Raw genomic sequence first — 72,089 nt, 5'->3', positions numbered from 1 at the left:
TTCAAACACACACATCAGAAGGGTGGCGGAATGCACATCGCCCCCAAATGCATATACACACATACAAACTCAGAGGACGACTTGGCCATAGTAGCGTACGGGCCGCTTAAGATCGTAAAACAGACTCACAGGCAAACACACCGGACCCACGACCCACAAATTTGACTACAGGCCTCTAGACAAAACAGAACATAGGACGGGACAGGGCCCCGCCGTACCCACTCATCCAAATATACAAAATACAGACATCACAAAAGATATGTACCCAAAAGTAGGCTCCGGATCAAAAGGGAGCTCTCCAACACAGCAGAATGAGTAGCCTAAACTGGAGGACCACCCAAACGAGCTTCTGTACCTGCGGGCATGAAACACAGCCCCCGAAGAAACGGGGGTCAGTACGGGAGAAGTACTGAGTATGTAAAGCAGAAGGTACAGAAATTACAAACACAGCTGGAGTCAGAAAGAACAAACACACCAACATCGTAAACAAAGCAAACCTGTGCGGGAGGCGAACGTACAAATGCAAATCAAATCATGTATAGGGTTTAAGAACGTGGTCACCCCCCGACGCTGGTGCCACAACACATCATAACTCCAGAAGTTTTCAAATCTCCGTACAGTCCCCAAACACATCATATCACACACACATCATATCATTAGAACGTATCGAATGCCATATCACATCATAACTCCATAAACGGTAACCGGCCCTATGGCGAGGCCTCGGAAACCGTAACACATCATAACTCCCGAATATGTTGTAGCGCGCACGATCACAAAGTCGGCCCGGGTACCGACGAACGAAGTCATAGCAGACAGCACGAACAGAGTAGTGCCGAAACCATATGCATATTAAAAATAATTTGTCGGACTCAACATATCGTTTACATATAGGTAGATACTGACGCCAGAAGGCTCGGAGTAGGAATCGAATTGATAAAAGTAGGCATATAAAGGTTACGAAGTTCCAAACTGTCAAATTCGTAAGAAAACTGTTCATAAGTCATTTTTTCCCGGAATTCTCACATCATCCCAAAGTACAGAACATGCATTAATGGCATAGGAAGTTTCAAACACATCCTTGAGTCATAAACAGAAGATTGCGAATCATAACAGACACAAGCGAATCAAACAAACCGAATAAGGGGAGCCTCGGGGCTCGCGGGCCCACCTCGGGTCAAATTGAGGCGGCGGACCCAAATCACAGACTTTCGGCTCCATAGAGCCATCTACGAAAGTTTCGAAGGGTTTCGGACACAACAGCACAAGTTATGGGGGTACGAACATTCTTTTAACCAAAAGTGACAAAAAGGGGTTCAATCGCGCTGAGTGAATAGTGCTCGAACTTGAACTTCGATTTCCAAGAGCAGGGTTATTCCCGAGATTCCGAAATTTACCTAGTGGGTCTAGGACATGCCAAAAGAATGAGAGGTAGGCTTTACATACCTGGTTGGCGCCTTACGCTCCTCAAATCGCAATTCCCGTTTCGTCCAGAAACTGCAAATGGTCACTTTTACCAGTTACTATTCATGAGAATTAACATTTTAGTCTTTGGGCTATATTTGGCTACCGAAATTTCGGCAGCACTTCCCCTATAAATCTAACACCCCCGAGACTTAGCTCGGCTCAAAATATAACAACATCAACAGCCCAAACATCAATACACAATACGAATCACAATCAAACACACTAACTTCACAATTGCACCTCATCCATAAGTTGGTAATCCTATTTCCAAACTTCACCATTTCAACTCATATCCACATTATTGTATTCATTCATTCAAGATTATTCCATTACATAACAAACAAGTTCCAAACCACATACAAACATCCCCAAAGTTCACTACTTTCCCATTTTCATTCAAAACACCAAAAGTTACGACGAACGTTCTAACTTGCGTCGTTTCATTCCAAACTCATTATCATCAACCATAAATCATATTTAAAGTCTTTAGTATCATATATATACTATGATATACACAAACATACCAAAGGTATACACTTTCCGATAACGTCCGAAATTATTTTCTAACACCAACTCAATTCCTTAATCAATCCTTTACAACATAATGACCACAACAACACATCATTCAAGCTAAATAAGATCAAATTCTTATGCCTTAAACCTTATAAAACCCACGGCCAAACACACTCTTTTTGCACACACACGCCATGCACAAACACAACTCCATCCCACAATTTTCATGCTAATCCAATCACTAACACATATATATTCATTTCATAACATTAAAACATAAAAATCTTACCTTTTCTTGAGATTTCGATTTGCCGCAAACGTCACTCTTTCACCAAACAAATTGTACCACCATGAAGAGGGTCTTGAGTACTTCACCACTATGCAAAACTCAAGATTTTTAAGGCTAAAATCAAAGCTTGCCAATTTTTTTTTTCTTCCTAAACCCACTTCGGCCGAGAGCCTTATTTGATGCCCCTTTTCTTTTTTTTTGTTTTTTTGATCTTGATCTTGGTAATTCCAACTCATGGCTTTGTATATATCCATTACATAGAGGTCATGTGCATAGCACATGACCATTTAAATTGAGTTTGGGCCTCCACAATGGCCGGCCACTTCAAGGTCTTGGGCCTCAATTTTTGTATTCCGTTTTCTTAGCCCAATTCATAAAATGTCCCGTTTTGTAATTCCCGAAACTAATTTCCGAAGTTCCAAATTTACCCTCGGCCTTCCCCGACGTCTTAACATTAATAACTCCATAACCAACATATTCATATTTACCAAAATCAAAATATTTCCTCAACACACAAGTCTTCTTTATTTCTTGATTTCCCGTTATACGAAAATACGGGACATAACACTACTCTTCTTTGAGGCTCGTAGACAGTTGTATATGATTAGATTTCCTTATCCTTGTCGGCTCATATTTTGTATATCATTTTGATAGCCTCGTCGGCTTGTTTATATGGATATGGGCATTGTTATTGATGATGATATAAATGTGTTGTTGCCTAACGAGATTAGCACTATTGATGCATATAAATTATGAGTAAGCCATGTGGCTCACCTATATGTGAATATGAGAGTACGATAAGAGGTACCCGGGTGGGTTAGCACCAGGTGACCGTGATGGCCCTCCAGTTGGGTCGTGACAAAAGTGGTATCAGAGCGGTTCTGTCCAAGGGTGTGTCTACGAGCCGTGTCCAGTAGTCTTGTTTATGGGTGTGTTGCGTGCCACACTTATAAACAGGAGGCTTCGATAGAGCCATAAGATCGTGCGACAGAGACATGATATAAGGATTTATTTTTCCCTAACCGTGTATTATGTATTTCAGAAATGCCTGTAAAGAGAAAAGCTATGGCAGCCCAAAAGGGAAAGACAGTGGCAGAAAAGTGGGCTGAAAGAGCACCGACAACGGTTGTAGAGAAAAGTGAGTCCCAGAATGCGGCTCAATCTCCGTCCTCTCACTCAGTACCTATTTCTGAGGAGCATGAGGGAGCCTCAGCCCCAGCTCCCGCACCTCCAGCTCCTCCACCGGATGCGTCGGGCTAAGATGTAAAAGAGGCCATTCATTTACTTACTTAGTTAGTTCCCACCCAGACTCAGCGGCAAGGTACAGGGCAAGGTGATAGGGCTGTTAGTGCAAGGGCCCGTGATTTTATTAGCTTGAACCCTCCGAAATTCTTCGGGTGGAAGCTAGATGAGGACCCCCAGAATTTCATTGATGGTATGTTGAGGACACTTCGGTTAATGCATGCTTCGGACATTGAATCGGTGGAGTAGCATCCTATAGATTGAGGAATGTCGCGGTTCATTGGTACACAGTTTGGATGGCTTCACGGGGAGTCAATGCACCTCTCCCGGTATAGCAAGAATTCGTGGATGCCTTCCTCCGACACTACTTGCCTCCAAAGGTTCGGCGAGCTAGAGCCGATAAGTTCTTAAATCTTAGGCAAGGAAGTATGAGTGCTTTAGAGTATAGTCTCCGCTTCAATTCTTTGGCTAGGTATGCTCCGGCTATGGTACCGGATATGGGTGATCGCGTGCACCGATTTGTGAGAGGCCTAGGGCCACATTTGATGGATAGGTTCTTGACTGTGTCCCTTCAGGACAAGATGGATACTTCACTCATTCAAGCCCATGCCCAAAATTTGGAAGAAAGCTAACAACAGCAAAAAAATGAGTGTGAGCATGATAAAAGGTATAACAAGAGGACTAGATCTTCGGGTCCAACAAGTGAGTTTAGAGGCGGGCCAAAATAACAGTGTTCTAGGCATTCAGGCCATTCTATGACTAGTGCGCCTCCACGGTTTTTAGGCCAGATATTTGATAGATCTACTTATTCCGGGCCTAGTTAGAGTTTCAGGGCTTCGGGTTCTCAGTTCAGGGGTGATTCGGGTCAGGCTAGGCCACCATTGCCATGGTGTTCGCAGTGTGGGAAGTTACATTGGGGCCAGTGTTGACTAGGTTCAGAGGTTTGCTATACATGCGGTCGGCCAGGCCATATCATGCGTGATTTCCCCTCGGTTGGTGGTAGGGGTAGAGTCCAGCCTTCAAGATCGGCAGTCGGGTCTTCATCATCGATATGCCCTATGGGGAAATGTTCATAGGTACCGGTCAGCCATGGTAGAGGTAGAGGGAGAGCTCCTAGTTCTAGTGGTCCTTAGCACCGTATTTATGCTTTGGCTGGACGCCAAGATCTTGAGTCTTCTCCTAATGTTGTCACAAGTATATTATCGGTATTTTCTCATGATGAATATGCTTTGATAGATCCGGGTACCACATTGTCATATGTTACTCCATATATTGCGGGTCGATTTGGGGTCAAACCGGAATCGATCAAACCTTTTGAGGTATCTACACCCGTTGGTGAACTGGTAATAGCTAGCCGAGTATATAGAAATTGTGTAGGTGTGATTTTTGACCATCGTACTATGGTTGATTTACATGAGTTAAAAATGGTGGACTTTGATGTTATCATAGGCATGGATTGGTTAGCTTCTTGCTATGCCAATATTGATTGTAGAATGAAAATAGTTCACTTCTAGTTTCCGGGAGAACCAGTTTTAGAATGGAAAAGAAATACTGCGTCTCCAAAAGGTAGGTTTATTTCCTATCTCAAGGAAAGGAAGATGATCGCCAAAGGTTGTATTTACCATCTAGTTCGGGTTCATGATGTAGAAGCTGAATCGCCAACTCTTCAGTCTGTCCCCGTGGTGAATGAGTTTCCGGATGTATTCCCGGAAGAGCTTCCAGGTCTCCCTCCTGAACGGGAGATTGATTTTGCTATTGATGTGCTACCGAATACAAAGCCCATATCTATTCCACCTTGCAGAATGGCTCCCTCAGAGTTGAAAGAGTTGAAGGAGGAATTGAAGGACTTGCTTGAAAAAGGTTTTATTAGGCCTAGTTGATCCCCGTGGGGAGCACCCGTATTGTTCGTCCGAAAGAAAGATGGCTCCTTGCGAATGTGCATTGATTATCGACAGCTAAATAAGGTGACAATCAAGAATAAATATCCTCTTCCGAGGATTGATGATTTGTTTGACCAACTACAAGACACCAAATGATTTTCAAAGATATATTTGAGATCCGGGTATCAGCAATTGCGAGTCAGGGAGAAAGATATTCCTAAAACAGCCTTCAGAACCAGATACGACCATTTTGAGTTCCGGGTAATGTCATTCGGGCTAACTAATGCACTGGCAGTATTTATGGATTTGATGAATAATGTGTTCAGGCCCTTCTTAGATTTATTTGTGATTGTGTTCATCGACGATATCCTGGTATATTCTAGGTCCGAGGCAGAACATGCAGATCATTTGCGTATCGTTCTTGGAGTTCTCCAAACTCAAGAGTTATTTGCTAAATTTTCTAAGTGTGAATTTTGGTTGAACTCAATGACCTTTTTGGGACATATTATTTCAGCCGATGGGATTCAAGTAGATACCCAAAAGATTGAAGCAGTGAAGACTTGGCCAAGGCCCACAACACCTACGGAGGTCCGTAGTTTTCTAGGCTTAGCGGGTTATTACAGGAGATTTGTAAAAGGATTTTCTTCTATTTCTGCACCACTCACGAACTGACCCAGAAATCAGCTAAATTTCATTGGACAGATGCTTGTGAACGAAGTTTCCAAGAGCTAAAGGACAGGTTAACTTCTGCCCCAGTCCTGACGCTTCTAGAGGGATCGGAAGGTTATGTTGTGTACTGTGATTCTTCAGGCATTGGGCTAGGCTGTGTGTTGATGCAACATGGTAAGGTGATTACGTATGCTTCAAGACAGTTGCGGAAACATGAGAAAAATTATCCGACCCATGATCTTGAATTAGCTGCAGTAATTCATGCATTGAATATGTGGAGACATTATTTGTATGGCATGCATGTTGATATTTATACAGATCATAAGAGCCTTCAGTATATTTTCAAGTAGAAGGAATTGAATTTACGGCAACGACGATGGTTGGAATTATTGAAAGACTATGATGTCGACATCCCGTATCATCCCGGGAAAGCAAATGTTGTGGCTGATGCTCTTAGCTGTAGATCCATGGGAAGTTTATGCGATGTGCAGACAGAGAAAAGAGAGATGGCTCATGAGCTCCAGCAATTAGCTAGCGTAGGAGTTCGAGTAGTGGACTCAGGTAGTATGGGAGCTATCATTCAAAATGCAGCTGTCTCTTCACTAGTAGTGGAAGTGAAAGAGCGTCAATACGAAGATCCCATGATAATTCATTATAGAAATACACTCCCTCAGAAGGAGAAGTCATCATTTGAGATTTCTGGAGATGGAGTTCTCCGATGCCGATGCAGGTTATGTGTTCCTGATGTTGCAAGATTGCGCCACCAAATATTGAGAGAAGCCCATTGTTCTCGTTATTCTGTTCACCCAGGAGCCACGAAAATGTATCATGATATTAAATCTATATATTGGTGGAATGGGATGAAGAAAGAAATAGCGGAATTCATAGCTCAATGACCTGACTGTCAGCAAGTGAAAATGGAGCACCAAAAGTCGGGTGGATTGTTGTAATCAATAGAAATTCCAACTTGGAAATGGGAAGTAATTAACATGGACTTCATTACAGGCTTACCCCGTTCTCGACGTAAGTATGATTCTATATGTGTGATTGTAGATAGACTCACGAAGTCAGCTCATTTCTTACCAATCAGAACTACATATGTAGTAGAAGATTATGCAAAGCTTTATGTTAAAGAGATAGTGCAACTTCACAGTGTTCCATTTTCTATTATCTCCGATAGAGGAACTCAGTTTACAGCCAATTTTAGGAAATCTTTCCAAGAAGGTTTGGGGACTCAGGTGAGCCTTAGCACGGCATTTCACCCACAGACGGATGGGCAAGCTGAACATACCATTCAGACTCTTGAGGATATGTTACGAGCATGTGTATTGGATTTTGGAGGTAGTTGGGATGATCACTTACCATTTATTGAATTTGCTTATAACAATAGTTATCATTCTAGCATCCAAATAGCCCCGTATGAGGCTTTTTATGGGAGAAAGTGTAGATCTCCAATTGGGTGGTTCGAAGTAGGAGAGACCAAATTGATAGGGCCAGACTTGGTCCAGCAAGCTATAGAGAAAGTCAAGCTTATACAGGATCGTTTATTAATAGCTCAAAGTCGTCAAAAAATCCTATGCGGATAATCATCGGAGAGACTTAGAGTTCCAAGTGAAAGATTGGGTATTCTTGAAGGTGTCGCCAATGAAGGGCGTCATGATATTTGGCAAAAAGGGCAAGCTTAGTCCCCGGTACATTGGACCCCGGAAGGTTGGCCAAGTGGCATATGAATTAGACCTACCTACGGATTTGGAGTCAGTCCATCTAGTTTTTTTATGTATCGATGCTTCGTAAGTGCATTGGAGATCCTTCTAGAGTTGTACCGGTAGATGATGTGCAAGTCACTGAGCAATTATCCTATGAAGAAGTTCCCATTGCCATTCTAGATAGGCAAGTACGGAGACTCAGAACCAAAGATGTAGCTTCAATTAAAGTCTTATGGAGAAATAATAACAGAGAGGAAATGACATTGGAAGTGGAAGAAGCCATGAAGTTTAGGTACCCGCATTTATTTCCACCATCAGAGGAGACTCAGGCAGAGACACCATTTTCCCCGAGTATGTAATGCTTTGTTTAATGTTATCTTGGTCGTGTGTGGCCATGTTTGTTGATGTTGTTGTTGTAGCCCTGTAAGGCGATATACATTTTGGGTTGCTGTGATAGGATAGTAGTGCCATATTACAGGGAAACTCTGGCGAAAGTTTTGTATAATCCCCAAGATTCTATCATTCGAGGACGAATGTTCCTAAGAGGGGGAGAATGTTACACCTCGCAGTTTCGTCCGTTGAGATTCGTTAGGTGTTAGTTGTCCTAATCGTGGAAACTGGAGTTACCTTCTAGGATATATGAGATTATATGTTCCCATATTATGATTATGGGGCTTTAAGCCCATGAAATGAGCTATGGAAGGATTTAAGGACAAGCAAATAAAGGAATGGAGTTTGTGGGAACTTTGGTAAAACTTGGCAAAATTTTCGGACAGGATTTTGGTCCAGATTGGGGGAGTCATATCTCCTATAATATTAGGAGTTTTGGTGTGTTTATTTTATCCAAATTTAAGTTCATCAAGTCTAGTTTCCAACGCAATAAACCGTTCGTCAATGTCATGTCGGAGTAAAAAGTTATGGGTGTTCTACACCAGACTGTCTGAGCAGAAAATTTCTGCGGACCATTTGACAACCCGCAGAAAATTTGACGCCCCGCAGAAATTTCTGCGGCCCGTCAAATTTCAGCAACCCAGTGTAAAATGGTTATAGTGAACCATATTTAACCGGGCAGTTCTACGGACCATGTTGACGGTCCGTAGAAAATTTGACAGCCCGTCAAAATGGACGCAGAATTGCCCGATGGGATTTTGAGTTCCGCTTTATATAATTCACTACACTTCTTTTGGACATTTTATTTCACCAAATCAAATCCAAAAGCTCTCCAAACACTCTCTCTTCAACTACATAAACTAATCCAAGCCAAAATTCAAGGGAGATTAAATATCAAGAGGAAAGAATCAAGAGACCCATGTGTTACAAGTCTTACTAAGGTTAGTAGACTCCAAGTATTCTTTGGATATTGAAGCTAGGGTTTTCATATAAGTTGATAGCTTGCTCCAAAGCTCATTCTTAGGAGATAAAAGGTTAGTTTTCATGCTTATTACATATTATCAAGAATGTTTAGTTGTTGAATAACTTGGGTGGAAGGTGAAAGTAGAAGATGAGTTCTAAATGTAGTTTTTATGATGTTTTTGAGTTGTAAGTTAACTTGAGTTATGATTCTTAGTATAATATGGATATAATATTGTTACGGAAGGTATTAATAGTGATGAGGAAGCATTGTACAGAAATGTGCTTAAATGGGTGTGAAGTTGTGGGTATAAGTTGAACACAAGGATGAATTTTAAAGGCTAAATCGAATGTGAATACTTGATTATGATATTGTGGACATTATTGTGGTTGTTGGGAGTTGTTTTGTGATATGGTGGAAGTTGACAAAATAGGGAAAATGCTGCTCATTTTTCAGTAGGTCATGAATTATTCTAGTATGAATTTAGGAGTATCATTAAGGCTTAACCATATTATGAATCCTTCTAAATGTAGATTATTCAAGCTTCAACGGGGAACGTTAAATAGTTAGGGAGACAAAGAGGTATCTAAGGCTAACCCTTCTTTCATTAAGGCATGGTTCCCTTGCTCTCTCTCTCTCTCTCTCTCTCTCTCTCTATATATATATATATATATATATATATATATATATATATATATATATATATATATATATATATATATATATATATCCTTTCATGAGTTCCATAATGATTTATAAATGACTCTACCTCTAAGAGTACCAAAGCTTATGATTCTCGATACTTTCACGATACTAGTACTTCCTTTATATGATAGTTGATCCTATAAAGATAGTTGTAATGACAATGATGATGGCAATGATGTTGATGATACTTATGGACTTTTATGTATACGCGTCTAAGTATGTATGACTATTATGTAACACCGAGCTTATATGGACGGGTATGATACCTATCGCGCGCACACTACTGCAGTTGGGTACGGATAACACTGAGCCTTGGTAGGGCCAGGTTTGTACGACACCGAGCCTTGTCATGGCCGGGTATGTGAAACCACCGAACCTTCATGGTCGGGTATGCTATGGATGCAAATATGTATATGAATACGAATACGAATATGGATATGGATATGGATATTTGTATATGTATATATGTATGTACACGAGCACACATTAGAAATGGAAGGTCCCTATGAAAGACAACTAAGTAATTACGATGATGGCTACTATCTCCTGATTCTCCCATATTATGCTATTTCTTATGCTCCTATTATGATATTGATTATGCTTTACATACTCAGTACATTATTCGTACTGACGTCCTTTTGTTTGTGGACGCTGTGTCATGCCCGCAGGTGGACAGAGAGACAGGCTTGATCCATAGATATCTTATTCAGGGATTGCATAGAGGAGCTCCATTTCATCCGGAGCTACAACATTTCGTATTATTCTTTTGTGTACATACCTATGGGCATGGCGGGGTCCTGTCCCTCCTATATGATGTGACATACTCTACTCTTCTTAGATGCTCGTAGACAGTTGTTTATGATTAGATGTCCTTAGCCTTGTCGGCTCATATTTTGTATATCATTTTGATAGCCTCATCGGCTTGTTTATATGGATATGGGCATTGTTATTGATGATGATATAAATGTGTTGTTGCCCAACGAGATTAGCACTATTGATGCATCTAAATTATGAGTAAGCCATGTGGCACACCTATATATGAATATGAGAGTACGATAAGAGGTACTCGAGTAGGTTAGCACCGGGTGCCCGTCATGGCCCTCCGGTTGGGTCATGAAAAAAGTGGTATCAGAGCGGTTCTGTCCAAGGGTGTGTCTACGAGCCGTGTCCAGTAGAGTCTTGTTTATGGGTGTGTTGCGCGCCACACTTATAAATAGGAGGCTGCAGGCATTTTAGGAATGAATGACTTTCTTTCTTCATAAGATCGTGCCATAGAGCCATGATAGAAGGATTTATTTTTCCCTAACTGTGTATTATGTATTTCAGAAATGCCTGTAAAGAGAAAAACTACGGCACCCCAAAAGGGTAAGACTGTGGACCCGGATATCATAAATCCGAATTTGGGTGAACAAGTTTTATTTAGTTTTATGATTTGGGTGAACAAGTGTTATTCATGCTTTACTCACACGTGGACCGGGTTAATCCGTTTAACACATTTTCAGAATATCCTTACCTAAATTTTTTATAATTAGGCGTAAATCGGACTGTTTTGATTTTTTAAGAATAGAACTCTTTATATTTTGCGTAGTTGGTCTTTTAGGAAAAAGAAAATGAGTTATACTTATGGTCTAAAATCTTGTTTATGTTCCCTTAAAAACGTACTTGCTGTGTATATCTATTCTTTATAACAAAGTCCCAATTTTATTTTAAAAGATAAGATCTTTATTTTAAAATCAATTCTGTTTTAGAAATAATGCTTTTCTTTATTGTTGAAATTATGGACCTTAGCCCAGAAAAACATTGACCGTGATTTTATTAAAAATGCTTTTCTTTATTTGTTGAAATTATGGACCTTAGTCCAGAAAAACATTGACCGTGATTTTATTATTCAGCGAAGGCCAAGTGGGTTTTAACCCAAAGAAGCAATTTTATTTGGGTTTTCTTTTAAAACAAAACAAGCTGCGTGGGCTCTAGCCCAAATATGCCTTACTTCTAGCCATTTAAAATACAGGCCTTAGCCACATTTATTTGACCACAGATTTATGTAAAGCCAAACATAATTTTTGCCAAAATAGTGACCTACATTATTTGTTTTCAAAATACCAAACCAAATGGGCTCTAGTCCAAAAAACATTTCAGTGAACATTCGTTCTTCTTTGAGAGAAAAAGGTGGGTGGGCTATGGCCCAGAAATATCAATTTCTTACTAACTCAAAAACCCAGAAAAAAGACATGCTTCAATAGTTTTTAAGAAAAGACCTTTTTGCCTAGTCTATTTATCCTCTTAATTTTACACAAGTTGTTTATGCCATTTTTGCTTTTTCGAAAAACCGTTTTAATTATTTATTAAGACCAGAGAAACAGTTGCCTTCCATTTTAAGTCTTCAAATCAATACACGTTTTTTCCTAGATTTTCAAAAGAATGTTTAGGTGCTAAAGTCAATCTAAACGGCATATGCACCGTTTTGCCTAAGATGCTTAATTTGCAACATAAAGGGTTCCAATAATGTTTGTGGGTTTTACAAATAATGAATACAATACAAGAAAACAATTTAAACAAATATAGAAAATGTAACAAAGAAAGTAAATTGGGGTGTACCAAACCCCAACCATTTTCACCCATGGTTCGGCCTTCATGTCATTTTTATCCATGACTGGGCCTTCAATATATTAGCTTCCCTTTCTTTTCTTTTCTTTTAGACTCGACAGACTTGAAAGAATTTCCCTAGTGGGCTTTTGACCTAATAGGGCGGATGGACCTTGGCCCAAGTGGCCATGCAGTGGAGAGGGAAAAAACAAAAGACCCCGGTAGTTTATATTTTACTGTTCCTATCATGCACATGATATACACACAAAATATACGCAATGCACTACTGTTTACAAGTCTTATTCTATTCATAAATGTACACGTATACTAGCAACATATTATATTTATTCATAAGCTCATGTGATGGGCATATGTATTTTCCATGTCCTTAAACTCAAACCCCAAACCTTGGTGGTGGGAGGGCCAAGTCATCACCCCCCTTATTCCTGATGCCGCACAAGTTCTAAGAGGTTTCATGAACCTCTGGCATGGCTGATCATCAGGGGAAGGCTCAAACTAGACCCCCCTTTCACCTAAACTGCCATCTCAACCAACAATAACCATGGAAGACACAGATCCACACATACACACACGTAGCTTAGAATAGATAGGATAGGTCCAATATACATGTACATTGAAAAATTATAAGTCAACTAGAACAGATGAAGACAAGGAGAGAAGAGATGAATTGAGCATGAAAGGAAAGCAATCTGTATGGTCACAGTATGGCCTAGACTAAACTTAAACCAAATAATCACAACACTGGAAATCACATAGGAACAATATAATTCTTGAAAATATTGAATCAAGTAGATGTGGTAAAGTATAAAGACACACAAGGATAAGGAAAACCAACCTCTAAACATGGTACAATCACAACAGATTTGGCCTTCATAAAGTGCATATAAAACTATCTAAGTATAATCCTCAAATGAGCCTAGACATTTTATGGACAATTCAAGTAAAGGTTCTTGTCATTTTTTAGAAATTATGTTCCAAAGTCTAGATGATCCCCCTAGAGAATACAGAGAATAAACAGAAGGAAACAAACTGTAATCCTAACAGGTGTGATATGACAAATCCTAATAGGTGAAAATCAAAACTCTTTTGTTGAACCAACCATCTACTAACATGGTGCCATATTACTTCTCAATGGATCCAATTTGAGACACAAGCAGAAAATGAAAACCAAGCCAAGATCAATTGTGAGAGAACTGCCAAGAGACTTTGAAATCCTAATGGTTCCATGTAGAATAACACAACCTTAGGTACAACAGTTACACCTTCACACATAACTTAAGCAAGTAGAAAATCCAAAGTCCCATGAATGCAAAGAGGTTTCACATTTGTTAAGTTCAGAATTTGGAATTTTTCAGAGCTTTGCTCCTAATTCTATTCTATTGCAGAAAAACCCAAGTTGAGTTTAAAGGGAGGCACATGATTTAGACTGGCCTACTCTTAGTTTTCATCGCTTCAAAACTGGAAAAGCATAACATATTCTTAGCTGTTTTTAATGCTACACAAAGGGGAGAACACATCTATCCAACATGATCAAATTAAGTTCTTTATCTGCTAAGATTTTTTTAGACTAATGAACTTAGAACACATCTCAAAAAATGGAAAGAAAACATGACTTGTTGTCCAAAGTATCACAAAGAAAGGGTCAAATATACCCCCTAAGACACTGCATTATTGCCTTAAATTGATGTAAGCTACTAATTTTCATATTTTAAAGGTCCTACTGTTACTTAAAATAAGGGAGAAGGCAGACCATTTTTCACACATAAGTTGGAACCACATCAAATGCACACAAAATTTACATGAAGATCTAACCCATGAGCCTAACTAAGCCAAATGCTAAATAATCTGTTACATATTATCATGTTATCTTCATAAAAAACTCTGTTTGCCTTATTTTTGAAGTGAACAGTTTTCCTTTTTGAAAAAAAAAAAGCCTTTTCCTCTTTCCAGTTTTACCACAATCTTCATATTATCATATATCGTCTAAACTAGTCAACCACCTCTCTTAAGACAAACCAGAGCAGACACAATAAGACCAAGTTAATTAATAGATGCACAAGAGATTCATTTTTTTATAGGACCCAGTTAACTTAACAACATGGGCAGGAAATATCAAATGTGCAACGGTAGGAGGATATACCCCATAGGCTTAGGAAGAATTCCATGACAATCTCTTATTTGGGAAGAAAGATACTATGGGTCAAGCAATGCTTGATCCTTTCTCAATCCTCTCCTAAGATGTCTTAAAAGACTTTCCCCATTTTTAGCCAAGAGGTTTTCAAGCCCCCCCCCCCCCCCCCCCCCCTTATATCTACACTTATGGTCCCTTTATTACCCTTTAGCATATATCAAAGAAGGACTAGACAACTCACAGGTCAAAGCCAAACAACTTTTCCCTTTTTTCTATCCATTTTATCCTTTCCTTTTATTCAGACTAGCTTTATAGGGTCTTTCCTACTTGTTTCCATTTTTAAGCCTAGAAAAATTAAATACCATGAGTTATTATCACTATATCCTTCATTTACACACACAGAAAAGCAAAACTGAATTCTTGTCTCAAAGCAAAAACCTCAGTCTTCAAAATGTTCAAGACTGGACAAATTAAAACAAAATTGCTTCATTACATCCTCCTTTTAGTACTTAAAACTTATTAAATTTTAACACTTTATTTCCGACATATCCTCTTTCTTACCCAAAACTCATTCGAAGGCCTCAAGAATCGCGCTACCTTTTTTATGATATGGAGATCGGTGGGGGATTTTGGGGCTTGTATAGAGGCATTGTATATGAGTGTATATTGGGCTATTTTGTGCATACTCTTGTGTGTTGATGATTTGGGTCCATGGAGTAGCAAGAGAGGTGTTGACACCTAATTTTTGACCTCCCATAATTTATTTTAATTACCCAGAGTTCTTGGATATTAAACAGAGTGAAATATGTATTTTTAGAAGTCAAAATGATTTCATTTGGTAAAATAATTTCTATAATAGTATAAATCATTTGTAAAGTAATTTACATATTTTTACGTATCATTGCAACAATTATAATATTTCCTAAATCTAACCAAGAGAAAAACAACTTACAACAATTATTTATTTTAATTGTGCAAGTTATCGAAAATTTATTGGCAAGTATTTTACCATGTTTAGTTCAAGGAATATGGTTAATTAAATGAATTATTCATTTTTTACCCCTCAATTTTTAATCTTTGCATATTTAGTTAATTGAGTGTTTACTTGTGATTAATTCTATTAATTGTTTATTTATGTGATTAATAGTGGCAACAATTGAAATGATCAATTGTTGTAAATTATGGCCTTAATTGAAAGCCAATTTTGTGGTCTGAGTCAATTAAGGTCATTATTGCAAAATTAGCCCTTAATCATTTAATTGGTCTAATTTTGACCATAATTGAAATAACCAAATTCATAGTTTAAATTCAATTAAGGACATTGTCGCAAATTAACTTTAATTATTTTAATTAGAATAAATTTGGCCATAATTGAAACGACCAAGTTCATGGTTGAAAATGAATAAAGTCATTGATGCATAATTAGCTCTTAATTGGTTGATTGAATTAAGTATGGCCATAATTGCAATAATCTATTTCATGGTTTAAGTAAATTTTGCAAATTTGAGCCTTAACTCGGCCAATTAGTTATATTGTGGTCATGATTGAAATAATTAATTGATATATTGTTTCAATTTTTGTCCACTTATTAAATGTAGCATGTGTGCCCCTCCCCATATACATCTATACATAGATATACACATGTGTATACATATACACACATGTATATATCGTGCATACATGTATATATCGAACCAGGCCCCTTCTCCTTTATTTTTTATTGGCCAGGCCTAGTCCAATTGGGACCAGACCCGGCCCAATATCAGTTTAAAGGGGGTGGGAGGGGGGGGGGGGGGTAATACCCTTATACCTTTCATTCATACCAAACAACCCTTAAGAGAGGAAAAAGGGCTTCCTTTGAAGGAAACCCTAGCCGCCATGGTCTTCTCGCCTATCTCTCTCTCCTTGTCATCGACGTTTATGGCAAAATCGCAGTACACTTTTATTTTTTATAGCACTTGCTCAACCATTTATGGAAAAGAAATTAATGCTTCACCCTCTTTCTACCACAACTCAACCAAACGAGGTATAATCCCTCCCCTATCTATTTTTTCTTGCTTTTCTGTGTAACAACAGTTAAAAGCTTTGTGAATCCTTAATGGGTTTTGTTTTGTTTGATTTTGAATACTCAATTATTATTGGTTTATGAAGAATCCCATAGATTGACTTTGATTCGAGTCAAATCTGACCCTTAATTTGTGGATTTACTCGATGGGGTTCTATAATACAACCCCCACTTTGCATTTTACAGAGACAGGACAACGAATATCGCTCTGCATATTCAAAAATCGAATACCTAGGGTTTCTAGCAATTTATGCTTAAGACCTTTAGTTTTTGATTAAGTTTAAAATTTTAATTCTTTTCTTCTGTGTGTTGGCTGAGTTGTGATTTGAGGAGCAAAGAAATCTCCAAGTTCATTCTCGACATCAAAGAGGTAATTCCCTCTCCTTTTTAGTTTTTGCACTTTTAGTTTTAAGCTATCTGTGTTTGTGTGTTGATGTTATTTTAGCTCAGTTAAGCCTGTTCACGTGTATATGTGTTAATTAATTTGTTAGTAAAAGCATGTTTGTGTAGTTTAGTCTATGTAGTCAAGCATGTTTTGTGTTTAGCTGGTTTAAACCTGTTTAGTTAAGATATTTATGTATTAAGTTAGCTTAGTCTGTTTAAATAAGCATGTTTATAGGATAGTATTGACTTAATTGTTTTTCAGTTAAGCATACTTTATTTATGGTTTGGTTGGCTTAATGGATCAATACAATAGATAATGACTTGATTTAATGCACTGTTAGTTCTAAGTTTGACTATCAGCATGTGTTAGCTTTGTTCTTGTCTACTATTCTTTATGGCATGAAATATATTCATGTTTATATCCTATTAATGCATTTATGTAGTCTTATGTTTTGATTAAGTAGGACACTAGTACTATAAATGTTTAAATATGCTAAGTGTTGAGTGTCCAACCCTTTTTTTCTTGTTGCTTGCCTAGTTGAGCTTAACCATGTTATGAACTGTTTAAACCTTACTTGGTATCCATGTTGTTTGACCCACATCTCATTTGGTTGGCCAGAAACAATGCCATGTAAATGTGTTTTAGTTTGTGCACTGTCTAGTCTTCACATGTCATTTTAAAGCTTGAGTCTTTGTGGTTCACTGTTAGAACACCTGCTAGATAGTATATTTTGACTTAAAATCTGTTAAGCATGCTAACTGGGTCTAAATTACCTATATTTGATCATCTTATCGACTGTTTGTGCTAAATTTCCATTTATGTCTGTTTGGTTGGTTCAATATAACCTATGTGACTGTTAAAGCAGTGCATAAGTGTTTTGTTGGGACAACATGACTAGCACATTTAACTCCTTATTTGATTTATGATCAGCTTAGAAAACAGATGTGGTACTTGAAGCATGCCTGTATCCGGTTCAAATGTTTAACGTCATTTAGGATCCCTATTTTGATGTAATAGGGTTGTTCTCTCTATAGTTGTTGCTTGAGTTTAATGTTGTATTCTCAACATTCTGATGATCATAAAAAGGAACCTCTATGTTATTAGATTTGAAAAATTGCCTCTTTAAGACTAAAAGGGCATTTGCCTGATGTAAAAACGACTTTGTTTACAAAAATATAACATCTATGCTTGAGTTTGTGACATACCACTTGTCTTGATAAGTGACCATGACCCATGTATGTCCTTGTAATCACTCTATTGTGAAGTCTATGCTATGTGCTTTGATTGACTGGTTTAGTATACTAAGTCTCAGAGTGTGTCCGAAAGGGTTAAAAGGATTCTAAAATTTAGCTTGCAGTATTTGTGACCCATGTGGATATTCTGTGAAGTCTGTGTTGAATGATTGGTAAAAATATACCAAATGCATGCTATGTGATCCCTTTCTGAACCTGGTCACTCTCTTGTTTGAAAGCATCTCATGAATCAGTTGAGAGCATGTCCCATATTATACCTTAGCTGCTATAGTTCTTTGTCGGACCTGGGATTTGTATATCATGAAATATTGCACCTGCACATTGCTTATTATTTCTTTGATCCTGCTTGCTGATACCCTCTAAGTCTTGAATTCTTAATCATGATTCCCTTTTTCCTGTTTTCTTCATTTGTACGATTGGTTTTCTGCGGTATACAAAGGGATGTACTCCAATATGCAGAGTATATTCAACATTGTATACATTCAGTGTATATGAGCAAGTATACTATGTATATGTAACATGTATCCCTTTATTTTATAGACTGTTCCTAAGATCTCGTTCTTGGGCTTGCTTCATTTTTATATTTTTTGGGCCTTTGCGATATGTTAAACTTGATATATGTTGAGCCCGGTCTATTTAGTTCTGCTTTAGTAGTTTTGTTTGGGCCTTGAACTCTGATCCGTGTATTATCTAGCGGAGGCCTGTTTGTTTATTTCTTTAGTTTTATGTGTTTGCCTGCTTTGTTTATTGCAATTTCGTTTAATCACATATTGTGCAAGTACTTAGGCTAGTTACTAATCTTTATCCATATGTGTTGCATGTGAAACTCCTTCTGGGGCCATTCGGGCCATCCTTGCATATACCTGTTGGGCGAAGAGCTCAACTACATTTCTTCATCTTTTTCTTTTAATGAAAGCAGCTAGTATGAGACTGGTTGTGTTTTATTCATAAGAAAATCTGTACAGAAGCAAAAAATAAAAAGCAAGAATGCAACAAAGGCCAAAAATGCTTCACAATAGACTAGAAACATTAATCTAAACACTAATATTGACTTAATTACTGCTGCTAATCCAATCTTGGTTTGATTCCATTTCAAATCACCTCAAAGCTCTCATCAGGTGGTTATGGAATCAGTATACCAACAGAAGAATCCTTCCAACATAGATAGGCTATGTTAGTCAATCTCAGTGTCAAGTGTAGTTTCTGAATACTTCTTTGTCTGGCCAAGGGATTATGAACAATAAGCTAACATACCATATTCTAGGCTGCTAAGGAACTTCTTCCAATAGGCTGAGCTGAAAGTTAATACCACACATTGGATGGAACTACACTAGCAACTAAGTTTACAGATATGAGCTGATGAAGAAGATTTCCAACTTGACTGTTACCTATTGCATGCATGATATCAGTGATCATGCATTTTCTCAATCCTTTGTAGTTCAGTCTGGTTCTCTAACATGTTGTTTCTTGAATCTGATGCTAGGCATATTATGTTTATCAGCATTTAGAATTCCTTTAGCCTCTGAAGGAAGTTCCTGATAGTTTGCTATGTGAAAAGTACATGCAAAATGAACAACCATGTCAGTTAAAAAATCAACCAATTTGTTGCCTTCTCTGAGTATATGGACAATCTGTATGGTGCCTTTCTTCCTCCAATCTTGTATCAAATTCACCATCATACAAATCCTCCAAGGTATCTCCCATTCATCATTCAATACTTTTTTCATCAAGAGTGAGTATGTTTCCACTATCAGAGGAAGAAAATGATTTGCAACACAATACTCCAACCCCTCTAGGATTGCTCTTGCTTGAGCAACAATGCAGGATGCCTCTGGTATAATTCTTGCCCATGCATGCACTAAGTTTCTTTCACTATTCCTGATACAAAATGCTAATGAACTTTGACCTGTGCTACTCCCTTATGCCCCATCTGTATTACACTTATACCAATCATTATGAAGACAATTCCAAGCTACTGCTTTGCTTGTTACTTGTGGTTTATACTTCTCCAAAAACTGAACTAAAAGAAGCCAACTGTGAGGGATATCTAACCATGAGAACATGAACATTGCCAGCTGCCATAAATTCCTGTTGATCTAAAAAATCACCTTATTTCTTAACATCACCCATCCAAGAAGAATAGTGTTCCTTCTTTTCCATATCTGCCACATGATGATTACAGGAGCAGCCTGATTGATAGGTTTCAACTAGGCACCACATTTTATTGTCCACCATTTAGAGACTGTTTGATTAATCTGCACAAATGGCACTTATACTCCAGCTGCTGAAGAAAAAATCTGCTAGATATCTGATGCAAACTCACCTGTTAAGAACAGGTGGGTCATCGTCTCCTGTTGGGGAAAGGTAAAACATCTGCATATTGAAACCATACTTATACCAATGCTTTCCAAAACATCATCCATTGGTAGTTTGTGATGCCAGACCTTCCATAGGAAGAAAGAAATCTTGTATGGTAAGCCCTTGGTCCATATCATTTTGAAAAACTTGCTATGCTGTTTCTTCTGTCTAATTGCCTCCCAAGCACTACTCACTGTGAATTTTCCCGTACTTGTCAATAACCACTAAGCCTTGTCACTTGTCATCTCCCTTTCATTGATAATTAACTCAGACCTCACCTGCTCAACAATATCTTCAGGCAATGTGTGATGCAGCAGATCAAAGTTCCATGTTCCATATGTCATAACTTCTTTCACTTCTTAAATATCTTCATTGAGATGAAAACCAGTAGGAATCAACTTAACTAAAGGACCTAATCTAGTCCAATTATCAAACCAGAAGCTAGATGATCCATTTCTAGGCTCCCACCAAATGGCATGTTCAATATCATCCCTGGCTTTTTCTTCCACAGCTGAGATCCTCCCTTCCAACCTACTAGAGTTGGAATTTGCCTCTTGCAATATTTGTTCCACATAAAGGTGGACCATAAAGTGCAGCTAGTCCTGAACCTCCACCATAGCTTAGCAAAGAGTGCTTTTGAAACATCAAATAATGATCTGAATCCCATCCCACCTTCATGTCTTGGATAACACATATTTAACCAAGAGGACCAATGTCTATTCCTTTTATCTTCATTGTTACTCCAATAAAACCTTGCAAATATCCTATGTAGCTCTTGAATTGTATACTTTGTAGGGACCATGGTAGACAACAAGTACATTGGCATACTTTGAAGAGAACTATTGAGCACAACTTTACCTCCAAAAGACATCAACTTGCCTTTCCAATTCTTGAGCTTGTCTTTCACCTTCTTTATCAACTCATTGTAATATGCCTTCTTCTTTCTGCTATGAAATATTAGGCATCTAGATACTTGAATGGAAATTCACCTCTTGTAAAACCAGTGATTTGTGTCACATCTTGAACTAGAATCATTGCACATGTTTTATACATGTAAAAACAGCTCTTATCTCTGTTCATCCTTTGTCCAGAGACAGTCTCATAATTTAGTAACACTTCCATTACTAATGCCAATGAATATCTATTTGCTGAGGTAAAGATAATGGCGTCATCTACATATGACAGATGATTTAGATTTGCATTCCATTTAGGCATGCCAAAACCTCTATCCATTGGATCATCAAACAAGTTGTTCAAGGCCCTAGACAGAACTTCTGCAGACAGTATAAATAGTAATGGAGATAGAAGGTCACCTTGTTTGACCCCTCTTGTTGAATGAAAAAATCCATGTGGCTGACCATTGATCATCACAGAATACCAATTGTTAGCTATTAGTCTCCAAATCATATCCACAAAACCTTCTGAAAAGCCCATTTTGTTAAGAATTCTGATAAAAAACAACCAGGACACCCTATCATAGGCCTTTGCCATATCCAAATTGATGATTACATTTGTTGGTTTTCCTCTCTTCCTTATGTCTGTGACTATTTCCTGAGTCAAAAGAACATTTTCAATAATTCTTCTCCCCTTCACAAAACCAGATTGATTTAGTGAAACAAGCCTTGGAAAAAAGCCCTCCAATCTACCATGAACAATTTTTGATATAACTTTATTAATGAAGTTACTCAAGCTGATTGGCCTCATGTCTGCATAAGTCTGAACATCTTGCTTCTTTGGCAACAGAACCAAATTTTTATGACTAATTAATTTAGGAAGAGTTTGACCTTCATAAAAGGATATAACCACATTAAGCACATCTGGACCAACAATATGCCAACAAGCCTGAAAAAAAGTACATGTTAATCAATCAGGACCACAAGTACTATCCCTATTCAAAGCAAAAACTGCTTGTTTGACTTCATCAACATTAGGAATAACAACTAATAATTCATTATCTTCCTCAGACACCATTGAAGGAACATGGTTAAGTAAGCTAAAATCCATAGCTTTTTGCTCCTGAGAAAACTGTTTTTTGAAAAATTCTTCAGCCTCCACAACCAGTTGAGCAGCATCTTCTACCCAATCTCCATTTGAATTCTAAATTCCTTTAATCTGCAATCTCTTCCTTCTACCATTTACTAGATTATGGGAAAATCTAGTATTTCTATCCCCTTCAGAAAACCAAGTAACATTAGCCTTCTGTCTCCAGAATTCTTCTTCAAAATGTAAATAGTTCTTTAGTTCAGCTTGTGCTTGTTGAAGCACCATTCTGTTCAACGGAGAAGGATCCTCTTCAAATAGTTCTTCTTTGATCCTCACAATTTCTTCTCTAATAATCAATTGCTTGAAAATGTCTCCATAAACTTCTTTGCTCCATGCTGACAGAATCTTCTTTATGTGCTTTAGTTTCTGTTTAAACAACATAAAAGGATTGCCATCCAAATTACTTGACCAATTATCCCTAACTATGCTCAAGAAACCTTGATGCACAATCCTAAACTTCAGAAATCTGAAAGGTCTAATATATGCCTGACTTTGTTCTCTTAAAGTAATGAACAAAGGAGCATGGTATGAACCTGTCCTTCTGAGATGTTCAACTTCTACCTGTGCAAACCATTGCTGAAATTGTTGATTAATGAAAAGTCAATCCAACTTCTCAAAGTTGCAGTCTGAACCTCCTCTACCATTCCACCAAGTAAAAGGACTGCCTTTGAAACTGGTCTCCATCAATTCACAAGAATTTACACAAAAAGCAAAATCTTCATAGTTTTGATGTTGGATTGGAATAGCACCTATCTTCTCATCTTCATGTAAAACCACATTAAAATCCCCTCCAACTAGCCATGGAAGATTAATAGAGTCTGCCACCTGATAAAGGTCATCCCATAATTGCATCCTCTCTGATTCATTACATTTAGCATAAACTAAAGTAATAACCAAAGATTTATTCTGATCTAGAAGCACTAATTTTAAAGATATTTGCTGAGCTGTATCTGACAAAACTTGCACATCTACATTGGCCTAAATAAAATACCAAATTTTGCCAGTACTATTTGCACCAGCAATTTTCATTCCCAATTTCCTCTTATAGATTTCAACATTCCTAGCTTGTTGGAAAGGTTCCATCAGAGCTATTGTCACGACCCAACTAGAGGCCATGACGGGTACCCGGCGCTAGCATACCGAGCACCACCTATCAGACTTCTCATCAAACTCAACCTGAACATATACCATTCCCAACACAAACCTATCATGAAACGATCATCAATTACTCCTCAAAATATACGTATATGTACAAGCTCACGAGGCTACAAAATAATATACAAGACATACGCTAAAGAGATCATAAAATATTTACTACACACACATATGTATCTACGAGCCTCTAACTGGAGTACTGAAATCATAAGGACGGGACGGGACCCCGCCATACCCCAAATATATACACAAAAGAATATACCAATAAGCGGCAACTCCGGAGTAGTAGAGTGCTCCTGTATATCTGCTGACAAAACTCCTAGGCGTATGTGCCATCTCCCTGTTTACCTGCGGGCATGAACGCAGCGTCCATAAAAGAAAGGACGCCAGTACAAAAAATGTACTGAGTGTGTAAGGCATGTATAACAACATAATCCAAAAATAAGAGAGCATAAGATGAAGAGATAACCTGTAACTGATTGCTTCTTAAGGCGGAGTCATGCATGCTAACTTTTATATTAAAACAACATAATATCATATATATACATACATAAACTTCCCGACCATATAGGTACGATGTGATCATCATTATCCCGCAGTCGGGCCTCCCGCGTCCGGGGTAACCATCTCATGCAGCCGACTAGTGGTGTCTGCCCGGCCAACTAGGCACGGTGTAAAGTCACATATACATAACATAAAGCATGCATGAGAGCTCAAGTAAAAGCTATAATTCTATCGGAGTTACGTAAGGTCAGTAACCTCCGATTATATTATGGATCAAACATCATCGCTAGGTCTCACCTTGAAGGAACTAGTAACATGAGGTGAGATGGCCAACAATGAATAACATCAAGGAAATTATGAAATAATATCATTAAGCTTATAATAGCATTAAGTCATAAGCTTGGAATCTCTAGAAGAAAAATCATCATCATCATTATCATAGAACACATCTTATCTCTTTCTCATAAGAAGCTCTTAAGAATCTTTAACTTTCATCTTTTGAGATGTAAGAAGTTCATGGAAATATAGAGAGGAAATCATAGTATAGAAGTCATTCCTTTGAAAGAAAGGGACTAGCCTTAACATACATTCATGTCTTCTTAATGACTAATCGTTCTCCTTCCAAGCTCACAACTCTACATTGAAGAGAATTCGTGCTAAATTAGATCATTTAAAACATGCTTAAGTCTAAACTAAAGCGACTAAGAGCTAACGAAAATTGGGCAGCATTTCCTTTGTTCCGCCAACTTCCTCCATATACTAAACAACTCCCAAACATTAATAGCAACATCCATAATATCATAATTAATAGGCTTCTTCAAGTTAAACATTGTTCAATCCTCAAAACTCCTTTTCAAAGTCATTCATAACCATAATTACAACACAACACCATATTCATTTACATATAATACTTCCTCAACATCCTCAGTATCATTCATAACAATATTATACTCATAGGATACTAAGAATCATGACTCAAGTTAACTTACTACTCAAAATCTCATTATTTCCATATTTGAGCTCATATTCTATTTTCTTCTCTCATCCAAGTCATTCAACCACTCAACCACTCAAATACTCTTAATGTTATATCCCGTATTTTGTACATTCGGATATTTCAAGAGAACCGCGATAAGTTAAGGGCAAGGCTATAATTTTGATCTTGTTTAACACACACGTTGTTTATGAAAATTATTGATGTGGAAATATTAATAAAGGCTAGGGGTAAAAAGGGAAATTCATAAGGTGGCTCATGGAAATATTAACGAAAGTTTGGGGTTAAAAGTGATATATGAAAACTTAGAATTCATGAACAAAAGGGCCATGTGGCCGTGTAATATGGTGTGGGCCTTGGCCCACATGGATGCATAATATATGTGTATAAAAGATGACTAATTAGTCATATTTTTCATATTCATCTTTTAGAAGCTTGAAGAAACTTGGAGAGAAAAAGCAAAGAGAAGCCATTCGGCCATGGTGTGGCCGAACAAGCTATGAGAAATTGATCAAGAAAAAATATTTTCTTCTAGCAATTCAACCAATTGGAAGGTCCTCTTTAACGTGAAGTAGTTGTTGGAGCAAGCAAAACACTTATTTGTGCACTTTACCATCCTAGCCAAGTTGAGAAGCGTAGTGAAGAAAGGTAAGGTTTAATCTCCCTTCTCATATGTTATGGGTGGTTTGTGCATGTTGTAGTATGTAGAAATGAATGAAATTCATGAAACCCTATGTGTTGGTGTTGGCCGTGTATGTGTTGTGTTGTGTAGGAGTGATGAACCAATTTTTACTTAGTACTTTGGTTGTTGTTGTTATGGATTCTATGATGAAAATGAAAGTTCAATAATTCTAGTTGAAGTTGTAATTTTCGGAGAGTTGTTTTAGAAGCTAATGCGACATTAATACCACTTCTTGTATTTATGGAAAATAATGTTGTTAGTGTGTGAATTATTGGTGTAGTTCATGAATTTGAAAGAAGGAAATGTGTTGTTATTGCTATTGTTGCATTTTGGAGGTTTCGGGTGGAGTGGCATATTGGTTAGATTATTTTGAATATTGTGCGGATTGTTTGAAGTGTTCTTGAGTTTTGCTTGAATGGTTTCGGATTAGTAATTGAGTGTGCGAGCATAGGTGTTAGCTTGATTGTATGTAGTTGAGGTGAATGTAAATGGAATGCCATTGAATTATGTAAAAGGGAGTTGCTAATGTTAGAATGTGTTTTGAATTAATCGTTGATGTTGTTAATAGGGTTGTTGGTATTGTTGTTGATGATTTGGCCGAGTTGAATTCTCGGGGTTGTTGAATTACAGGGGAAATGCTGCCCAAATTTTTGTGGACAAGTGCTAGCTTAGGATTGAATTCCTAAGTACTTGTAGCGAACGTTTGGTATTTAATGACGTTATTGTAGATCTTGGGGAGACCGAGACTTGAGTTGGGATTAGCTTAGGAAGCGGGCAAGGTATGTAAAGCTTACCCTTTCTTTCTTTTGGCATGCCTTAGATGTAAATAAGATGTGATACAAGCCTCGGGGTAACTCCATTCATAAGATCCGAGCATGTCGACGATTCTTATTCACTTCTTGATGTTACACTCCTAATATAGTCGAACTATGGTCCTTAGATCTTTTGTATAATTGGATAAAGAACGTGTATATAGAATTTTTGTTCTTAAAGGTCTTCTGCCGAATAATGTCTCTAACTTTTTTAGACGAGCCCGGGTCGCTCCGATACGTTCTTAGGGAGTTCTAAAGCGAATTATGTCTGTAACTTTCGTAGGCGGTCTCGGATTGCTTTGAATCGTTCGTAAAGGTTCCTGTAGTAAAATGCCCATACCTTTCTTATACTAAATCGGATTGACTCGAAACGTGTTTATGATCCTTCAGGTGTCGGTAAGTGTACTTGTCTATCGAGTCTTAAAAATTGATTTATGTGCATATGGTTTCTCACTACTTTGCTCATGCATACTGTTATTATATCTTTCACCGAGTCCCGGGCCGGTTTTGTTATCGTGCGCACTATGTTATATTCGGCAGTATGATGTGTTACGGTTCCCCGAGTCCCCCACTAGCGGGCCGGGTAACGTTTATATATATTATGGTGTGATGATGTGTTATGTTGCTATGATGTGTTACGGAGACGTTACGGGGATATGAAATCTTCTGGAGTATGATGTGCTGTGGCGCCAATGACGGGAGGGGCGACCACGTTCCTGAGCCCTATACATGATTTTAATATGCATTATTTGTGTTTCAAAAGCAAGCGTTTGGTATACCGATTTTGTACATGTTTTCCATACTTCTTATTTCAGATTATGATCTTGATTATTGTATTTCATGCTTTATATACTCAGTACATATTTCGCACTGACCCCCTTTTCTTCGGGGGCTGCGTTTCATGCCCGCAGGTACAGACGCTCGTTCTGGTGAACCGCTAGCTTAGGACACCTATTCTGCTATTTTGGAGTGCTCCCCTTGTTCTGGAGCCAACATTCTGGTACAGACTTTTCCGTTGTATATATGTATGTATATTCCGGGGTACGGCAGGGCCCTGTCCTGCCATATGATACTTTTGTTACTCTTAGAGGCCTGTAGACATGTTTGTGGGTCATGGGTCGTTGATGTCCAGTTATGTTAATATGGTTTATGTCTTAAGCAGTTCCATTTGCTGTGACAACCTTATCGGCTTGTATGTATATCCATATATGTATTTTTGGGGCGATGTTTTTTACGACCGCCTTGCCGGCTTCTGTGTGATACATTTGTTTATATGCGACCGCTTGAGACGACGTCTGACCTTCGTATCTGGATAAGTCATTTGTGTGCCGATTCTGGTAAGTGAGTGTGTACGGGTGTCCAGGTCGGGCACTAATCACGGCCCACGGGGTTAGGTCGTGACACTTAATAACATGAAATAGATGTAAAACTCACCTTTGATCATGTAAGGATGAACTTTGGATGAATATACTTCACTTTAGAGAAACCCCAACTTCAATACCAAAGGGAATCTTGACTTCTACAAACCCTAGTGAGCCTTCCTTCACTTGATTCTCTTGATTCTAGGTAATTAATCCTAGATTTCTCTTAGATTAGTGTGGATATGGTGTGGGGGAATGGTCTAGATCTTTCAAGACTTGTGGAGAGTGCGGGAAATGAATTAAATGATCATGGGTCATATATATATAAAAAAAGAGAAAAATCTGGAAAAAGTGACCCGATTGAGTTATACGGACATTTATACGGTCCGTATAAGTGACTATATTCCACCAGAAATTGATCCATTCTGTTACTGTTATACGGACCCTTATACGGACCGTATAAAGTTATACGGATCGTATAAGTGGTCGTACAACTCACTTTTTCCCGAACTTGTTCTCGTCAATTCATTTGATCTCAAATCCTTATGGAACCTTCTTGGCACTTGTGTAACACTTCATTAACCATCTAAGGATCCATATAGCTTCTCCTCAAGGCATTAATAAATAATTATTAACTCGATAATTGCTAAATCTTCCCAAACACAACTTATACTTCACATCCTTCGACGATCCTAGTTTCACCGATTCATATCACTTAAAAAATCTTGTAGTATACCCTTTAAGCTACCAAATACCCTCCTTAAGGTCATGTGGACTTCATGTTCACCTTATGTTTGTATTAGTCTATTCACAGCACAGCAACACGAAATGTCCAAGGTGTAACATTCTGCCCCCTTAGGAACATTCGTCCTCGAATGTTAAACTCTCGGGTATTCTACAAAAATTTCGCCAGAGTTTCCCTATAATATGGCACTACCATCCTATCACAGCAACCCAATATATATTGCCTCACAGGGCTATAACAACAACAATAGAAATCATGTCCACACACAACTAAGAAAGCATCAAAAGAAACATTATATAACTGAGGACAATGGTGTCTCATCTTGAGCTTCGTCCTGAATCTATTATGGGGGAGGAAATAAATGTGGATATCTAGTCTTCATCTCTTCTTCTGCTTCCCAAGTCATCTCCTCTCTATTATTGTTTCTCCATAAGACCTAACTGAGGCTACATCTTTGGTTCTGAGCTTCCGCACTTGCCTATCTAACATGGCAATGAGTAAGCCAATTTCTCAGTAACTTGAACATCATCTATAGGCACAATTCTGGAAGGATCTCCAACACACTTACGGATCATCGACACATGAAAAACTGGATGAATTGATTCGAGCTCTGGAAGTAGATCTAATTCATAAGCCACTTGGCCTACCTTGCGCACAATCTTATAAGGTCCAATATACCGGGGACTGATCTTACCTTTCTTGCCAAATCTCATTACACCTTTCATCGACGACACTTTCAGGAATACCCAATCATTAACTTGGAATTCCAAGTCTTATCGAAGATTGTCCGCATAGGATTTCTGACGAATCTGATCTGTCAACAACCGGCCTCGGATTGTCTTGATCTTCTCTACCGCTTGTTGAATAAATTCTGGACCTATTAGTTGTGTCTCTCCTACTTCAAACCATTTAACTGGAAATCTACACTTCCTTCCATATGGAGCTTCGTACGGGGCCATCTGGATACCGGAATGATAGCTGTTGTTATATGCAAATTCAATAAGTGGCAAATGATCATCCCAATTACCTCCGAAATCTAATACACATGCCCGCAACATGTCCTCTAAGGTCTGAATAGTGCGTTCAGCTTGTCCATCTGTCTATGGGTGAAATGTTGTGCTAAGCCTCACTTGAGTACCCAAACCTTCTTGAAAGGACTTCCAGAATTTGGCTGTAAATTGTGCCCCTCTATCTGTGATAATGGATACTGGGACACCATGAAGTGCACTACCTCCCGAAGATACATCTTTGCATAATCTTCTGCTGAGAATGTAGTTTTGACAGGTAGAAAATGAGCTGATTGTGGAAGTCTATCCTCGATTACCCATATGGAGTCATACTTACGCTGAGAACGGGGCTAACCTATAATAAACTTCATGTTGATTACTTTCCACTTCCAGGTTGGAATTTCCATAACTTGCAACAATCCTCCTGGCTTTGGATGCTCAATTTTCACTTGTTGACAATTTAGGCATTGAGCTACAAACTCTGCTATATCTTTCTTCATTTCGTCCGACCAATACATTGAATTGAGATCATGATACATCTTTGTCGCTCCTGGATCAATGAAATAGCGAGAGTAATGGACTTCTTCCAGAATCTGGCGACGTAATCCTTTAACATTTGAAACATCTAGCCTGCTTCGATGCCTGAGAATCCCATTTGCAGAAATCTCAAATGGTGACCTTTCCTTCTGAGGAACTGCATCTCTGTAGTGACTCAACTTGGGATCTTTATATTGGCGCTCTTTCACTTCCATGTCTAAGAAGGAAACAACTGGATTATGAACACTAACTCTTGTATTGCCCGAGTCCACTAAGTGAACTCCTAGGCTAGCTAGCTGGTGGAGCTCACAGACTAATTCTTTCATCTCTGATTGAACACCATACGGACTGCCCATGGATTTACAACTAAGCGTATCGTCCACCACATTCGCTTTCCCGGGATGATATAAGATACTCACATCATAGTCTTTCAATATCTCTAACCATCGCCGCTGCCGTAGATTCAACTCATTTTGCTTGAAAATGTACTGGAGACTCTTGTGATCGGTATAAATATCCACATGTACACCATACAAATAATGTCTCCATATCTTTAGCGCATGAATAAGCGCAACTAATTCAAGATCATGGGTCGGATAATTTTTCTCATGTTTCCGAAATTGCCAGGAAGTATAGGCTATAACACTGCCGTGCTGCATCAATACATAGCCCAACCCTACACCGGAGGCATCACAATAAACAACATAGCCTTCCGATCCTTGTGGAAGTGTCAGGACTGGGGCTGAAGTCAATCTATCTTTCAATTCCTGGAAACTACGCTCACAAGCATCGGTCCATTGGAATTTTGCTCATTTCTGAGTTAGCTTCGTCAATGGTACTGAAATAGAAGAAAATCCTTCCACAAATCTTCTGTAATAGCCTGCTAATCCCATAAAGGTACGGACCTCTGTAGGTGTTGTAGGCCTTGGCCAAGTCTTCACAGCCTCAATTTTCTGAGTACCTACTCGGATGATGTCAGTTGAGGTGATATGGCCCAGAAAAGTTACAGAATTCAGCCAGAACTCACATTTTAAAAATTTGGCATATAATTCATGAGTTCGAAGGATTCCAAGGGCAGTATGTAAATGTTCAGCATGTTCTGCTTCTGATCGAGAGTATACCAGGATGTCATCGATGAACAAAATTATAAATAGTTCTAGGAAAGGCCTGAACACATTATTCATCAAATTCATAAATACTGTCAGGGTGTTAGTTAACCCAAATGACATTACTCGAAATTCATAATGACCATATCTGGTTCTGAAAGCCGTTTTCGAGATATCTTCTTCTCTAACTCTCGCCTGGTGATATCCTGACCTAAGGTCTATCTTGGAAAACCACGTAGCACCTTGCAATTGATCAAACAAATCATCGATTCTCGGAAGCAGATACTTATTCTTTATCGTTACCTTGTTCAATTGCCTATAGTCGATGCACATTCGCAAGGAACAATCTTTCTTCCTCACGAACAAGATAGTTTCTCCCCATGGCGATAAACTGGGTCTAATAAATCCCTTCTAGAGTAAATCCATCAGTTGTGCCTTTAGCTCCTTCAATTCTGCAGGAGCCATTCTGTAAGGAGGAATAGATATGGGTTCAGTGTCTGGTAGCACATCAATAGTAAAGTCAATCTGTCTTTCCGGTGGAAGACCTAGAAGTTCATCTGGAAATATATTTGAAAACTCATTTACCACCGGGATGGATTGAACAGTCCACGGCTTGGCTTCGTGTCATGACCCCAGACTAGATGATAAATATAGCCTTTAGCAATCATCTTCCTTTCTTTGAGGTAGGAAATAAACCTACCTTTTGGAGACTCTATGTTACCTTCCCATTCAAGCACTGGTTCTCCTGGGAATTGGAATCGAACAATTTTTGTTCAACAATCCACATTAGTATAACAAGAGGTGAACCAATCCATGCCCATAATCACATCAAAATCTAACATTTCCAGCTCAATCAAATTAGCTATAGTCTGACGATCACATACCACAATCACACAATTTTTATATACTTGTCCAGCTATTACCGGGTCACCAACAGGAGTAGACACCTCAAAAGGTTTGATTGGCTCAGGTTTCACCCCAATACGACCAACAACAGAAGGAGTGATATATGATTAGGTAGAACCCGGATGAATCAATACACAAATATCATAGGAGAATACGGATAATATACCTGTGACAACGTCGGGGGATGACTCAAGATCCTGTCGCCCGGCTAATGCATAAATACGGGGCCGAGGGCCACTCGAACTGGAGGCTCCCCCTCTGCCCCTGCCATGACCTGTTGAAGTCTAAGGAGTTTTCCCTACAGGGCGCACGGACGAAGAAGAGTCGGCTACTGATCTTGTGGGTTGGGCCCAACTCTGCCACTCATCAATGGATAATCACACATCATGTGACCAGTCTGACCAAAGGCATAACAAGCAGATGAGCCTCGGCAACACTGACCCGTATGTAATCTACCACACTGGCTGTATCGTGGTACTGGTGTTCTCCTCTGACTAGGATCACCTCCAAACTGGGAACTCGAAACTCTCAAACTCTCACCCGATCCAGAATAAATGGGGCGATCAAATCTCCTACTCGTAAATCGAGGAGGTGCACTAGCCATAGACTGGCCTAAATATCTAGAATATTGTTGCCTCTGGCTCCTTCTATACTCACTACTAGCATCGGCAGATCTGGCCCTCTTACTATTCCCTCTATCCATATCACGCTCACCCCTATGCAGCTGCTGCTGTTCTTCTAAATTTTAGGCATGGGCCTGAATATGGGAAATATCCATCCCTTCCTGGAGTGAAGCTGTCAAGCAATCTTTGATCAAATGTGCCCTAAGCCACTCACAAATCGATGCACCCGGTCTCCCATATCGGCTATCATGGTCGGAGCATACCTAGCCAATGAATTAAAATAGAGACTATACTCTCGAGTACTCATATTTCCTTTCTTTAAATTCAAAAACCTGTCAGCTCGAGCCCGACAGACCTCAGGTGGCAAATAGTGGTGGATGAAAGCATCTACGAATTCCTGCCAGACCAGGGGAGGTGTATTTTCCCCTCTCGTAGATATCCAACTATTATACCATAGAACGACTACATCCCGCAACCTATAGGAAGCCAACTACACTGACTCTGTATCGGAAGCATGTATTATTCTCAGCGTCCTCAACATCTCATCTATAAAGCCCTGTGGGTCTTCATTCGGCTTTGACCCGAAAAATTCTGGAGGATTCAAACTCAAAAAATCACGGGCCCTTGCACTAGTCGCTCAGTCACCTAGACCCGCACTCTGCCGCTGAGCTTGAGCAGCAACTAGTTGGGTTAATAATTGAATAGCCTCGGTCATCTGCTGGCCCGAAGCACCCGTTGGAAGAACTGGAGGCATTGGAGCTGGAGCTGAGGCCCCTTCAGGCTCATCTAAAACAGGCAGAGTGTGAGAAGTATGAGATGGAGCCCCATTATGGGACTCACACTTTTCTATATTCACCAGTGGCTCCTGTTCAATCCGCCTTCTTGTAGCAGTCTTGCCCTTTTGGGCGGCTGTTGCTTTCCTCTTCATTGGCATCGCTGAAATCATAACACTCAATTAGGGAAAAGAGAAATCTTATAATATAGCTCTATCACATGATCTATGAAGAAGAAGGACAGTCATTATTTCTAAATGCCCCGCAGCTTCTTGTTTATAAGTGTGACGCGCTTCACACCCATAAACAAGACTCTACTAGACACGGCTCGTAGATACACCCTAGGACGGAACAGCTCTGATACCACTTTTGTCACGACCCAACTAGAGGGCCATGACGGGGTACCCGGAGTTTGCATACCGAGCACCACCTGTCAGACTTCTCATCAAACTCAACCTGAACATATACCATTCCCAACACAAACTTATCATGAACCGATCTACAATTACTCCTCAAAATATACGTATATGTACAAGCCCACGAAGCTACAAAATAATATACAAGACATACGCTAAAGAGATCATACAACATTTACTACCCACACATATGTATCTACAAAACTCCAAATGGAGTACTGAAATCATATGGACGGAACACGACCCCACCATACCCCAAATATATACACAAAAGAATATACCAATAAGCGGCAACTACGGAGTAGTGGAGTGCTCCTGTATATCTACTGACAAAGCTCCTAGGCGTCTGTGCCGTCTCCCTGTCTACCTGCAGGCATGAACGCAGCGTCCATAAAAGAAAGGGCGTCAGTACGAACAATGTACTGAGTATGTAAGGCATGTATTACAGTATAATCAAGAAATAAAAGAGCATAAGATGAAGAGATAACCTGTAACTGATTGCCTCATAAGGCGGAGTCATGCATGCTAACTTTTATATTAAAACAACATCATATCATATATATACATACATAAACTGCCCGACCATATAGGTACGGTGTGATCATCATTAGCCCGCGGTCGGGTCTCTTGCGTCCGGGTTAACCATCTCATGTCGCCCACTAGTGGTGTCTACCCGGCCAACTAGGCACGGTGTAATTATCATTATAGCCGCCCACTACGCCCATGGTAGTGGTGTTTGCTCGGCCAACTAGGTATGGTGTAAAGTCACATATACATAACATAAAGCATGCAAGAGAGCTCAAGTAAAAGCTGTAATTCTATCGGAGTGACGTAAGGTCGGTAACTTCCAATTATATTAAGGATCAAACATCGTCGCTAGGTCTCACCTTAAAGGAACTAGTATCATGAGGTGAGATGGCCAACACGGAATAACACCAAGGAAATTATGAAATATGATCAATAAGCTAATAATAGCATTAAGTCATAAGCTTGGAATCTCTAGAAGTAAAATCATCATCATCATTATCATAGAACACATCTTATCTATTTCTCATAAGAAGCTCTTAAGAATCTTTAACTTTCATCTTTTCGGATGTAAGAAGGTCATGGAAATATAGAGAAGAAATCATAATAAAGAACTCATGCCTTTGAAGGAAAGGGACTAGCCTTAACATACCTTTATGTCTTCTTAATGACTAATCGTTCTCCTTCCAAGCTTACAACTCTACATTAAAGAGAATTCGTGCAAATTAAATCATTTAAAACATGCTTAAGTCTAAACTAAAGCGACTAAGAGCTAACGAAAATTGGGCAGCATTTCCTTTGTTTCGCCAACTTCCTCCATATACTAAACAACTCCCAAACATCAATAGCAACACCCATAATATCATAATTAATAGGTTTCTTGAAGTTAAGCATTGTTCAATCCTCCAAACTCCTTTTCAAAGTCATTCATAACTATAATTACAACACAAAACCATATTCATTTACATATAATACTTCCTCAACATCCTTAGTATCATTCATAACAATATTACACTCATAGGATACTAAGAATCATGACTCAAGTTAACTTACTAGTCAAAATCTCATTATTTCCATATTTGAGCTCATATTGTATTTTCTTCTCTCATCCAAGTCATTCAACCACTTAAATACTCTTAATAACATGAAATAGATGTAAAACGCACCTTTGATCATGTAAGGATGAACTTTGGATGAATATAATTCACTTGAGAGAAATCCCAACTTCAATACCAAAGGGAATCTTGACTTCTACAAACCCTAGTGAGCCTTCCTTCACTTAATTCTCTTGATTCTTGGTAATTAATCCTTGATTTCTCTTAGATTAGTGTGGATATGGTGTGGGGAATTTTCTAGAGCTTTCAAGAGTTGTGGAGAGTGTGGGAAATGAATTAAATGATCATGGGTCATATATATATAAAAAGAGAAAAATCTGGAAAAAGTGACCCGATTGAGTTATACGGACACTTATACGGTCAATATAAGTGACCGTATAATTCCACCAGAAACTGATCCATTCTGTGACTATTATACGGACCCTTATACGGACCGTATAAGTGGTCGTATAACTCACTTTTCCCAAACTTGTTCTCGTCGATTCGTTTGATCTCAAATCCTTATGGAACCTTCTTGGCACTTGTGTAACACTTTATTAACCATCTACGGAGACCTACATCTTCTCCTCAAGACATTACTAAATAATTATTAACTCGATAATTGCTAAATCTTCCTAAACACAACTTATACTTCACTTCCTTCGACGATCCTATTTTCACCAATTCATATCACTTAAAAAATCTTGTAGTATACCCTTTAAGCTACCAAATACCCTCCTTAAGGTCATATGGACTTCATGTTCACCTTAAGGTTGCGTTAGTCTATTCACAACACAACAACACGAAATGTCCGAGGTGTAACAGCTATGAAAGTGAATCTATGATGTCTATGCAACATTTGAAGCCTGTGAAATGCTTGCTGAGTTCTAACAGATCTTATATTCCATATAAAGTCTTTCATCATCATTTTTTACAGTTGGATTTTCCTGCACCCCTCTTTGGCATCACTCTGATGGAAACTTGTGCTTCCACTTGCTTTTTCCCTTTTTTTCCACCCTTGACTACAGATTTTGGAGACAAAGCTTTAACTCTAATTGGAGAATCTTGATTACTCTCTTCTTTGTCTTCTATCAAAGAAATTGCGTTGTGATCTAATAATTGCATCCTTTCCTTCTCTGATATATTGTGAGGAGCTAGATTATGTAAATTCCTCATGGGAGAATCCTGTTTCAACCTTGAATCACTTGAACTGCTACCTTTGTCTTCCAAACTCTGAGTATCTACCTTATTAATCTCAATCATTTGATCATCGGGAGTATTTGGAGGACACCATTTTACCACCTCCTGATAATTTGGTTGAACTTCTTCTGCCGCCTCAGTATCTGCTACACTAGACTTCTGAGTCTGATTTTCCTCCCTTGTCAAATTTAATCCTGAATCAGCATCTGCTTGAAAAATATCTTCCTCTATACCATTAACTTTTTCCTACTGCTTCAAACCATTGTCAACAAGCCCTTCTCCTTCCTCCAATCCTCCTTGTAAATATTCATCAACTCTATCTCCCTATTTGGAAGAAGGAGACAACGACTGATGAATAGGACTCTTAGCAGAGTTATCATCCTTCACAACATCCTTGCTAACTTCTTCTGATGGAATGCCCTTCATATTGACAATAGGTTCAGTTATTATCTTATCATCCGAAGCCTGATCTTCCTTTTGATTCTGATCATCAGATACATTTTCATTCACTTCATACCTTGCTAAATCTGTAACCTGATCCACCTCAACTATGTCATTCTTTTCCAGCTCAGAGTTGACTTGGTCCTGATTCTTTTCAAGTGGTTCTAGATCTTCGTAAACATCCTCCACTTCTATTTCTACAGCCTCATTATCATTGATCAAAGCTTTAAATTTATTTTGGATAGTCACAGTTGTTCTCACTTGATTAGCATTTACAGGCTTCCTATTCATGAATTTCTCAGGGTTCTTCTCCATTGTAAACTTTCTATCATCTTTGACAGGATTGAATTTGACAGCATGTCCAAAAACTTTACCTGCTGATATAAATCTAGGAATCTTCATCTTGTTCCACTCATTTCATTTGTGCTTCACTTCTACATCATCCACTGTCCCTTTTCGTTCTCCTTTATCTGCTTCTTTTCCTTTATCTTTATCATCTAACTCTTCAGATTTCTTCCTCAATTCTGGATGAAGAGTTCTACAAGTCTGTTCATTATGGCCTTGTAATTTACACTTCTTACAATATTTGGGAAGAACATCATATTGAATATTCACATCAATAATTCTTACTTCACTCGACTTTTCATCAATAATTTTTATCCTACTAGAATCAGGCAGATCTGCTACCAAATCAACTAACACCTTGACCTTTTTGTTGATTGTAGCTACATCTAATTGTAAAGGCTTACCAACTGCTGAGGCCAATGAGAACAAGGATTCCTTGACAAAAAAGGCACGTAACAGATGAGGGAAGGAGATCCATGCCATAGCCATTGTTGTCTTCTCATTAATTCTGAACTTAAGATCATAGATCAATTCATCAATTTTGAATTAATATAATGAACACCCTTAGATGTCATTGTAATAAAATCTTCCAGCAACTCAAAACGCATCAGGATATGTCTATGTCTAAATAGACCTATTCTACAATCTCCTTTTATCCCACATTACTTAGGTATAACCACATGAAGTTCTTCCAAATCAGGCCAACCATGAGAAAACTTACCAACCACAACATAGTTGAGTTTTTCTATTAAATTCATACGTGAAACTTCATCTTCTGTCCATATCACCACTTCCTTTCAATCTCCCATCTCCACAGGTTTAATGGGGATGGGTTCAATATGAGGATCTGATGTCTGCATGGCATCATTAGTCGAATTAGGGTTCATAATATCTTCATAAGAAACAAAGGTTTTCTGATCATGTAAGATTGGATTTGTGTTAGTTTTTGTGTTTGGGGATTGAGTTAATGGTGGAAAATGAGAGGAGGAGGCATTGTCCAGGCTGGCCACCATCGGAGGCTGGCCGCCGGCCACTGCCATGGTATAGGTTTTGCTCACTTTTTAGGGTTTTGGACGGAGAGAGAAGAGAGCCTTTTCAGAAAACATGAACAATGTTAACATTCTAGGGTCTTTCTTCATCGAGTCCGTATGAGAAAAAGGGAAGCTAATATTTGCATAAAGGCCAAACCATGGGTAAAAATGCTGAAGGTCCAGCTATGGGTGAAAATAGCTAACTAGTGGGCTTAGGTACACCCACTAGCTTTGTCACACCCCGACCTTACTAGGGTGTGATGGGCACCCGACCCTTACTTAGGACCGAGCGAACCCTCAGACAACTGCTGCGCATAAAATCACATCCAACCTTTTAAGTCGACTAAGATAAAATACATAGTAAATTTGTTTTTATCTCAGAAATATTCTTTCTCGGAGCTTCCAAGCCGAACAAATCTATAATAATACAAAATTCAGTATATAACAAAGACCGACATATCGGCTGACGGAGCCGCTTACAGACTGACAACCAATACCCACTACATTGTCTGCAAAGTCTCTAACATAAGTCCAGAAACCATAACATACAAACTCTTACTCGGCAGCACTCCAGGAGCAAATGGAGTTCGCCAACTCCGCTGGAACATCTTCTATAATAACATCAGCTCATCTGGGAGTACCTGCGCGGCATGAAACGCATCCCCCGAAGAACAGGGGGTCAGTACGGAAAATGTACCGAGTATGTAAAGCGAAAATGTAACAAATATAATCATAATCCGGACCAGAAGTACAGAAATATAGCGGACAGAATCGAACTCGAATCCGAAACAGAAATACAGAGTTTAGCTGGCAGAATCATCGTACGGATCAGGGGCACAGAATGCGACTGACATAATCGTAATCAGAACCAGAGGTACAAAAGTGTAACAGACTGAGTCATGGTCCGGATCAGACATACAGAAGTGACGCCGACAACATCATTTTCCGAATCAGATTACCAGAAGTGTAACAGACAGAGTCGTAATTCAGTCAGACAGACAGAAGTGTAACGGACAAGATCGTGGTCCAATTAGACAGACAGAAGTGTAACGGACAGAGTCATAATCCAATCAGATAGACAGAAATGTAGCAGACAGAGTCATAATCCAATCAGATAGACAGAAATGTAGCGGACAGAGTCATAATCCAATCAGACAGACAGAATCATGCATGCAGAGTAATAAGCTTATACATATAGCCTATACATACATATATCAGATCCCAGCCCTCTTGTGAGGGACGCGGTAACAGAACCCGACCCTCTTAGTACGGGACGCGGTGGACAGACAGATCAGATCATATGCCATCCTGGCCGCCATCCCCATACATCACATCATCAGAACATATACAGATGTAAACAGATCCCGGCCCGCACACCGAGGGACGCGGTGAACAATGCAGTGGAATGTGCACGAATAACAGAACCTGGCCCGGGCGCAGTGAAAGAAGCATTGAGACATTCACGAACAGATTAATGAGAGACCATACACATACAGATCATTATACAGACTCAATGAAACGGAAGTAAGCCAAACGGTGGGTCAAATCAAAGTAATCGGACAATGTTCACAAAATACGCATATATGTCATTTGGGATGGCACGACAGACTATATCGGAATAAAATGTCCAAAACCGCTCCAGACGTCAGAATATATTATAAGACTCTTAACTATGGTCATAACACTGGTCATATAGCAGACAGACTAATAACCACAAGTTACCTGAGATTTTCAGACAGAAATAAGCTAATTTGAGCCGTACAGGAAGTATCAGAATTTTGTGGGCCCACCTTGGGCCGAACTGAGGTGGCGTACATAAATTATGGATCATAGGTCTTATGGAGCCACCCATGAGAGTTTTAGGTCATTCTGACTTCATTTGTGAAAGTTGCATACATATAGGCTACTTTAACGACAAATCACAAGAAACTAGTTCAATCTTACTGAAAGAAATGAGGCCAATTTCAATCTCGAATTTCGAAGTGCAGAGTCGTATCTGGGGCTCACGTTCGAGCCTATCATGCTTAGAACATGCCAAAGAATAAAGGGGAAGGCTTTACATACCTTGGTTGCGCCTTACGCTCGTCCGGATTCAATTCCCGTTTCGCCCAAAATCTATAAATGGTCATATTTGCCAATTGTCAAAAGTAAGACTTTTTGGCATTCAAATCTTTAGTTCATTACTTGTCTACAAAAGTTTGGGCAGCATTTCCCCTATAACTTCGCCGCCCCGAGAATATAACTCGGCTCAAAATACCAACACAACAACCCGACCAACAACCAAGCTATAACATCAATAATCAATTCAAAAATACATTCTAGCATTAAGCGCTCTTTCTACATAATCCAACAACATTCCCAATATTCCAACATACACACTTTAACTACTTACATTCCAACTAATATCAACGTTTATACACTTGATTACTAATCCAAAACCATTTAAACGATATTCAAGAACATTTTAAGCAATTCACACAATTTTCCGAACAACCCAAACAAGGCTCCACTTACCCGAATTCCTTCCCAAACCCAAGAACAACACCAAACACCTTCTTTCCTTCCAAATTCGTAACTTATATCATTAATCCGCACATTATCAATGAAATTCTCATAAATACAAAAATTACATAAGATTCACATTAACTTCCAAAACAACCCATAACCACCACAACATCACTTTCAGTCATTAAGCTTGCATTGTTTTTCCTAGAATCCACAACGACGACAACTAAAATACTAACGACGATTTATTCATTCTCAACTACACAAAGGGGGGCCATTCGGCCAACATCATACATACACACAAAGATGGTTTTCATTCTTTTCATCACACTACAGTATTCAAAACATGCAAATTAGAATTAATTCATTGTTTTTGGCACAATACACACTCACTCGGCCAAACCCATATACACGGCCTCAACTCCAACTTGGTTTCTATCATAAATTTCTTCCTTTTTATCATGCTACAACACATATAAACCATTCAAAACACATAAAACAAGATTAGAACTTACCTTTCTTCTTCAACTTCTCAACTTGCCTACAGTTGGCCACGGACAAAAACGGATAATCTAACGCTTCCAATAACACTTCCACGTTAATGAGCACCCTTCAATTAGTAGGTTTGCTTGGAGAAACAATTTTTTTGATGGCCAAATCTTGGTCTTTTTCTCTCTTGTTCTTGGCCGAAATTGGCCCTTATTTTTTGTTCTCTCAAAGCTTCTTGATCTTTCTTGATTTCTCTCAAGTGTTGGAATGAACATAAGAGGACTAAGTCATCTTTTAAATATCATGTATTAGCCATCCATGTGGCCATGGCCCACATGTCACATGCAAGGCCACATGACCATTTTTTTTTTCATGAAATAAAACTTCCAAAACTTCACTTTTGGCCCCCAAATTTCTCATGAAATACCTAGCTTCCCATAATACATTTTTGGTCCCATTTTTCATGAAATATTATTTTCCGTAATTCCACTTTTAACCCCAAATTTTCCTTAGTGTCTCCATCCCATAAATTCATAAGTGACTTATGCCTTAACACAAAGTTGAAAGAGTAGCCTTGCTCTTAACTCGTCACAACCAGCTCAAAAATATTCCGACGTACAAAATGCGAGATATAACATTTTTCCCCCCTTTAGAACATTCGTCCTCGAATGTTCAACTAGTCACATAGGGTCTTGTAACATGTCGGGGGAGTTCTTCCTACAGTTATCCTTTGTTGACCTTCCGATATGGGTTCTTTACAAATATGATTGAGTAATTTTTCACGTCACTGATTCGTATACTTTCATAGCGTATTTTCTCATATTCCCCACAGTCACTGGGCCATGAACTATCTTCTTGTAACCGACGAATCCTTTTCGCTCTTTCACAGACGCTGTGTTCCTTCTTTCTTCCAAAAGAAATCCTGAACCAAACATAGATACAATAGTCGCCATCATCCGAAATATCCCTTTTAGTCCTTATCATTCTCTCCATTATTCTTTTAGTGCGCCGACATGTTAAGGGGTCCTTTATATGTCACAATCTTCGAGTATCCTCATTTTCGATTATATTTCATTTCTCGTCTTACTTTCGAACTCTACGCATAACATACCGAAACTTCTTACCATAGGTTTTGTCTACCCCATCGTTCTTATCAATATTCCTACACCTTTTCGTCCACTATTAACCTTTTCACTTATTTGGCTTACTTACTCATGATTCTTCTTAACCACGCTATCTATTTTCCTTATATACCCTTTCGGGAGTTTAAATCTCCCAGCATTGTCACAGAGCTCTATCATTCCATTTCTTACTTCATATTTCTTGTCGTGGTCACGATTCCTTTGGCCTCGCTTGCTTAAGTCAATTCTTAAACCTCAAACACCTTTCCCTCGTTTCATGTAACCACACTTATCCTTTTTCACGTGTCCATGCTTGCAGTTACCCAAATAGTCCCGTGCGTTAATCGTCGTTCCTTTTCTGGAGGTTCTGCTCGGTCATGTTTCCTACCTTTCGCTTCCTTCCAATGTTTGACCTTTTTGCTTTTCCTTTACTTACTCTCTTTCCTTTCCAAATATCATTGTACTGGAACTTTCCAGTCTTAACAAATAGAGAAAATAACAGCAGCCTACCCCATAACATTTTCACAATTTACCTTTGCTATTGTTACTTGGAGTCCGGCGCCCTTATTCGATTGGTACCTCTCGCATTCTAGCACCGGTCGTGGGGACACACGTGTTCACTAGTACAACCACAGATAAGGCATCATACGCATTCATATGTGTATACATAATTATTTTCAACTAGGCCACACATTATCTCCAAACATCATTCGAGCCTATTCTAATTCCAAAGCTGTGGCGTCCTTTCTGCCTCTTCTCTAATCTAACCGATTGCGTGCTGTGTGGCCTTTTATGGTCTCCAACCATCTCGCATATTCTAATTTCACTCCGGCTACTTTAACTTTCCTTTCGTCTCTTATACCGGAATATATGTAAAATTCTTGCATACTTCCCAGGGGGGTCACCCATCCTGAGATTGCTCCCACCTGAGCACGCTTAACCTCGAAACCTTGGTGCGTTTCGGTGCCTTAACGCTGATATAATCACGTCCACTTCCTCGTATGTCCTTTACTACATAATCTGGAGCAAGTCAAAGTTTTATAGATTCCGAGACATATTCGTAACACGTTCTTTCTCGTGCAATTACTATTTTACCCTTTTCGGTCTTCCGTACCACCTTTATAAATTCTTATCATTCGAAATCTGTACGCAGAACATACCAACAGTACCTTACAGAGCATACGGCTATATGTCACATCCTAGCCGCCCAGGACTTTCGGTTTCAGCTAACAGAACGAATATTTCCAGACTTGCCCTTCTGACCTTTCCATATCGTCATTTGCCTCTTACCGTCGTAGGTAAGGCTTACAGATGGAATTTCATTCGCCTATGACTTGGCTCTATCGCACGATCTGAGATAGAAAGAAGGTCAACAATCTCTAAATGCCTCGTAGCCTCCTGTTTATAAATGTGGCGCGCTACACACCATAAACAGAACTCTACCGGGCACGACTTTGCAGACAACCCCTAGGACAGACCTGCTCTGATACCACTCTGTCACACCCCGACCTTACTAGGGTGTGATGGGCACCCGACCCTTACTTAGGACCGAACAAACCCTCAGACAACTGCTGCGCATAAAATCACATCAAACTTTTTAAGTCGACTAAGATAAAATACATAGTATTTTTTTTTTTTATCTCAGAAATATTCTTTCTCGGAGCTTCCAAGCCGAACAAATCTATAATAATACAAAATTCAGTATATAACAAAGAGCGACATATCGGCTGACGGAGCCGCTTACAGACTGACAACCAATACCCACTACACTGTCTGCAAAGTCTCTAACATAAGTCCAGAAACAATAACATACAAACTCTGACTCGGCAGCACTCCATGAGCAAACGGAGTTCGCCAACTCCGCTGGAACATCTTCTATAATAACTTCAGCTCATCTGGGAGTACCTGCGCGGCATGAAACGCAGCCCCCGAAGAACAGGGGGTCAGTACGGAAAATGTACCGAGTATGTAAAGCGAAAATGTAACAAATATAATCATAATCCGGACCAGAAGTACAGAAATATAGCGGACAGAATCGAACCCGAATCCGAAACAGAAATACAGAGTTTAGCTGGCAGAATCATCGTACGGATCAGGGGCACATAATGCGACTGACATAATCGTAATCAGAACCAGAGGTACAAAAGTGTAACAGACTGAGTCATGGTCCGGATCAGACATACAGAAGTGACGCAGACAGCATCATTTTCCGAATCAGATTACCAGAAGTGTAACAGACAGAGTCGTAATTCAGTCAGACAGACAGAAGTGTAACGGACAGGATCGTAGTCCAATCAGACAGACAGAAGTGTAACGGACAGAGTCATAATCCAATCAGATAGACAGAAATGTAGCAGACAGAGTCATAATCCAATCAGATAGACAGAAATGTAGCGGACAGAGTCATAATCCAATCAGACAAACAGAATCATGCATGCAGAGTCATAAGCTTATACAGATAGCCTATACATACATATATCAGATCCCGGCCCTCTAGTGAGGGACGCGGTAACAGAACCCGGCCCTCTTAGTACGGGACGCGGTGGACAGACAGATCAGATCATATGCCATCCTGGCCGCCATCCCCATACATCACATCATCAGATCATATACAGATGTAAACAGATCCTGGCCCGCACACCGAGGGACGCGGTGAACAATGCAGTGGAATGTGCACGAATAACAGAACCTGGCCCGGGCGCAGTGAAAGAAGCATTGAGACATTCACGAACAGATTAATGAGAGACCATACACATACAGATCATTATACAGACTCAATGAAACGGAAGTAAGCCAAACGGTGGGTCAAATCAAAGTAATCGGACAATGTTCACAAAATACGCATATATGTCATTTGGGATGGCACGACAGACTATATCGGAATAAAATGTCCAAAACCGCTCCAGACGTCAGAATATATTATAAGACTCTTAACTATGGTCATAACACTGGTCATATAGCAGACAGACTAATAACCACAAGTTACCTGAGATTTTCGGACAGAAATAAGCTAATTTGAGCCGTACAGGAAGTATCAGAATTTTGTGGGCCCACCTTGGGCCGAACTGAGGTGGCGTACGTAAATTATGGATCATAGGTCTTATGGAGCCACCCATGAGAGTTTTAGGTCATTCTGACTTCATTTGTAAAAGTTGCATACATATAGGCTACTTTAACGACAAATCACAAGAAACTAGTTCAATCTTACTGAAAGAAATGAGGCCAATTTCAATCTCGAATTTCGAAGTGCAGAGTCGTATCTGGGGCTCACGTTCGAGCCTATCATGCTTAGAATATGCCAAAGAATAAAGGGGAAGGCTTTACATACCTTGGTTGCGCCTTACGCTCGTCCGGATTCAATTCCCGTTTCGCCCAAAATCTATAAATGGTCATATTTGCCAATTGTCAAAAGTAAGACTTTTTAGCATTCAAATCTTTAGTTCATTACTTGTCTACAAAAATTTGGGCAGCATTTCCCCTGTAACTTCGCCGCCCCGAGAATATAACTCGGCTCAAAATACCAACACAACAACCCGACCAACAACCAAGCTATAACATCAATAATCAATTCAAAAATACATTCTAGCATTAAGCGCTCTTTCTACATAATCCAACAACATTCCCAATATTCCAACATACACACTTTAACTACTTACATTCCAACTAATATCAACGTTTATACACTTGATTACTAATCCAAAACCATTTAAACGATATTCAAGAACATTTTAAGCAATTCACACAATTTTCCGAACAACCCAAACAAGGCTCCACTTACCTGAATTCCTTCCCAAACCCAAGAACAACACCAAACACCTTCTTTCCTTCCAAATTCGTAACTTATATCATTAATCCGCACATTATCAATGAAATTCTCATAAATACAAAAATTACATAAGATTCACATTAACTTCCAAAACAACCCATAACCACCACAACATCACTTTGAGTCATTAAGCTTGCATTTTTTTTCCTAGAATCCACAACGACGACAACTAAAATACTAACGACGATTTATTCATTCTCAACTACACAAAGGGGGGCCATTCGGCCAACATCATACATACACACAAAGATGGTTTTCATTCTTTTCTTCACACTACAGTATTCAAAACATGCAAATTAGAATTAATTCATTGTTTTTGGCACAATACACACTCACTCGGCCAAACCCATATACACGGCCTCAACTCCAACTTGGTTTCTATCATAAATTTCTTCCTTTTTATCATGCTACAACACATATAAACCATTCATAACACATAAAACAAGATTAGAACTCACCTTTGTTCTTCAACTTCTCAACTTGCCTACAGTTGGCCACGGACAAAAACGGAAAATCTAACGCTTTCAATAACACTTCCACGTTAATGAGCACCCTTCAATTATTAGGTTTTCTTGGAGAAACAATTTTTTTGATGGCCAAATCTTGGTCTTGTTCTCTCTTGTTCTTGGCCGAAATTGGCCCTTATTTTTTGTTCTCTCAAAGCTTCTTGATCTTTCTTGATTTCTCTCAAGTGTTGGAATGAACATAAGAGGACTATGTCATCTTTTAAATATCATGTATTAGCCATCCATGTGGCCATGGCCCACATGTCACATGCAAGGCCACATGACCATTTTTTTTTCATGAAATAAATCTTCCAAAACTTCAGTTTTGGCCCCCAAATTTCTCATGAAATACCTAGCTTCCCATAATACATTTTTGGTCCCATTTTTCATGAAATACTATTTTCCGTAATTCCACTTTTAACCCCAAATTTTCCTTAGTGTCTCCATCCCATAAATTCATAAGTGACTTATGCCTTAACACAAAGTTGAAAGAGTAGCCTTGCTCTTAACTCGTCACAACCAGCTCAAAAATATTCCGACGTACAAAATGCGAGATATAACAAGCTTAAACTTTCCTTTTATTTTCATTATTTGTGTAAATGTATTTGCAAAACACTTGATGATTATTGAAACCCATGTTGATGTAGAACTTAGGAAAATACTTAGCATGTTTTAGGAAAGACGAGCCCAAAAAATCATTTTTGAACACGGTCCACTATTAACTTGGCATAAAATGAGAAACATTATTTGATTTCAAGTTCTAAAATTGGCTTAATGATATGATTAGTTGTAAAATGACAAAAAATGGGATTTTGGCTAAGTATAAAACTTGATCAATACGAAATGGAGCTTTGACTAATAAGGTACAAGTTTTGGGCCTCAAGCCCGTGATTTAGTCAATGAAACTGTTGAGTAATTTAGCTTCAAAAAATAGAGAACTGATTTGGGAAATAATTTTATTTCAAAATTTGTAATCTCTTGTATGCCAAGGAACAAATTGTGGATTTTGGACTTGGACTGGTTGGGATAAACTGGAAACAGGATCTGGACTTGATAAACTCTGAAAAGTGAAGACCATTTTGGGCCTGGAAGCCCAAAATTCATTTTGGACCGAAAAATAAGGGAAAAACCATTGTGCCAGTTCTGAGGTTGAGGTACCCTGGACTTAGAATATAATTTGACTCTATGAGCTTCAAATGATAAAAATTTGACCTAAGTAACAAAACTTGTATTTTTCTATATATGTATATAAGTCGGAGATATACTCCATATTTTCTATATATATGCATAATAAAACCGGTAAGAACTAAACCTATTTTGTTAGGACTAAAACAGTAGTGACTCTACTCGGGAGAAATCCCAGGTATCTCTTAGTCCAACAATAAATTGAGTTGAACACTTACGTGGATTTTTGAACCCCAAAACCCCTTTTCAAAGGGGACTTTTTGCCAAATTTTTCTTGAAATGATATGAATGAAATGACAAGTTTGCGGAAACTTAAACATTTTTAAGCAAATAATTGCAATAATCACAAATTGAAGCTCGTAGGTCAACCGTATTCAACTGATCCTTAATACTAGGGTGCTTAAAACGTTCCCAGGGGATTACTTGAACTCTTATCTCGAACTCTGGCCTAAAAGGATTTTTCTCTTGTTTGAATAAACCCTTTTAACCAGGTTTTCCTAGTTTTCCTTAATAAATTAGGTGGCGACTCTAAAAAATATAAAATCCAATTATAGCGCCAACAACCTCTTAGTAGCTTTTATGCACCCACGTAAAAGTGAACCGTAATAGATGGTGACTCCGCCGGGGAATTCCGAGGTTATAATGTGATTTTAACTGTATTATTTGCTTATGTGTTTAAATTTCCGCAATGTTGAACTGTCATTCATATCATATCATAAACTCCACCACTCCTAGCAAAAAATATGATTTCAAAGGAGACAGTCGGGATCGCGGTCAAGCCTTCACTAAAAAATCCGAAACACCCTTTCTTTGGAACACGTTAGACGTTAAGTTGGTGTATGGTCACCCAACGGCCCACAACAGTTAACCCCGAGTAGTCCGCTCTGGTCCAAGATCATTTCAAAAAAATCACTCTTGCATAAGCCTAGGATTAGAGCGAAGACAAATCCAAAGATGAAGTAGACCAGGGGTTTAGGTATTTTAGACGTATCTAAACCCAATAGGAATACTACCCCCTGTCAAGTATGGTCTATGACCTAAAAAACACTGCATCTCATATTATGTGCTATTTGAAAACGTGTAATGTGCCTATGAGTTGAACCATTGCCTATTGGGGGGAGGGGAATTTACCTTAGCTTTTGTTTTGTAGATGTCGGTCGATTTGGAATTCGATATGGTTATTACCACACCAGACTTACTACATATTTGGTAGACCAAATAACTCAAGAGGAAAAGAAAGGTATTTCATGTCATTTTGGAAATTTGACATCTATTAGGACAATGACGGGTTGTAAAGAGTTGATAGAGGTAATTACTGGGTTTTGGGATCGAGATAGAATGGTCTTCCGCTTCGGGAGTGATGTAGAGATGGTTGCTACTTTTGAAGAGTTTAAGGATGTTTTGACTAGTGTAGGTTCGGGACTAAAAAGGAGAAAGAAACCCGACAAAAATGCCTTAATCTTAGAAAAGCCCACCTACTCCCAAATTTACAAAATGCTTTCCTTATCCCACGCCAATTGGGCCCATGGTCCGACCATACCCTTTAGAGAGTTGTACAAAAGGTTTGGAAAACCAAGTGGATTTGTGGAGTATCCATGGGAGTTCAAAAACTGTGCCGAATGGTTAACCACCTGACCCTTAGCCTTTGTCATTAGCTTTTTGGGAATCATGGTCTTTCCCAAAGATAGGTCATTATCCATAGACACTCGAGTCATTTCAATTACCCATTCCATCTTCTACGACATAACCCAAAAAGAAGAAACCAAGTACTTTGACCTAACCCCAATTCTCCTAGCCAATCTATACAGAGCCTTGATCCTCTGCCGATATCATTACAAATACTTCCAAGGATGTAACCTACTCCTATGATGGTGGATCCTTAAACATATGATCACGATCAGGGGTAACCACTACCTAAGTAAGCCAGCCGAAAATGACGGTCTCCATAACTTTTGTCCAAACTTTGGGGACCAAACCAAGCAGAATTGGGCATTTACCTTTTCTAGGTTGAAAGACGAAATTGTTCAATGGATGTTCCATGACTTCGTATCTGATAAAGTTGTGGTCAAGGGTAGGAAGTGTCCATTTTTACCGCTTATGGGGATTCGAGGGATTCACCCTTATGTGCTTGCTAGAGTTTTAAGGCGGTTTGGGAGGATCCAAATCATACCTCAAGTCGGAGGCATGGGAGATTTCATCATTGACTATGACAGTGATAGGCCATCGAAAGCTTTAGAGTGCTTACGCGAGTGGAAAAGGTCGCATGATTTGGGGTCCCGATACTTTGGCTCCGGATAGGTTTCATCCCGGTTGTGTGGTGGAGTATAAGGATTGATTAAGGGCTGACTTACAAGGTACTCTCCCTCCAAGACCCATTCTCTACAGTTGTGTACAAGACCAGGTTTCACAGGCCGAGATTCGAGCCCGTTTGGTTTAAAGGAGAGCTAACCACAGAGATGCCAAGTATTTGAAAAAGATTGAACACGACCAAGCCACCATAGCTAGTTTGAGGTGTGAGTTGGAGTTTACTAATGATTATTTGGTTGAGCTTGATGATCGGATGAAGAAAACTTTAGATGACGTTGCTCCATTCACTTTAACACAGAAAGGTTTTCTGATGGAGTCTATATTGACATCGGCCCATCTTCATATCTAGACTACCCTCCGAAAGGCAAAGAAGGCTATGATTGACCGAGCTTCCTTATCAGCCACTGGAGGACACTTCTGCTAATTCATTTTATGCATTGTCTTTACTTTATCCCTTTTGCACCCCTCGGGGAAGAACATTATTATTAATGACATTTTATGATTATGGGTCAATGGTTTGACTCAAATGGCACATTCATGTTTCAAGCGATTAGTATAAAAAGGCTTAGGAATGCGATTAGTACACCTGTACTTGTATAAATTGCTTTACATGATTTATTTTCTTCATATGTTTCATTTAAATGCTTAATTGATCTCAGGTACTGACCAATATCCCAAAGAAAAACAATGAAAACATTCCCTAACTAATCTTAGTGACATTCTCAGAATCTGAAGATGGATGCGAAGAACATATCAGAGCACGAGGCTAGGAAGAAAGGTCAGGGTTCGCTCCGTCGCAAAATTCAAGATCTTGAGAGACAGATCCGAGCTGTCAGAGTCTAAATCAAAGAGTGCGACAAATTAATGGATTCGGCGGAAAGTCTACCCTAGGAACCTATTGAAACACAACACCAAGACGAGAATTTTTTGGACAAAGGAAAGGGGATACGTCTGGAGTACAGTCCTGTAGTCGAGGAACTGGACGAAGAGGAGATGGAGTCTGACCCACTAGAACCTACGTGGCCATCAAGAGAGGCCGCTTCTGTCACACCACCCAGCCCAAGAAGGGAGCCCGAAGAACGGGTAGAGCTCGTCCAGCCAGTATTGCCTAAGTGGTAGGCCATTGTGCTCAAAGCTGTGGCTTTCCCCTACCGTGTCCCGTACAGGCACGTGACAAGTGAGGAGGTTTTCGACAAACTCAGGAGTAAAGGGATAACTTGTGTCATCCATGAGAGGTTGCCACTTTGTGCTCCGATTTTTGCACATAAAAGGTGCCCTTTTCATCAGGAGCAAGTCGGTCATACTGCTAACGAGTACTTGGCCCTTAGGAAAAAGGATTTTAAGGCTGATAAATGAGAAGAGCGTCACTAAGTTATGAGGGCCCCACTCATTATTGGTCCACGACAGTGTTCCCCCAGCTGAAGGGATCTCACCGAACACTCACATTTGGCGTTACGACTTCACTTTCTTCAAGGATTCATATGCCAGCATTTTCCAAAAGTTGGTCAGTATTGGGAAGATCGTCCCGATCAGAATTCTCATCCCGATTAGAATTCATAGAGCTCCGACTGAAGGAACCAGTCGAAGGAGGATATGCCTTTACCATTTTGGGTCCCATGGCCATGAAATTGAGGATTGCGAAACTTTTAGGTTAAGGTGGAAGATTTCGTCCACACGGGCAGCATCTGGGTAGTGCTCCCACCACAATATTAGAAATTAGGATCTGTGGGCCGAGAGAAGTGTTGAAAGGACAAACAACTCGTTCTGATCTTAGGGAAAGGTCATCTTTTGGGTAAACTTTTAAGGGATCCCATTTTTTTGTATTTAACATAGATTTGTCCCCCCTGAATTTATATGTAAAAAGAATTGCGCCGACCTGATGTCCCAAGGAAGGATACATAGGAAGCCCCTATCGGGCCTGGTCACGGGTAGGTTGTAAGTTAGGGAGTCTTATCTTATGTAAACCGAACTAAGAATGGGCCTGATTTCCCGCAGAGGGAAACATAGGCAGTCTAAGTAAGACTCGGTCCCTATATATTTTAAATATTATATTCCTCTACTTAACAAAGCCAAAATACCAGAAACTCGGTATAAAAGATCAATCAAGCATTTAAGTCAAACATATGATTATTCATGTGCTACATGTTTCAACTGCCAATTATGTGCGATATTCTGCTTATCTTTTATTGCCTAATAAACTAGCATTGTTTGCTTTTAAGTTATTCTTTTCTTACTGAAGAGAAAGTTGATTCGTGTTCACACTGGCATACTTCTAAAGATCAAAAGCTACAATAGCATCCCTATCCCAACAAGACCAAGGCAAGCAAAAATGACTGGTACTTTTGAGAATGAGACTACTCTAACTGACATCGCTCTCAGAGATTCACCTGTTTGAGAATTATCAGAGTTCTCACCTACTGAGGACGTTATAAAGATGATGTTTGAGAAAATCGCCGACCTTCAAGAATAGGTCACGCGGAACAAAGCCGCTAATGCTGCCTGAGAAGCACCTGCTGAAAATAAGGAGGCCTCTACCGCCTTTTTTGTCTCTAAGCTCACCACTACCGGATTAATTTCCCACTCAATCCACTGTAACCACCATACCGTTTACCCCAAATCCGATCATTGGAGGACATATTGGCACCTCTTACCGTACCCCACCACCGGTACACTACCCAAATTCTCGGAACCACTCACTCCGTTCCCTCTTACCCAGCACCATAAAATACCCTTGGCATCACCATACAACCAAGTACCGTCTCACTACCGACTGCCAATACTATAAATATCTACCAAAATCGCCTGACACACCCAACAGTTCCCTTCCACTCACCCGTCACCCCAAACAGCTTCTCACCTGATCACCAAGAAATCGATCACTATGAAGAGATGGAAAGGCATGAAAGGCCGAGAAAGAAAAACAGGAAGAAACACTCGAATGAAAGATGACAGCAATGTTGGAACGGTCCATGAGAACCACCCTTGTTGGCACGGGCTTAAGCTATGATGATATGTGCATGCATCTAAATTTGGACTTGCCTTAAGGTTTCAAGGTGCCTCATTTTGAACTATTCAATGGAACGAGTAACCCCAAAGCCCATTTGTGGGCCTACTGTGACCAACTGGTCGGTGTCCGAGATAATCAGGCGCTCATTATGAGGCTATTCAGCCGGAGTTTGACCGGAGAAGCCTCCAAGTGGTTCACGGGGAAAGACATACGCCACTGGGTCACATGGGAATACCTAGCTGCGGCCTTCAGGGAAAGATTCCATCTTAATACGGAAACAGTACTGGACTGGTACTACTTGGAGAAAGTAAAATAAAAATCAACCAAAACTTCTGCGAGTATGCAAGTAGATGGAGAACGAAAGCCGCTCGAGTACAACCACCAATAGGCGAAAAAGAATTAGTCTCGATTTTCATCCATTCTCAAGAGACGAATTTCTATGACTGAATGTTGTCAATGGCAAGCAGGCCATTTTCTGAACACGTCAAAATTGGAGAGGCCATAGAGGATGGTCTCAAAACAGGACAGATCATAAGCGTAGTTGGGAGCTCTGCCCGGTCAAGCTCGACCGGGTTCGTAAAAAAGAAGAAGGAAGACATGGCAAGCATTTCCCATGCTCCCAGCACTAGATCTAAAAGAAGGGAAGAACTCCATTCCCTGACAGGAGTTTATGCTCCATCACCTCCAAACACCTACATACCCACCCCATACAATATAGTTCCTGTATATTACGCGTAACCGACGTTCCAAACGCAACCCCCAAATTACCAAGCCCCACAAAGTGCCTTCCAAACACCACCCCCAAATTACCCAGCTCCACAGAATACCTTCCAAACCCCACCACCTTACCAAGCTCCCGCACCCTTTTACCGACCTCCACAAAATAATCCACCCACTAATTACCAAAACCAAACACCACCAAATTCCTACAATGCGCCACGTCAGAACTCCGAGAAAAAACCTGCCCGCGTGTTTACTCCATTAATGGAAACAAGAACTGATCTGTTCATATAGTTAGGTGCCACCAGAATGATTAAAACGCTCCCTCTAAAGATCATTGATCCAGAGAATCGATTCTACCGAGCTGATCAAACATGTGCCTACCATTCAAATGGCGTAGGACACAGTACTGAGGATTGCATTAATCTAAAGTACAGGATACAAGATATGATTGACAGAAAGGAGATCGTGCTCCAAACGGCTTCGCCCAATGTGAACACTAATCCTCTGCCTAACCATGGTAACAACGTGATTCATATTATTGAAAGAGAAGAGGACTGGGTCACAGGCAGGCCCGTAATTCAAGATTTCATGTAAGAACTCGAGCGTACGGTGACATCACTTTCTCTATAAGAACATCCACAATTTAAGGTATTAATCCCTGCGCCAGTTGTTGCGCACGTAGCTCAAGTAACAACGACACCTCCCCGAAAAGAGTTTGTGGTACAAGTAGCTGCTGCTCATGGTATGACTAGGTCGAAAAGATATTACACTCTGGAAGAGCTAGCCTAAGGGGCACCTCTAGAAGAGGGAAATCAAAGGAGACCAATCACTGAAGTGAAACCGAAGACTTCTGACGTCGAATGCAGCTAAAAGAATACTCCATTATGGAGCACTTGAAGAAAACACAAGCCCAAATCTCGATATTAGCACTCTTGTTAAGTTCATCCCAACACCGCTTGCCCATGATAAAGGTGTTGGAGGAAGCCGATGTCTCGGCTGGGACAAGCAGCGAAAATCTGGCTAAAATAGTCGCCCATGTTATAAACGAGCATCAAATTGCCTTGACGGAAAGGGAATTACCCAAAGAAGGCACAAACCATAACAAGGCGTTGCACATCACTGTCATGTGTCGCAACAAAATAGTCACGCGGGCTCTGATTGATAATAGGGATAGAATAAATGTTTGTCCCGAGCCTACTTTGGCACAGTTGGATATGGACTCGAAAAGGTTCGCCATAGCTGCACCAATATATGAGTATTTGACGGAGGTCGATGCGATGCCACCGGAGAAGTTGACCTTAATATCCAAATAGGTCCGGCAGAGTTCATTACTGAGTTCCAAGTTATAGAAATACCTGCCAATTACAATTTTATTTTGGGAAGACCACATGGCAGGAGCTGTGCCATCTTCGCTCCATCAGTCTTTGAAATTTGTCTGGGAAAGCCATAAAGTGGTGATCCACGGAGAAGGAAGCATGCATAATTACCCAGATAATTTCGTGCCTATTATTGAGGCAACACCCAAAGGAACAGATTTCCATGTGACAAAGCAAGTGGGAGCTACCTACAAGATAGACTCCCCAGAGGTCCCCATGTCTGCGATTTATAAAATGATTGCTTCAATCATGCTCTAGAACGGGTTCGAACTCGGGAAGGGTCGGGGAAAGCATTGGCACGACATCACTGAGCCAATTTCCATTCCTCAAGTCAATTTTCGTTTTGGACTTAGTTATGCCCTAACTGAAGATGAAATACCTACCAACAAGAGATAGGAAGTTGTGGACCTCCACAAGCCTATTCCAGATCTGTAACAGTCATTTCATATTAGAATGCCTATGCCGGATGATGTAGACATAGAAGAGGGGATAGGGATGCTATTCTAAGGGGAAGATTGCTCAATAATTCTAAAGGAATATGTAGAAGAGCCTACTATCCGAGATGTTGATCCGAGCGAGCAGCTGTCCAATTGGACCTCTACCCCGCTTTTGGCTCTTCGATAGAAAAATGATGATTTTATTTTCAAATGAAGAGAATCGGTCAAGGCCCGATTACTCGCCTTTTTATCACTATATGTACCTCGTAATGTTTTCAAAAATGAAAATGGCTCGATGTTGATCCGAGCCAAGACCGCAGTTTGTACTTTTAAAATTGGATCAATGAAAGCCTCGGTTTCATCAAAAATAATTTTGCATGTATGGTTTTTACTAACCCTGCTTTGCTTTGAATTTTCAGTAATAAAAACAGTAAAGAAGTCCTAAATGTCATGATATGTTGCGAAACGAATGAGTCGGGCAGTATAAAGGAGGAGGAGTATGAGGAATACGATGAAGAAACAATGCTACCCGTAGGTCTTGTGGAAGAAGCAGGCAATTAGAGAATGAACAGAAACCAAACATGGATGAAATAGAAGCAATCAGTCTAGGTGATGAAGAGAACGTTAGGGAATCTACGATAAGTGCGCACCTGGAAGCACCTCAAAAGGATGGATTGATAAGCCTGCTGCAAGAATATGTGGATATTTTTGCATGGTCATATGTTGACATGCCAGGATGAAGCACTAGCGTAGTATCCCACCGATTGCCCATCAATGCGGGTTTCATCCCCGTGAAATAGAAAACCCAACAATTCAAACTGGACCTCAGTATCCGTATCAAGGATGAGGTCGAAAAACAAATCAAATCAGGGGTGGTAGAAGTAACCTTGTACCCCACATGGTTGGCCAACATTGTGCCGGTACCCAAAAAGGACGGGAAGGTACGAATATGTGTGGATTACCGAGACCTCAACAAAGCTAGTCCAAAGGATAACTTTTTACTCCCAAATATCCACATACTCATAGATAATTGTGCCAGGCACGAGCTATAGTCATTTGTGGATTGTTTCGTCGGCTATCACCAAATCCTTATAGACAAAAAGGATGCGGAAAAGACAGCTTTCATCACTCAATGGGAGTGTATCACTACCGGGTAATGCCATTCGGCCTCAAAAATGCCAAATGAGAGCCACGACTACTAATTTTTACGACATGATTCATAGAGAGATCGTGGTATAGTTAAGAGAAAGGTTGGAGCATACCACTCATCTAAGGAAATTCTTTCACAGGCTTCGAAAGTTTAACTTAAAGCTAAACCCGGCTAAGTGTGCATTTGGGGTACCGGCAGGAAAACTACTGGGATTCATAGTTAGCCAAAGGAGCATAAGGGACCAACAAAGATCAAAGCAATCCAAGAACTACCTCCTCCCAAAACCAAAAAGGAAGTTATGAGTTTCCTGGGAAGGTTAAATTACATTGGACGATTTATAGCTCAGTCTACCATTATTGTGGAGCCCATTATTAAGCTCTTAAAGAAGGATGCTCCCACAAAATGAATAGAAGCATGTCAGGAGGCATTTGATACTATCAAGAGATATTTGTCCAACCTACTAGTCTTTGTACCTCCCAGACTTGGGAGTCCATTGTTCCAATACCTATCTATTGTAGAAAATGCCTTCGGGTGCGTGTTAGGACAACATGATGAAGCAGGGAAAAAGGAGCACGCCATCTACTACCTGAGAAAGAAGTTTATTGCCTGTGAGGCGAGATATACACTGGTAGAGAAAACATGTTGTTCTTTAACTTGGGTGGTCTAGAAATTGAGGAATTACTTGTCTTCATATACCACTCACCTCATATCCAAGATGGATCCATTGAGATATATCTTTCGTCAGCCCATGCCTATCGGGAAGTTGGCCAAATGGTAAATACTGTTGAGCTAGTTCGACATAGTATACATAGCATAAAAGGCCGTTAAAGGACAAGCCTTGGCCGACGTGCTAGCTGAAGTCCCAGTGGACGAAGATCTTGAACCTCTACGCACTCACTCCCCAGACAAAGGGGTGCTAACCAGAGAAGAAGAGGCAGCATAACCATAAATAGGCTGGAGATTATTCTTAGATGGAGCAGTCAATTACAAAGGGTCCGGAATCGACACGGTTTTGATATCAGAAAATGGGCAACATTACCCATTGGCAGCGAAGCTCAAATTTCGTTGTACCAATGATATGGCTGAATATGAGGCCTGCATTCTAGGCCTCAGGATGGCACTGGACATGGACATTGATGAATTACTAGTCATCGGAGACTCTAACTTGCTAATTCATGAAGTACAAGGCGAATGGGCCACTAAAAATGACAAAATATTGCCATTTTTTAACTTGGCACAAAGCCTCTGCAAGAAAATCAGGAAGATTGGGTTCCGACACACTCCAAGAGCTCTGGGCCATAATAGCATCAATAATCCAACATCCCGAAAGCAGTCACATTGTCTCGCTGAGGATACACTTGAAAGAAGAACATGCCTATGTGGAAGCAGAGCCAGATGGCAAGCCATGGTACAACGACATCAAAACGTACTTGGAGAAATAGGAATATCCCAAAGGTATCACCAATGGAAAAAAGAAGACAATCAAAAGAATGATCAATGGTTTCTTCCTAAATAAGGAGGTGTTGTGCAAACGAACGCCGAATTTTCGTCTAATCCGATGTGTAGACGCTGTTGAGGCCACCAAACCTCTGGAAGAAGAACATGCTGGGACATGTGGCCCCCATATGAGTGGATTCATACAGGACAAGAAGATTCTCCGTGCCGGATACTATTGGATGACAATGGAAAGTGATTGCTGCAAATATGTGTAAGGATGCCATCAGTGTCAAATCCACGACGATTTAATCAAGGTTCCGTAAAGTGAGCTTAATGCTATGAGTTCACCATGGCCCTTTGTTGCTTGGGGTATGGACTTCATTAGATCAATCCAACCCGCCGCTTTAAATGGGCACCGATTCATTTTAGTCGCCATTGATTACTTCACCAAATGGGTGGAAGCAACGCCACACAAGTTAGTGACAAAGAAAGTAGTGGCCGACTTTGTGTGAAACAATATCATATGCCGATTCAGTATACCTGAGTCCATCATAACTGACAATGGAGAAAATCTAAACAGCCACTTGATGAAGGATATCTATGAGCAATTCAAGATCACCCACCAGAATTCAACAGCTTACTGGCCACAGGTGAATGGAGCCGTAGAAGCAGCCAACAAGAATCAAGATGATATTGAGGAAAATGACAGACAACTACAAAGGATGGAACGAGTAGTTGTCATATGCCTTACTGGGATACAGTACCACAACATGAACTTCAATAGGGGCAACACCCTATTTATTAGTCTACGGTACTGAAGCAGTCATACCTGCCAAAGTCGAGATACCTTCTTTAAGAATCATCCAAGAAGCAGAATTGGACAAGGACGAATGGATCCAAGCTTGATATGAGCAATTGACCTTAATCGAATAGACGAAGATAGTTGATGTATCTTGCAATCAACTATACTAACAAAGGATGGCAAGAGCCTTCAACAAACGAGTCAGAACTCGACTTTTCCAAATTGGGCAGATGGTACTCATGAAACGGTTGCTGGCAGCCCAGAGTTGACGACAATCATACGTCTAAAATCGACGTCGACACCTAAAGTTCCAAGTTGGCGAAAGGCTATTCCTAAGGACGTCACCTATGGGAGGTATAATAAGACTCGGCAGGAAGGGAAAGCCCAATTTGAGATATAGTAGACTTTATCAAATTGTCCGTAGCGTTAGTAAAGTCACCCATGAATCAGAGTTATCACCAAATTAGAAGCGGTACATCCAGTCTTCCACGTGCTTATGCTTCGCCAATGTGTTGGTGGCCCTTGCCCAAGTGTTTCATAAAAATGATATCTAAGTGACAGAGAAGCTACCCTATAAGTAATAGTCCGTGTCTATAACGGACGGTCAGGCGAGGAAGTTATATGTCAAAGACGTAGTTTCGGTTAAAGTATTGTAGCCAAACAATAATAAAGAAAAGACGATTTGGGAGGCCAAAAGGAGGAGTGAAGAGGAAGTATCCCTAATTGTTTTTTTGCGCCACAGGCAATCTAAGCTTTTAAAACGAAAATGATAAATGATCATATGTGACAAGTATAGAGGAGACCTCCCCGAAGTACTATAATACACCAGGAGACAGGTTCAACATTCGAGGACGAATGTTTTAAAGGGGGGGAGGATATTATATCCCGCATTTTGTGCATTCGGATAATTCAAGACAATTACGGGAGGTTGAGAGCAAGCCTATATTTTAACCTTGTTTGGCATACAAGTTGTTTATAAGAGTTATGAATGTGGAAATATGGAGGAAGGCTAAGGGAAAAATTGGAATTTTGGAAATTAGTTTCATGAATTTCAAAATACCAACCAAAGTAATTGAGCTTGAAAAAAAAAAGGCCCAATAGGGTGGCCGGCCATGGAGGAAAAAAGGGGGCCCAAGCCCATGTGATAATTTAATCCATGTAATAAATAGATAAAAAAGGCCTATTATCCATTCTTATTCAAGAACTTTCAAGAAAGAAGAGTGAGAGCAAAGAGAAAGGGCCATTCGGCCAACAAGAAAAGGAAAAAAAAAATTGAAGCCCTTCATTCTTGGTCCAAAAAATTGCTTTCTTCTTGAATTCTTACTAAGTTCAAGACCCTCTTCAACGTGGTATAATTATTTAAGCAAGAAAACCACTTTAGTGGCAAGTGAAAAATTGAAGAAAAGGTAAGAATTTCTACTCTTTTACATGTTATGGAAGACTTATATATGTTGTAGTGAGTAGAATTGAATGAAAATCATGGAAATGTTATGTGTTGTGTGTGGGCCATGTGGGTGTGTTGTGTGTGTGTGGCCGTGTGGTGTAATTGGTGAAGGGAAGATGAATAAATTTTATTTAGCATGTTAGTTGTGTTGTTGTGGCCTTTGTGATGTAAATGAAAGACTAATGGCTCAAGTTGGCATGGAAATTGGTTGTAGGTTATTGTAGGAAATTATGTGATTTTAATATGGTTTTTATGAAACTGTGGAAATGGAGTTGCTAAGGTGTGAATTGTTGTTGTTGTTGATGAATTTGGAAGAAGATAATGCGACGTTGTAGTCTTGTTGCATTTGTGGAGATTTCGGGTGGAATATGGTGTTGGTGGAATTGTTTGAATATTGTGTAGATTGTTTGGAATGTCCTTGAATTGTATTTGAATGATCCCGGATTAGTAATAAATATGTGAGTGCTGATATCGGCTTGAATGTACGTAGTTGAATTGAATGTTGATGAACTATGTAGAGAAGAAGGTTACTAATGTTAGAATGCGTTTTAAATTGATTGTTGATGTTATTAGTATGGTTGTTGGTGTTGTTGTTGGTGTTTTGGCCGAGTTGAATTCTCGGGGATGTTGAATTTACAGGGGAGATGCTGCCGAAATTTCTGTAGACAAGTTCTAGTTAGAATTAAATTTCTAAGTGCTTGTAACTAATGTTTGGTAATTAATAACATTATTGTAGATCCTGGGGAGCCCGAGACTTGAGTTGGACTAGCTTAAGAAGCGGACGAGGTATGTAAAGCTTCACCTTTCCTTCTTTTGGCATGTCTTAGCTTTAGTAGGTAATGACACGAGCCTCGGGGTAACTCTATTCTTAAGATCCGCGCTTAATTGTGACCCTTATTCATTTCCTATTATTGGCTTCCTTAAGGTAATCGAATTATGGACTTTATGCTTTGGTATACTTGAATGGAAAAAATAGCTTAAACATTTTTTTTACTCCTAAAAGAGTCTTGTAGCGTAAAACGTCTGTAACTTTCACAAACAGAACCTGATTGCCCGTAAACTCTCGTAGATGACTTCATAAGGACTAAAGTTCATATCCCTCGTACGCCCCCTCGGTTTGACCCGAGGCGGGCCCACAAATCCCGAGGCTTTTTTATACCGTTTGTGTAACTTGTTTCCGAGCGACATCCGAAGGAAACCTAGCTTGGCTATCGTTCCGACTTCTAAATGATAATTGTTTTGACTATTCCCTTGAATTCTATGTCACATTTTGTTATGTGAAAACGATCCCAGAAGTTTCGTTTTGGTATAATCCGCCGCGACATCCGAAAGGTATGTACTATGATTATCGTCCGATTCCTTTCTAAATGACCTGTCGTTTGGATTGTTCGATCGAGTCTTTATAAATGTTTTATATTTTTCATTGCATTTAGTTTCTCACTACTCTACTCGTGGATGCCTCAATGCTTCCTTCACTGAGCCCGGGCCAGGATATGTTATCACGCGTAATTCACTGCATTGTTCGCCGTGTCTCGATGTGAGGGGCCCGGTATGACATGTACATAGGTTCTGGAGTATGATGTGCTATGTACATATATTCTGATATATGATGTTATGATGTGATATGGACATCTGATATGTTATGATTTGTTACGGAGCTATTCTCTACTCTGGAGTATGATGTGTTATGGCGCCAGTGACGGGGAGGCGCCATGTTCTGTTCACTGAGTCCCATATTGGGGCCGGATATGGCATATGGTTGGCATGCATTATTTATGTTTATAAATAAGCATTTTGATATTCTGGACATTAGACTCATTTTCTGTACCTTTTGTTCCGGTTATGATTTTGTTTACTGTACTCCATGCTTTACATATTCAGTACATATTCCGTACTGACCCCCTTTCTTCGGGGGCTGCGTTTCATGCCCGCAGGTACAGACGCTCGTTTTGCTGATCCGCCCGCTTAGGACATCCACTCTGCTGTCTTGGAGTGCTCCTTTGTCCGGAGCCTACATTTTGGTACAGACTTTTCTGTTGTATATGCATATGTTTATTCAGGGGTACGACGGGGCCCTGTCCTGTCTTATGATTTTGTGGTTACTCGTAGAGGTCTGTAGACATACATGTGGGTTGTGTATATATTTTGGGATGGTGTGATTTGTGACAGCCTTATCGGCTTCCGTGCGCTACATCCATTTATATGCGATTGTTTGAAACGCCATTTGTCCCTTATATTCGTATAATTCGTTTATATGCTGATTTGGGTTATTAGTGCGTGCGGGTGTCCAGCTCGGACACTAGTCGTGGCCTACGGGGTTGGGTCTTGACAGGGCCATCACTTTTCTTATTTACCGTGAGGGCCATTGATTATTTCCTTCTCTGTTGCCGTCAGGGCCATCACTTTTTCTAATTTTTCGTGAGGGCCATTGCATATTTCCTTTTCTGTTGCCGTTAGGGCCATCACTTTTTCTTATTTACAGTGAGGGTCATTGCATATTTCCTTTTTTGTTGTTGTGAAGGCCATCACTTTTCTTATCTACCGTGAGGGCCATTCATACAAACACTGTCGAGAGGGCCATTCATACAAGCTACCAGGTATAATCAAGATGGTTAAGTGAAGTAAATCCGGTCAGGTGACCGTAGTATTCGCTCTAAGAGATAAAGCGATATAAATCTGGTCAGGTGACCATAGTATTTGCTCCAAGAGATAAAGCGATGTAAAACAGGTCAGATGACCGCATTATTCACTCCAAAGATCAAGACGATGTAAATCGGGCCGGACGGCCGCAATATTCATCATCAAAACCAACCAACGTTAATTAGGATGCATAAGCATATTTATAGCTGCCAGACGAAGCAGGCTAATCAAATCAAATCCAGACAGGTGCAGAGCAAACATGGAACTTTTTCTTACGCAGCCGATCGGGATAGGGTGCCCATGAGAGTTAAGCTCTCCGGCCAAGACTTAGAAGATTGCTCCTCCCGCTCAGCCACACAAGAATTCTTGTTTGCTTATATGCTTTGTTTGTTTTTTCTTTTATTATTCCATAGCCGGTAATACATACACAGGCACACACGCAAAGGCATTCCCACATAAAGGATATATTTTTCCTCCAATCGAGTCGAACTATAAGCGACTTGATTCCTAAGGACAGGGATATGTAGGCCGACTCAATACCAGAGAGTCAGTCACGCTCCAACCAATCATGTCGGATTTCCTAATTTTGTAACCAGGGTATCCGATATTTCTTCGAATTTGCATTTAGAAGTCAGACTTGAGTCGAACTACCAATGACCTGAATTCTCATGAAACCTGAGATATGTAGGAAATCCAGAAAACCAGGGCCTTGCCATATGTTTGAAAATTGCATAAAAATGAGAGGTAGAATGAGTTGGGTCAGTCAAAAATCAGGGTTAGTCAATTTCGTTGCTAAAGGATGGCCTTGCCATCTTCGAACACCGAAGGGGTTGTTCTTGACACCTAATTTTGGAGCTCCCATAATTTATTTTAATTATCCAGAGTCCTTGGATATTAAACAGAGTGGAATATGTATTTTTAGAAGTCGAAATGATTTTTTATAAAAGGCGGAGTAGTCTGAGAGACCCCTGTACTTGTCCAGTTTTTCATGCCGGTGTTTATACTTACAAGTTTGCCAATTAAGCCTATTTACTCTTTAAAACATATCATTTTAAACACTTTTTAAGCCCACTCACAATGCGTGTAATACAACCGACTACATGTTGGATTCCATGTCATTTTTTAATGCCACGTAGGAGATGAAATGTGGAAAATTGAATTAAACCTCCACAACTTCATTTCACAAAACATTTTCTGTTTCTTCATCTTCTTCTCTACCTCCACACCCCCCCACCCCCCGCATCCTCCTTTCTTCTTCACGATTTTTTTGTAGATTTCACTGCCATTGAAATACTTTCAATCAGTGATAAGTTCTTCACCTCTTTTTAGTTTATTTATGTTATCTCCTTCATTTCCTTTTTGTTTTGTTTGTCATAATCTTCTTTATTAGATTTTAGGGTTTAGAAAATTTTTCAATCAAAATGCAATCACAATATTAGCTTAAGAATAAAATAATACTTCAGATCTTGAAGTCAAATGCTCCAGTGAAATCCAAATTTTCAGATTCAAGCTTTAATTTCAAATGGGTGTTGATATGTTCTTCCCCTTTTGCTTAACCCAGTCTTTTACTTTTGTGTGAAAAATCTTGATGTTCTTTGACAATGATTTATGGACGGATGAGATTTAGGTGATGGTAGAAACTAAGGATGAGAACGGGAAAGATGGTGAAAGAGGAGGCAGTAGTTTGAAATAGAGGGAGAAGAAGTTTGTTGTTCCATTTCGATGGCTGAAGGCGTTAGGTGGTGGAGAATAAATTTGGTGGTCCATTTTTGTCTGTATAGAAAAGTGGGATAATCACTGTTTTCTTCTTCTTCTTTTTTACTGATTTGGAAAAAAATCTTGCCTTGTTTGATTTTTAAAATTTGAGGCTAAATTTTCTCAAAAAAACTCAAATCTTTTGAAAGTATTAATGGGTAAAAGATGCATAATTTCTACTTGAAAATTCTTTATGGGTTAATTTTAAGGTGTGGTGATTTTTGAGGATCTTTCGATTGACCCATTTTTTATTATTTGGTATTTTTGATAATTTTGATGGGTTTTCCTTCTACAAAGGTCATATATTTGAATTAATAAAGAAAATTTGGATTATTGGCTAGAGGATTCTATATTCATGATAATGATTCAGATTTGAGAGAAGAAACAAACAAAGAAGATAGGGGAAGGGAGAAAAAATTGGAGAGAGAGAGAGAGAGGGGAAAAAAAGCCAAGAAAAAACTTATTTTTGTTCATCAATGGAGGATGAACATGGGGGAAGAAGATGACACCAAAAAAATGGTTGTTGGTGCCTTTTTAACAAGCCTCACACACTTTAAACGAGTGTATCACACGCACTCCCTTCAAAAATGCCACATAGGATGAGAGGGGTTCAAAATGCTCAATTTTGAAGGGTAGAGGGGTTTGGTTGCCAAATTCGTAAGTACGAACACCAGCATGACAAAACTGGACAATTACAGGGGTCTACCAGACTATTCTGCCTTTTATAAAATTACTCAGATAATATTTTACCATTCCATTTGGTAAAATAATTTCTATAATGGCGTAAATCATTTGGAAATTAATTTACATATTATGAATTATTACAACAATTATAATATTTACTAAATCTAACCAAGAGGAAAACAACTGACAACAATTATTTATTTTAATTGTTCAAGTTATCAAAAATTGATTGGCAAGTATTTTGCTTTTTTTAGTTCAAGGAATTTAACTAATTAAATGAATTAATCATTTTTTGCCCCTCAATTTTTAATATTTGCATATTCAATTAATTGAGTGTTTAATTGTGATTAATTCCATAAATTTATTTATTTATGTGATTAATAGTGGCTACAATTGAAATGATCAATTGATGTAAATTATGGCCTTAACTGAAAGCCAATTCTGTGGTATGAGCCGATTAAGGTCATTATTGCAAAATTAGCCATTAATCGTTTAATTGGTTTAATTTGGACCAAAATTGAAATAACCAAATTCATGGTTTAAATTCAATTAAGGCCATTGTCGCAAATTAACTTTAATTGTTTTAATCAAACTAAATGTGGCCATAATTGAAACGACCAAGTTCATGGTTGAAAATCAATAAGGTCATTGATGCATAATTAGTTCTTAATTGGTTGATTGAATTAAGTATGGCCATAATTGCAATAATCTATTTCATAGTTTAAGTAAATTTTGCAAATTTGATCCTTTAATCGGCTAATTAGTTATACTATGGTCATGATTGAAATAATTAATTGATAGACATTGTTTCAATTTTTGACCACTTGTTAAATGTTGCATATGTGCCCCTCCCCGTATACATGTATACACAGATATACACATATCTTTAGCTTTTTACAGCGCGTGCTCAACCATTTAGGGCAAAGCAATTAATGTTTCACCCTCTTTCTACCACAACTCAACCAAACGAGGTATAATCCATCCCCTCTCTCTATTTTTTCTTGTTATTCTATGTAACAACGGTCAAAAGCTCTGCGAATCCTTAATGGGTTTTGATTGGTTTGATTTTGAATACTCGATTATTATTGGTTCATGAAGAATCCTACAGATTGACTTCGATTCGAGTCAAATCTGACCCTTAATTTGCTTATTTACTCAATTCCTAGCCGTAAATGTTGGTATTGAGAGATGCAATGGTAAATTTGCAAGACTCCCACATCATTTGAAAACTATGGTTTTGAGGAATTGGCCAATTTGCATTTTACAGAGACGGGACAACTAATATCACTCTGCATATTAAAAAATTGAATACCTAGGGTTTCTAGCAATTTATGCTTAAGACCTTTAATTTTCGATTAAGTTTAAGAGCATGTTTATGTAGTTTAGTCTATGTAGTCAAGCATGTTTTGTGTTTAGCTGGTTTAAACCTATTTAGTTAAGATATTTATGTATTAAGTTAGCTTAGTCTGTTTAAATAAGCATGTTTATAGGATAGTATTGACTTAATTTGTTTAAGTTATTATGGTTTGATTGGCTTAATGGATCAATGCAGTAGATACTGACTTGATTTAGTGCACTGTTAGTTCTACGTTTGACTATCAGCATGTGTTAGCTCAGTTTCTATCTACTATTCTTTATGGCATATAATATAATCATTTTTATAGCCTATTAATGCATTTATGTAGTCTTATGTTTTGATTAAGTAGGACACTAGTACTATAAATGTTTAAATATGCTAAGTGTTGAGTGTCCAACCCATTTTTTCTTCCTGCTTGCCTAGTTGAGCTTAACCATGTTATGAACTATTTAAACCTTGCTTGGTATCCATGTTGTTTGACTCACATCTCATTTGGTTAGCCAGAAACAATGCCATGTAAATGTGTTTTAGTTTTGTGCACTGTCTTGTCTTCATATACCATTTTAAATCTCAAGTCTTTGTGGTTCACTGTTAGAACACCTGCTAGATAGTATATTTTGACTTAAAATCTGTTAAGCATGCTAACTGAGTCCAAATTACTTATATTTGATCATCTTATTGACTATTTGTGCTAAATTTCCATTTATGTGTGTTTGGTTGGTTCAATATAACCTATGTGAATGTTAAAGCAGTGCATAAGTATTTTGTTGAGACAACATGACTAGTACATTTAACACCCTATTTGATTTATGATTAGCCTAGAAAACTAATGTGATACTCGAAGCATGCCTGTATCCTATTCCAATGTTTAAAGTCATTTAGGACCGTTATTTTGATGTAACGGGGTTGTTCTCTCTGTAGTTGTTGCTTGAGTTTAATGCTGTATTCCCAACATTCTGCTGATCATAAAAAGGAACCTCTGTGTTATTAGATTTGAAAAATTGCCTCTTTAAGACTACAAGGACATTTGCCTGATGTAAAAATGGACTAAAACCTTGTGTATGTTCTTTTATGACCTTGTTTGCAAAAATATAAGATTTGTGCTTCAGTTTGTGACATACCGCTTGGCTTGATAAGTGACCATGACCCTTGTATGTCCCTCTAATCACTCTATTATGAAGTCTATGCTATGTACTTTGATTGACTGGTTTAGTATACTAAGTCCCAGAGTGTGTCCAAAAGGGTTAAAAGGATTCTAAAACTTAGCTTGTAGTATCTGTGATCCATGTGGGTATTCTGTGAAGTCTGTGTTAAATGATTGGTAAAAATATACCAAATGCATGCTATGTGATCCCTTTCTAAACTTGGTCACTCTTTTTTTTTTAAATCATCTCATGAATTTGTTGAGAGCATGTCCCATATTATACCTTAGCTGCTATAGTTCTTTGTTGGACCTGGGATCTGTATATCATGAAATATTGCACCTGTACATTGCTTATTGTTGCTTTGATCCTGCTTGTTGATACCCTCTAAGTCTTGAATATCTTAATCATGATTCCCTTTTTACTGTTTTCTTCATTTGTGCGATTGGTTTTCTGAGGTATACAAAGGTATGTACTCAAATATGTAGAGTATATTCAACTTTGTATACATTCAGTGTATATGAGCTAGTATACTATATATATGTAACATGTATCACTTTTAGACTGCTGTTAAGATCTCTTTCTTGGGCTTGCTTCATTTTTATATTTTTTTGGGCCTTTAACAATATGTTAAACTTGATGTATATTGAACCTGGTCTATTTAGTTATGCTTCAGTAGTTTTGTTTGGGCCTTGAACTATGATCAGTGTATTATCTAGCCGAGGCTTGTTTGTTTTATTTCTTTAGTTTTATGTGCTCACCTGCTTTGTTTATTGCAATTTTGTTTAATCACCTATTGTTCAAGTACTTAAGCTAGTTACTAATCTTTATCCATATATGTTGCATGTGAAACTCCTTCTGGGCCATTCGGGCCATCCTTGCATAAACCTGTTGGGCCAAGAGCCCAACCATCTTTCTTCGTCGAGTTCGTATGAGAAAAAGGGAAGCTAATGTTTGCATGAAGGCCCAACCATGGGTAAAAATGGTGAAGGCCCAGCTATTGGTGAAAATAGCTAACGGGTGGGCTTTGGTAGGCCCACCAGCCTAAACTTTCCTTTTTATATTCATTTTTTGTGTAAATGTATTTGTCAAACACTTGATGATTATTGAAACCCATGTGGATGTAGAACTTAGGAAAACGCTTAGTATTTTTTAGGAAAGTCGACCCCAAAAAATCATTTTTGAACACGGTCAACTATCAATTTGGCATAAAATGAGAAACTTTATTTGATTTCAAGTTCTAAAATTGGTTTAATGATATGCTTAGTTGTAAAATGATAAAAAATGGGATTTTGGCTAAGTATAAAACTGGATCAATAAGAAATGGAACTTTGAACTAATAAGTGACAAGTTTTGGGCCTCAAGCCTGTGGTTTAGACAACAAAACTGTCGGGTAATTTAGCTTAAAAAAATAGAGAACTTATTTGGGAAATAAATTTATTTCAAAATTTGTAATCTTTTGTATGCCGAGGAACAAATTGTGGATTTTGGATTTGGACTGGTTGGGATAAACTGGAAACAGGATCTGGACTTGATAAATTCTGAAAAATGAAGACCATTTTGGGCCTGGGAGCCCAAAACTCATTTTGGACCGAAAAACAAGGGAAATACCGTTGGGCCAGTTCTGAGGTTGAGGTACTGTCACGACCCAGCCCCGTGGGCCGTGACTAGTGTCCTAATTGGACACCCAAACCCATTCGCTTACAAATCGACATATCAAAGACTTATTCAAATTTAGCATACGTTAATTTGCACAAATACTGAGAACAAACGGCATCTTAAGCGGTCACCTGTACAGAAATATCATACAAAAGCTGGCAGGCTGGCGGAATACACATCGCCCGAATATACATACATATACAAACATATAGGCCGTTTTGGCCATAATAGCAAACAGGACCGCTTAAGGCATAAGTCACGGACATAATCGAACAAACACGACCCATGACCCACATATATGTCTATAGGCCTCTACAAACCATAACAGAAACATATGACGGGATAGGGCTCCGCCGTACCCCGAATAGTCATATATACATATATACAGAAACAGGTATAACAAAAGATATGTACCAAAAATATGAGCTCCGGATCAAAGGAGTACTCCAAATAGCAGAATAAGGATCCTACACTGGCGGGTCACTAGAACGAACGGCTGTACCTGCGGGCATGAAACGCAGCTCCCGAAGAAAGGGGGTCAGTACGAAATATGTACTGAGTATGTAAAGCATGAAATGCAGTAATCCAAATCAGAACTGAAGTGAAGTACGGAAATGGATACGGAATTAGTATATCAAAACCGGTGCTGAAAACATAAATAATGCAAATAAAAATCATGCATAGGGCTCAGGAACGTGGTCGCCACTCCGACGCTGGCGCCACAACACATCATACTCCAGAAGGTTTCAAATCTCCGTACAATCCCCGAAAATATCGTATCATCATAACATATCACAACATCATAACACATCGTATGCCATAACACATCATAACTCCGTATATAAGCGGTATCCGGCCCTATGGCGACGGTCTTGGGAACCGTAACACATCATACTGCTGAATATAACACAGTGCGCACGAAGACAAAACCGGCCCGGGACCTGGCGAATGATGTAGTAGTAGTATGCACGAGCGGAGTAGTGAGAAAACCATATGCATGTAAGTAAATAGATTCCAAGACTCGATGAATAAATATATATATACCGATATCAGAAAGCTCAGAAACAAGTATCGAGTCAATCGGAATTAGTATACGAAAGTTACGAGCTTTCGAAGTACAGAACCTTTTAAAAACATTTCATAAGCCATATTTGGAAATTCAAGTATCATTCATATTAGGAAACTTTCGAATAACATTATGGATCGAATCAAATGGAGACTTTAGGACCATATTTACGTATCAAAGTATTCATCAAAGACCTTAATCATCTCGATTTTCTTTCGAACAATATTCGGAAACATAACAACTAGAAGCTTCGAACATCATAAAATATGTATCAAGCCATATGGAATAGCTTATGGAAGTCAAAGATGTTAGCCATCCTAGTGGCTCTAAGAATAGGATTTTCCTTAGAAGCATACATATACGTTATTCGTTCATTTCATAAAGGTCATGCCAAAAGAAGGAAAGGTGCTTTACATACCTCGATTGCTCGCTAAACAAATCCCGACTCAAGTCTCAGGCTCTCCAATATCTACAATAACGTTATCAATTACCAAACAATAGCTACAAGTACTTAAAAATCCAATTCTACCTAGTACTTGTCTACAAAAAT

General features: G+C 39.1%; 2 protein-coding genes across 2 annotated transcripts; both read right to left on the bottom strand.

The window, feature by feature from the left end:
• Window positions 1-21,033: 21,033 nt before the first annotated feature.
• Window positions 21,034-30,817, bottom strand: LOC132619914 (uncharacterized). Its single transcript, XM_060334668.1, has 7 exons — window positions 30,405-30,817; window positions 23,805-23,868; window positions 23,367-23,642; window positions 22,761-23,225; window positions 22,527-22,646; window positions 21,673-22,463; window positions 21,034-21,565 (listed from the first exon to the last, which is right to left on the bottom strand). The coding sequence occupies exons 1-7, from the start codon at window positions 30,815-30,817 to the stop codon at window positions 21,034-21,036; spliced, it is 2,661 nt and encodes an 886-aa protein (XP_060190651.1).
• A 7,145-nt stretch (window positions 30,818-37,962) lies between these two features.
• On the bottom strand, window positions 37,963-38,379 carry LOC132619913 (uncharacterized). The gene has a single exon (XM_060334667.1). The coding sequence runs from the start codon at window positions 38,377-38,379 to the stop codon at window positions 37,963-37,965; it is 417 nt and encodes a 138-aa protein (XP_060190650.1).
• Between the last annotated feature and the right edge of the window lie 33,710 nt (window positions 38,380-72,089).

Source organism: Lycium barbarum, chromosome 11 (genome assembly GCF_019175385.1).
Source record: "Lycium barbarum isolate Lr01 chromosome 11, ASM1917538v2, whole genome shotgun sequence".
NCBI lineage: Eukaryota > Viridiplantae > Streptophyta > Magnoliopsida > Solanales > Solanaceae > Lycium > Lycium barbarum.
The sequence above is the reverse complement of the archived record's forward strand: the minus strand, read 5'-3'. Positions and strand labels throughout refer to the sequence as shown.

Coding starts and splice junctions, on each gene's coding strand:
- LOC132619914 (XM_060334668.1), bottom strand. CDS start 30,817: ATGGGCAGTCCGTATGGTGTTCAATCAGAGATGAAAGAATTAGTCTGT. Junction 23,643..23,804: donor AGTCTGATAGGTGGTGCTCG/GTATGCTAGCGC, acceptor TATTTTATTTAG/GCCAATGTAGATGTGCAAGT. Junction 22,464..22,526: donor TTGATGAAGTCAAACAAGCA/GTTTTTGCTTTG, acceptor ACTTTTTTTCAG/GCTTGTTGGCATATTGTTGG.
- LOC132619913 (XM_060334667.1), bottom strand. CDS start 38,379: ATGGCTATGGCATGGATCTCCTTCCCTCATCTGTTACGTGCCTTTTTT.